Source organism: Equus asinus, chromosome 2, assembly GCF_041296235.1.
Source record: "Equus asinus isolate D_3611 breed Donkey chromosome 2, EquAss-T2T_v2, whole genome shotgun sequence".
In the NCBI taxonomy this organism is placed as follows: domain Eukaryota; kingdom Metazoa; phylum Chordata; class Mammalia; order Perissodactyla; family Equidae; genus Equus; species Equus asinus.
This window is the reverse complement of record NC_091791.1, coordinates 136,078,808-136,149,797: the sequence shown is the minus strand read 5'-3', so window position 1 is coordinate 136,149,797 and position 70,990 is coordinate 136,078,808. Positions and strand designations below refer to the sequence as shown.

General features: G+C 45.9%; 1 protein-coding gene and 2 long non-coding RNA genes across 28 annotated transcripts; 1 reads left to right on the top strand and 2 right to left on the bottom strand.

The window, feature by feature from the left end:
- Nucleotides 1-13,215: 13,215 nt before the first annotated feature.
- On the bottom strand, nt 13,216-27,859 carry LOC123282911 (uncharacterized). Its single transcript, XR_011501638.1, has 3 exons — nt 27,667-27,859; nt 14,766-14,988; nt 13,216-13,557 (listed from the first exon to the last, which is right to left on the bottom strand). It is a non-coding gene; the product is annotated as an uncharacterized lncRNA (long non-coding RNA).
- On the top strand, nt 21,646-48,864 carry TPM1 (tropomyosin 1). Of its 25 annotated transcripts, none has more exons than XM_070504473.1 (10): nt 21,649-21,980; nt 23,080-23,205; nt 34,822-34,955; nt 37,028-37,145; nt 38,411-38,481; nt 39,251-39,326; nt 39,785-39,847; nt 40,151-40,220; nt 41,680-41,758; nt 43,195-43,394. In XM_070504473.1, the coding sequence occupies exons 1-10, from the start codon at nt 21,867-21,869 to the stop codon at nt 43,196-43,198; spliced, it is 855 nt and encodes a 284-aa protein (XP_070360574.1). In that variant the 5' UTR covers nt 21,649-21,866; the 3' UTR covers nt 43,199-43,394. The 25 variants fall into 25 exon arrangements, with proteins under 25 accessions (XP_070360580.1, XP_070360574.1, XP_070360575.1 ...); XM_070504476.1 differs by lacking the exon at nt 39,251-39,326 and adding an exon at nt 38,735-38,810 and having other exon boundaries at nt 21,695-21,980; XM_070504469.1 differs by having other exon boundaries at nt 21,721-21,980; nt 22,749-23,205.
- Nucleotides 48,865-50,819: 1,955 nt separating this feature from the next.
- On the bottom strand, nt 50,820-56,566 carry LOC139044575 (uncharacterized). 2 transcript variants are annotated; one of them, XR_011501639.1, is made up of 3 exons: nt 56,254-56,566; nt 55,823-55,926; nt 50,820-51,697 (listed from the first exon to the last, which is right to left on the bottom strand). It is a non-coding gene; the product is annotated as an uncharacterized lncRNA (long non-coding RNA). The 2 variants fall into 2 exon arrangements; XR_011501640.1 differs by lacking the exon at nt 50,820-51,697 and adding an exon at nt 52,998-53,125.
- Nucleotides 56,567-70,990: the final 14,424 nt, after the last annotated feature.

Here is a 70,990-nt window from a genome sequence, read left to right as displayed (position 1 = left end):
AGGTTTCAGGCCCGCTGGAGTGAGGTCTCAGGTTACACTCCTCTCCCGCTCCTCAGCTTTTGTTGGGAGCTACTTCAGGACAGGACCGTCACCACCGGCCCATTAGAGCAGGAAATATTTGCCAGAGGGCGTCACCCTCCAGGAGAATGACAACTGGAGATTTACGTTTATTTGTTCCAGAACTCTTTTAGCTTAGATGAGTTCCTTAATCCTTCCTCCCTCCCAGTCAGCTCAAAGACCTGCAGACCTTCCACTCACTCAGCGTCCCCTTTAAGTTTAGAAATTGACTTAACAATAATGCCTCCTTGCAATATCCTTGCAAGTGCCCCGGTGTGCGCTGCCTGTTGTCTTTGCACGTCAATGCTGTGAGGCAGGGAAAGGAGCTGGTTCGGTTTGCATTAATAATGGAATAACTACAACAGCTAATATTGTGCTAAACATTTTACAAATACTATCATGAGTAAGCCAGAACAATCAAATGAGGTGGCAGTGTCACTATCCCCATTTTCAGAGGAGTAAACTGAGGCTTAGGGGTGTTAAGAAACTTCCAAAGTCACCCAACTGGGAAGTGGTGAGCCCAGGATTCAAACTCAGGTGTATCCAGCTCCGAAGCACGAGCTCTTAACACTCACAGTCCACTTCTGCCCACGTGTCTGTGATACATCTGCTGCCATGCTGCGTGGAGGAAACACAGGGACAATTAAGATCCCACCTGACTCTCAACTTTTCACCCTAGCCAGGGAAACAAATATCAACATGTTTTTTAAATTATGTATTACAATGTGATATTTGTAATAATTAAAAATATGTATAGGAGTGGTTCAATAGATGGTGATTAATTCTGACTGTAAGAGAGGAAGAGAGACTAGAGAAAGCTGCGTAAAGGAACACTCAAAAAATGGAATTTCTTTATCTCTGGTTCAGCTTCTTCTCTATCTTGAACATGTAATCTTTAGCCATCATCCATCCAACAGGCATCTATTGACTGAGTCATCTGGGCAAGAGCCAGGCAAGAAGAGCCCCTTCTCTGAGCCCTTGCCTTACCAGGTATCACGTGTCACTAACACAAAATAAGTCAATATATTAAAGAGCACGAGAGTGTTTCTGTCACTCGGGACCCGGAGCTCAGCATTGGCACAGCACAGCCCACATCCCTAAACATCCACTCTCCTGAGTTATACCATTCAGGCCCCAGGGAAACCCTTCTCCACATCTCTTGCCCTGTGCCTACAAATCAAAAGGAAATTGTGTCCAAATGCCATGAAGTTTTATGGGTTGTGCTGCTGCCAACATTGGAGATGGACTCCTGCCTTCAGAGGGTGGGCAAGATTTGAGCAACGGATGCACTTAGATAAGAGCAAAGACAAATTGATTAACTTATTATATTCTTCCTCTCAGATATGAACGCAACAGATTCATTCAACGCAAAATATCTTTTCCTACTAGTGCCGAATGTCTGTTTCTTGCCTCTCTCTCTGTTCCAGCATATGTTTCTGGAGGTGCTCAAAAATTAATGCAGTATTCACAACAGTTACACATGATGGCTAGGGGACATTTCGGCAGTAGTAAACAAATCATAATACTTTTAATTTGTATATTTGCAGGCCTATCCATAACATACAGGAAGCAGGATACTAATTCTTTATGTTGACCACAGGCAGACACTGAAAGCTAGAATTACAAATAGTGTTACTTTTATGAAAATATTTTTAAAGATGTAATTACATTTCCAAAAGATAAAATAAGATTTTTTTTTAAAGATTGGCACCTGAGCTAACATCTGTTGCCAATCTTCCCTCTCTTTTATTTTCCTTCTTCTCCTCCTCCCCAAAGCCCCCACTACATAGTTGTATATTCTACTTGTAGGTCTTTCTGGTTGTGCTATGTGGGATGCCGCCTCAGCATGGCTTGATGAGTAGTGCCATGTCTGCGCCCAGGATCCAAACCAGCAAAACTCAGGGCCGCTGAAGCAGAGTGAACTTAACCACTCGGCCACAGGGCCGGCCCCAAAATAGCTATTTTTATCTAGGTAATACTGATTTTTAAAGTTGATAGGAATTTACTATAATTTATATTTCATCTTTTTATTTCAACAGATTGTTTTGCATATTTATTTGCATAAATATTCAGTCATATAAAAGCGTTGGATGGGTTCACTCACCACTCCTGCCACACTCACTCCTCTCTCCCAGGATCCTTCCTGGTTGGCAAACAGCGGGTTGGCCAGGTGTGGAGCCTCACCATCAGCACCTGGTTCAGCAGGAGGCATAGAAAAGGCTCCCTGGCTGGAGCAGAAGGGGTCTCGGGTGAAAGCTATTTTAGCTGCTGCTATACATACTGCTCAGTTCCCCACTCTGTCTTACTTTGACCTTGGCCTTCCGACTGTCTCCTTGTACCTAACTATTCACCTGGCTTCCTGATCTGCCTCGACTGATAACTTCAGCCACGTCCTCCTGAGCTAGGTCTTTGTCAGCTTTGCTTTGTGATCACAATCCCTGCTTCCTCTCCACCAAGTATCCCCTGCCCTTCATTGGCCTGATGTGATACAGTTCACTAATATGAAAATATGCTTTAAAAACAAGGCCTCTTTCTCCCCACAAGGATATGCAGAGAATGACCTTCTTCATCACTCATTTCATGGAACTCACCGTACAAACTACCCTGATCCTGGCCTCACCATGCCCCCTTTCAGGCCCATAAATCATTAAACCTAAAAAGGAGATCAGCCAGTTCATCACACTCTTTTTACATTTGGGGAAACTGAGACATGAGGAGAGGCAAGGACTTGCCCATGATCACCCAGCAAGAAAACAGATTCAAGCCGGCTCTCCAGGCTCCAAACCCGGCATCCACTCTCTTGCTCCACCCACCTATTTGGATAATTGTGTGGCATTCCAGCAACACCCCACCCCACCCCAATAAATCTCTTCGTGACATCCCAAAGAACAGTTATGGTACATTGTGGGGGCCAGAAATTTGATGCTGGGTGTGCAAAGGAAAAGCAAAAGAGGTTATTTCATAAATGACACAATGGCACTCTCCAAAGTTGAGTTGCAAGGATTCTGCCGCCCTGAGAGTCTGCATGCCTTTCTGGAGACTAAACATTTTCACAGTTCCTTTGGCCCAAGGGTTATTTTCTTGTTGAAAAAATGGAAAATCCTCCTTACAGAGGGTAAGAAAAATAACTTCAGCTGGACTAATCCAGAGACAAAGGTTCTTCTGAAACTGAAGATGGATAAAAGAGACAGGGGGAGCAAATATTTACTTTAAACAAATATAGAAAGTTTCTTCTGGGCTTCTTTTTATTTGCTCATGCCTAAGAACTTCTAACTGGCTCGTTAGAAAGAGGTCGGGTCATAGGGGTCATAGGAGGAGCTGGGTGGTCAGGAGCCTGCAAGAGAAGCCCAAGCTCACTTGGGTCCCCTGCCTGCCAAGGCTGTTAGGAGCTGCAGCCCACAGACCCTGGACTGTGAAGGAGACGTACCTTCTAGGACAAGCCTCTCCTCGACCCAGATGAGCCCTTCCCTAGAGATGAGATTAGCAATAGCCCAAGACCCTATTTATTACTTATCTTCAGAAGTCCCTCTTCTTAATGAATTATTGTTTTTGGCACTGAAATTTCTCTTGTTACAATTTCTTTCTTGATATCAGAATAATTTATGTCCATTTCATCAATTTCATAAACTGTTCATTTTTATCTGAATTTTCTCAGTTATTTAGCTAAAGAAAAATGAGATTCTTTAATGAAAAGTCCAAGTTAGTATCTATATTTAAAACATTCCATCTGTGAGGCGAACACGAAAAGGAAAAATGTAACTGTTGGAAAACACTGAAAATGTCAATCACTTCAGGCACCGTGAAAGAGAGATTTCTCGTGTGAGATTAAGAAAATCAATTGGACATGAAACCTATTCTGCGAACCCCTTGCTGTTTTTACAGAATGCTTGCAGCTGCATTGTCATGAGTGACTGTGAATGTTGTTAAACAGCAGGTTACCATCCTCTGGAATGTGTTTGGGTTTGTTGAATGAGTCACAGATAGATGGTTTTCACTTGCCAAGATGTTTGAAATTGCCCTGGAAGGGCCTGTGCAAGAGAAAGGCCTTAAGTGTCACCAGCTTCATAGTAAATCCACCCTATAAACCATAAAAGAGGGTTGGCCCCTCCCAAGGGTCGTTTCACCTACCATTCATGATAGCCACCTCACAGCCAATGAGATGGACAAAGCCCAGTGAACTGGGGTCACATGATCATGTGATATGAGTAAACCATGGGGAAAACAGCATCAGATTCAGGGCTGTGTGACTTTGAGCAATGCTTTACATATCTGAAACAAAACAGTATTCATCATTCTATTAATACTTCTATGAATAGTAGTAATAATACTAACACTATCTACCTCATAGAGGTGATAATGAAATTGTATAAGACCTGGGAAAGTACTTTATAATCTACAAAGTACTTCCTGAAAGTAACATATATTATTCATTCAATCATGAAGTCATTGAATGTTTGCTGAGCACTGACTGTATGCCCGGCACAGTTCCAGCGTTGGAGATAAAGCATTAAACAAATATTATCATCTTTTTAACAGATAAAGTTGATTTTCTTCCTGGCCTTTAAGCTGAATGGTTCTTTGGTGTGATGGTCAGTCTCCAAGATGGTCCCCAATGACCCTCTCCCCCTGTTACCATGCCTTTATGTTGTCCCTACCACATTGAATCTGCCCTCAGTGACCAACAGAATATGGAAGAAGTGACAGTCTGTGACTTCCAAGGTTAGGTCACAAAAGACATTGCTAGTTCATCCTTGGTCTCTTGGATGACTCGCTCTGGAGGAAGCCAGTCACCATGTCATGGGGACACTTACAAAGCCATGTAGAGGCTTGCAGGGAGGAATGTGGTATTCTCTCAGCACCGAGCACCAAATGGTGTGATTACTTTGGAATTAAATCCTTCAGCAGCAGACAAGCCTTGAGATAACTGCAGTCCAGCTGACATCCTGACTGCAACCTCATGAGAGGCCCCAAGCCCCAGTTGCCCAACTAAACCACTTCTTAATACCTGACTCATAGAAACTGTGAGAGATGATAAATGTTTATTCTTAAATTGCTACATTTTGAGGTAATTTGCTATGCAGCAATAGATAACTAATACAGTCAGTCAAGTAATTCTTTCAAAAGAGTAAATGAAGGTAATTCCATATTTGGTCTCATATCACTACGAACTGGTGTTTGTTGCCTCTTACTCACCATTTGGTTGAGGAACGTTGCTCCCATGGCACCAACCATGTAGTCGGTGCTCCATAAAGAATTACCTCTTGGATGTTGGATTAATAATTTTGGAATCACTGAGCACAACTATGGCTTAGAGGGAAGGAGCTAGGTCACACAAGGTTGGCCACAACATAGACCCACCAAGGCAGGGCAGGTAGTTAACGATGGTCTCAGCAACAGGAGATCCTAAGTCCAGAGGGGCGGGCTGGCCTAAGGGGGGTTTGGGAGTAACCAGTGGACATCCTGGTAGCTAGTCAGGCAGATCCAGGCTGGAGGGTCTGGACTGGAGGGAGGGAAGTATTGGACAAGTATAATTTGAGGGAAGGGCAAAGGACAAGTACTGAGGCTCAAGGGCAAGACTTCAGACCAAGCAATGACTGTGAGGTGGGGTATGGTAAGCAAGACAGAGGAACCCAGTCTCATGAGGCTTAGGGAATCAAGGTAGAAATGGTAAGCAAGTCAGAAGCCCACACCTGGAGCTCAGGCCCAAGTGGAGCTGAGGGGTGCAGCAAGGCCACAGAAAGACCGGCCGCCACGCTGACTCAGTGGCCGTGTATAGAGCTCCAGCTCTAGGTCCCTGCCATTCCCCCATCTAAGATCTAGCTTGATCCAGGAGCCCAGAACAGAGTACAGAGCACAGAGGAGACAGTTTAAGAGGCCCCAGTCCGGTGATAGGGAGGGAGGAGTGGGCAGAAATCAGAACTGTCTATAATTTGGGAGAGGGCTCCGGCTGGCATGTACTGTTGGGTCTCTTGCCTCAAAGTAGAGAAAGGCAAGGAGACATAAAGCAAACCATGAGTTGAAATGCTTGCTTATTTCAACCTCTGATCCTCGATCAAAACTGTTTTTAGTTATTGTTACTGGTTGATAGCCAAGTGGACTCCTGTTGTTTCTCTGTGCTTCCTTCCCCCCAGCCACTTTGGGATGGAGGGTCTGGTAGATAGGTGGACTCGGACAGTCAGGGAGTCGAGTCTAGGCAGCAAGATGGTTGAGAAAAGAAGATAAGCATGAAGGGGACTGCCATAGATTCTCAAGGGACTCTAGGGTGAGTGCTCAGCCCGGCTGGCCCCCTAGGATCAGCACTTTCCTGTGGGGAGAGAACCAGCCAGTGGGTGTCAAGGGTGCCTAGCATGTGATCTCCCTCCACAGATCTTGTCCTGCCTCTCCAGCCCAACCTCTTCCTCCAACACCCTCCTCACCTTTCTGCTCCTTCTCCTCTTCTATCTGAGCCACCTTCTGGAATTGACACTTGTTACGGTCCCCTTGGTTTTGGTTTGAACTCCTCCCCACTATGATTCTGCACCCTCAAACTGGCAAAGCATCCCTGAGCTGCTGCCCTAAGTAATACCCTTCCCCCTCACCTGGCAGTTGGACCCTTTTAGGCAGGCACCCCTCCCACTGGTAAGCTCCCACCAGACTCACCTCAAAGATTTCTGACTCCTGGATCTGAATTGGTTTGGGATGAGGGTGCTGTAACACAATCCTCCCATATTAGAATCTTAGGGGAAGCTGTCTCTCCTTAACCACACCTTCAGAGTTTTCCCTTTTGTGGTCCCTGGGCTTCTGGGGCAAACAATGTCCCCAAAACAGGTGACAATGAAAATCTAGTGATGACACCAAATTGTGAGCCTCCAATAGGAAGTCAAGGCAGGAAACTTCATCGAGAAAAGGACTTAGCACAAGAGCTCTGGGGATAAGCAAATGAAACAAAATACAGAGTAACCAAAATAAGGCCTTCACTTCCCAAAATATCCTTGCCTTCTCCTAAAGCTGGATCCTCTAACCACAGAAGAATAGCACAAGTGAAGTGACAAGCTTAAATCCAAATCCCCACTCCTAACCTCATGGAGGCTGCCTGTGGTTTTGTAGAGTCTCCTACTTTTTCAAACGTATCAAAGACACAAATTTTCCAGGCATTCATCCCAAAAGGAAACTCTCCAAAAAAGTTTATCACCCAAAGATTATGCAGATTGGCCCTGAGATCCTCCACTGTCAACTTCTGCTCTCTCCCCACCACCCTCAACACACAGTGCTCAGGTCCGAAGAGAGTTTTCCTGTAGCAATTTCTCTACATCATGTTAGCAGAACTGGCATGCATCTTTGCGCCCCACTTGAGCTGCAAAAATTGTTACTACCAGAAATGCTTCTGAATTAAACCAAATCAAGCTCTGATTCCTCACAAACCAAGCTCTGTTTGAAATCCCATGTTGGTCATTTTTTGTGGCTCTGTTGCCCTCTCTCCAGGACTTTCATGACCCGTGAGACAATAGGAGCAAGTCCTCTAGTTTGGGCTCATAGTCACTGTCGGGTGACTATGTTTGTGATTATGTATGTCCATGTGGTAGCTGCTTCACAAACATATTTATGACCACCATGCCCAGGTCAGACGTGGGACAGAAGACAAAGTTCCATGAGTATGGTGTTTGAACCCTGGCCCTTAAGCATCAGGCATCCATCCCTCCCTGGGTCCTGTCACCCTTGAGAATGAAGCTTTCCCATCCTCTCCCCTACCCAAGCCCCAAGCCCCTGACCTCTCCTTCTCTAGGACAATCAAACCTTCCTCTAGCGGGGCCTGGACCTTCCAAAAGAAGCCCAGGTGTTTTTTCCTCTGTCCTGGAATCACACGCACAATGCTGTTCTTTCCAGCCCACCACCACATCCTCCAGGGCCAGATGGATAGGGCTCTAGAAAGGAGAGTCTGGCTGCCCTATCCAGTGAGGCTCAAGGGAGAATGCACTCTCTATTCTTTTGCTGACAAGCCTGCAGCAGCAGGAAGGACATGACCTTCATTTTTCAATAATTTGATCCGTTCACTTATCATCACATATCTTCTTAATTCTAAAACAATCTACTTCCGATGTATTCAAATTCACTTATGGCCAGGCACACAACAGGGACTCAGTGCAGCTTTGGTGACAAGTATGAAAGGATTGTGTGAAACCCCTCTTGCTTCTTTCAGCTCACTGAGATCTGGCTCATTACGATGTCAAGAACTAAGGTGAGCCTCCAGAAATCTACACCCAGGGACTGGCTCATGCTGTGGGCAAATATACCTTACTAAGAATGTGTCTACCTTGTTTGTTGAAACAATTTGTTGCATGTTTGTTAGGCACTGTGAAAAATTAAAAGAAATAGATGACACGGCCCCTACATCTAACAACTTTTATTTTATAGCTGGGAATGTATGCACCCATGATAAGGCTTAAGTTTAACAATAGCATAAGGTAATAATGAAAGTAACATCACAAGGCACATTGGCATATCTTACTGGATTGCTGTGGCCATAATCCTGAGTGGTGGATATGACCAGGATTGATCCCCTATTTTGTAGATGAGGAAACTGACCCTCAGAGAAGGCATGCTGTCCTCGCATAAGCCGTGTCTCTGGAGGTGGAAACTAACATGGGGCCAGAGGAGGCCACGCCCAGCTGTTACCCACTGGTTGCCTTGCCCCCCACCCTGCCTGACTTACAAACTTCCCAAAACACGCATATACGCACACACATAGTATGACTCCACCTTGCGGAGCAACTGACTCTGTAGCAGTCTATAAAAATTTTATTGTTCCTTCTTTTGGAAAGTTGCTGGATCACCCCAGCACTTGTAAGTAATACAGCAGTCCAACCCCTGCCCTCCACCCTGTCCCTAACCATAAGCACCCAGGGAAGCTGAGGAAGTTTGGTCAGGGGATTCTGAGGTCACAGACCTCCACCTGTGGGTTGTTGACCCACCATCCCATCTGCCCCAACCTGTCAAGGAGACAATTACCCTGGGCCGGGCGAGAGGCACCCTGGTTTTCCAGTCTCCTCTCCCACTCTGCCCATCAGTCTCCCTAGTACGTCAAATGGACTTCCTGCTATTTCCTGAACATTCCTCCTCCCCAGACTTTGGCTCATGTCCATCCCTCTTGGAGTGGCCTTCCCTCAAATTATGCTTATCCAATATGCCCACCTTCAAGAGCTAGGTCTAAAGACAGCCTCTTCCTCAATCCTTCTTCAGTTTCCTCTATCAGTATGTGAACTCACCTGTCTCTGAAACACCATAGTTCACCCTCCGCTTCTTATTACAATTATTTGCAGGTTTGCTTTACTGGATCAGAGTCAGAGTTCTGAGTCTGTGTCTAACCTCTGCCACTTTTGACCTGTGCAAAATTGGAAAACTGAGCCCCAAGAAGCTCACCAGTAAAACGGAGTTTCCTAAGGATGAAATGAGATAATTAGGAGGAAAGCACTTTATAAATGACAATGGGCTTTACTTGTGTTATACATAACCACTCTCTGCCTCAGTTTGCACATCCACAAAAATGAGGAGTAGGAATAGTGCCTGCCTCTTGGATTTGCAGTGAGGATTAACTGAGCTCATCGAGGTAAAGCAAATGGAGCACAGTTCCCTGCCTCAGTCTCTGCCCTACACATGACAGAAGCAGAGCTGGGAGCACAGACCCAGCATCACGCTCTCCACTCTGACCACAAGGCTACGCAGGATTCAGGACGCCGTTGCAAACACTCCTCCACATGGGTGACTTTTGGAATCTGGGCAGGAATTCCAATGCTCTGCAATAATAATCATCATCATAAACAGTTGGTGGTCCTTGCGTCTAGGAAATTAATTTTCAGGGGCCAGGTCTGTGTTGTGATGGAACACGCCTCTTCCTCAGAGGGAGAGACTGCAGAGTGTGTGTCTATAAAATCACAGCTGATCCTCAGAGCCAGATGAAAGAGCTGCCTTCCTGAGTAGGTGGCTGCTGCATCAAAGCTGGAAGTGCCTCTCAAATTACAGTTTGGGGAGCATTGGCCCTAGTCCTCCATGAGCCGTGTTATCTAATTGCTTCAGTTCAGATTTGATGCAAAGAGTGAATAAGTCAGCTTAGATTCTGGGTCAAGGATCTGCATCTGAGAAGGAAAAGAAATCATAGACTATCAGAGCCGGAAGGGGCCAATTTGGACCACGGTCCTTGCTGAGCACCTCCAAGCATCCCCCTCCCCCTTTCTTAGCTGCCCTCCCTTGGTGCTAAAAGGCTATATACCCTTTCCCTTTAAATCATGGGTCCCTAACCCTTTAGCCACAGTTGACATGACCAAGAGTGGACCAAGCCAGGCCAGTCAAACATCCTCTCCTGGAATTCTGGAGTTGGAAATCAGATACGCTGGTGGGTTTCTGTTAGGATCTTTACCCAGGAAGACTCACTTTCATGGATAGGATACAGATTGGAAGCCTGACAAGGAGAAGTGTATGGGAAACTTGGAACTCATTCCAGAGAGAAACAGCTCAAGGAGGCCGCCCCATATAAGGAAGATTGCAAAAAAAAAAACGTCACCAAAGACACTGAACTTCTTTTGTCTCATTGCTTTAGTTAATTAACACAGTGTCTCGCACATAGCTGCTGCTGAACAAAAGTTTGTTGACGCTTGAATTAATAATCAGAAATGGGTGGAGACCTAATCACAGTTAGATTTTGGGGAGAAATAAATAGGCACTGAGCTGCTCAAAATCAGGGGCCAGATTTATGTATAGTTCAAAAACAGGAAACAATTAATCAGGATAGTGGTTACCCTTATAGAGATAGTATGTGGAAGGAGGCACAAGGGGCTTCTGGAATGTTCTAATTCCCAGTCTAGGTACTGGTTACCCAGGTCTGTTGAGTCTGTGAAAATTCCATGAGTGTATGATATATGGATATCTCTATGTATGGTTAACAAAAAGTTTAAAAATAAAACAACACGGAGCTGGCCCAGTGGTGTAGTGGTTAAGTTTGTGTGCTCTGCCTTGGTGGCCTGGGGTTCACAGGTTTGGATCTCAGGTGTGGACCTACACACCACTTGTCAAGCCATGCTGTGGTGACATCCCACATACAAAATAGAGGAAGACTAGCACAGATGTTAGCTCAGCAACAATCTTCCTCAAGCAAAAAGAGGAAGATTGGCAACAAATGTTAGCTCAGGGCCAATGTTCCTCACCAAAAAAACAAATAAGTAAAATGAAATGAAACAAACAGGGGTCAGGTCTTGACTTGCCCCCAGAGCCCACCTGATACAGTTCTGGCAGGACTGCAAGGTCCCAGCTCACTAGCATTTTCACACAAGTGATATCTGGCTAAAATAAATAACCCAAGTGTCCTGGAAGAGAATAGGATTCAGAGGGCCAAGTCACAGAAGAGTAGCCTCGTTCTGAGAAGAGTTTGTGGTAGAGAAGAGCTCATTGCCAAGAAGACAACCCCAAATCCTGTGATAATAATGTGTCTGGGCTAATGTTTTATTCACAGACCTGGAAACACACATATGTGTGTGTGCACATGTTCACATGCCTTGGACATTTTGATAAATTCATAATAATTATAAAAGTAATAGTTATTGAACCTTTCTTCATGGCAGGCACTATGATACCTGATGAAATGGGTACTATTGTTTATCCTCATTTTTCGGATGAGGAAATTGAGGCACAGAGAAGTTTAGTGACTTCACTAATGTCACAAAGCTAATAAATAGCAAAATCAAGTTGTCTAATTCCAAAGCCTATGTTTTTAAAATAGTACTTTCCATATCCCCAAAAAGGGACAAACAGAGGTTTTTACTCTTGACTCCTCCGTGTAAAATAAAAGACAGGAAATGTTTAGTTTCATTTATTAGTGATTTATACCAAAGGTTTATACATCTGGTAGCAAAACAGATGAGCTTGTTTGTTTCAAGGGGTAAATAGGAGATAATTAACCTGCTGATAATTTCCCCATAAGCAAATGTTGGAAGGGAAGCAACAGAGACAGTGGTTCTGTTATCACACAATCCTCCTAACAATTTTATGAGGTGGGTCGTCTTGTCTCTAGGTTGCAGAAGAAGAAACTGAGGCTGGGAGAGATTAAGGGTCTCCCTCTCTATTCAGACTCTTGCCTGGGTGACTCCAAAGCCCAGGAAGGTATTTTTACCCCCGAACAAGGCAATCTACATCCTTGGGTTGACCTCTGAACTGAACTGACCACTCAGCTGTCAGTTTGGACAGGAGACTCGAGTGTGGCCTGGCCTTGCCCTGGATCAGGTGTGCTCAGTGACTGGGCTGTTACTTCTCAGGGCTTCTGTCTGTCTCTGGCAATACTAGGGCCAGAGCTCACCAGCTCAGTGAGCACCAAGAAGAAATGGTCACACCAAGGAGCAAATCCACACTGGACTCCCTGTAAAGGGGGAACCCGGGAACCCAGAGAGCAACTGCCAGCACTCGTCCCTTGGAGGAATTTGGCTGATGACTGAGAAGTCACAAGCCACACCAGCTTCCCCGGAGGAGAGAAGGACATGAGTAACGGCTTCCTGTTGGACCACACACCTGGGGGAAGCACCGTCATTCCCAGCCATGAGCTCACCGTCCTTGCTCAGACTTCAAGGCAGACGGAGAATGAGGGGAGGTGAAAACAGGCTGGCGTGACCTTTGCTTTCTCTCTTATCTTAGCTGAGAAGATACTGGCTGCTGGCTTTCCTACTGCTGTTAATGATGTGTGACTGTAAGACATTGCAACTGCAACTTTTAGTGTGCGTGTGGAACATTTGTTCACTCAATAAATGTAAGTCGTGGTCCACTCCCATTGAGCATTGAGAGGGGCACTGTAGTCCAGTGGTCAAGAAGGTGACTTCTGGTGCCTGAATCGGGTTCAAGTCCTCGCCTGGTTCAGGCCTAGTCGAGAGAGTGTCCGCTGCTTTTATTACTTGTGTTATTACTCAGTGGAAGTCCTAAGCTGGGTGCTGGTGGGGAGAGGGTAGCTCTCAAGGAGTGTTCCTGCTAGGAGAGGCATTAAGACAAGTACACAAATAGCCTGTGATTGTGAAATAGGAGACATGCAGAATATGACAAGCTACCCAACAGGTAATTCAGAGTTATAAGCTCTGTCCCTTTCAAAATCGTCCCTTTGGGAGGCCTCATATTTACATATTAAGCATTGTTGCTGATGGTTAAAGGAGCTTTTGAACATTTATTGATTTATTATTATAAAAGTAAAACGTTCATTTTTGAAACTTGGGAAAGTACAGGAAGTATTTCAGAAATTTATCGTGATTCCATCATCCAAGAAACTATTGTCCATATTTTGCTGTATGTTCTCTTGTTTGTATTTTTTCCGAAAGTATTTTTGAGCTGCACATCTGGAGCCTCTGTTCCCTTAGACTCTCCAGCACATTCTTTTGACTTTGCCTCTTGGGGCACATCTTTATCCTTTGAAGGTAGGTCGGCATTTTGGGAACACCCGTAAGTCATCAGGAACCAGGTGCGGCAACTTTGATAAGTGATCGAGCTGGGGGATTGTTGCTTTTGGTCCAAACACAAGATGGTAAAGCAATGAAACAAATTTTATTGAGTGGCCTGTAAAATAGCACTAATGGCAATTCCAGTGGGTAGCGTGAAATTTGAGCTTGCCACAAGCAGCGATTTAGAAATAAAGGATCTCATGGAAGGCCAGAATGCTGGGGTTGCCCATTTTTAAATTTCTGGTGCCCGGGGTTATGCCTGACAAATAATAGGCAGCACTTAAAAACAGTTGGGTTCCCTGAAGGAGATTGACAACTTTATTTTTTCATTGATTTTCAATTGCCATGTGGCTCTGGCTAGTGTGGCTTTGGGGGGCATATGTGCCAAAGTGGATTTTCCTCCAAGAGACTCAGGCAATTATAAGCCCTCCAGAATTTTCTGTAATACACTCAATAATATATTTTTAAATAACAGTAAAAGGAAAATAAGAGATTGTTAACACATTATATAATTCATTTTAAAAATTGTACTTATAAAATTAAACCTTAAAGATATGCCTACATTCCCTTTTGACCACCATATCCAATCCTGGGCCCCCTCTCACCTCCCCAGAGGAAGTGAAGTCAGTTATCAGATTGATTTTCAACTTTTCAAATCTTTTTTATGTTTCTGTGTGTGTATACATATATATTATACATATATACTATATATTACATATGTTCATATATATCATTTTTTACTAAATTGCATCACCATATGTATGATTCACTGCTGGCATTTTTCATTCAACTAAATGAAAACTGACCATTTTAAAGGGGAAAAAAGCCACTTAAATATTTAGGTTCTGGTTTACTTTCTTTTGAAATAGGCTCTTGACTTCCTAACTAGCCCTTCCATGGTGCTTGGGAGAATTTAAGCAGTGAGAGAAAACAGAGGCACATAAAAACTTCCACACTGGGCTAGCCCTACAATTTATCAGCCTAGTATTGTACATCTGACAGTGGCACCAAGGAATGCAGTGGAGAGTATGGGCTGATGTCAAACTCCAGGATTAGAGACATCCTAAGACATTCTCACTGTCCTTCATGACCCATGATGCATCTGTGCTCCACAAATGTATCAGGCTTCTTGAGAACATATCTCTATTTTCAGCTTGTACCATTCTTAGGGGATAATGAGTTCAATGAGTTACATCTGCTTTGAGAAAGATGTTTGCATCCCTGTTACCATCATCTGATCTGGAAAATTAGCTGGACTTCATCTCTCACCTTATTTTCATGGATATCGAAAGAGGATTTGCTTCAGGGAAATAGGTGTAGACATTCTTTCTCTTGTTGCTTCCATCTGGCATAAAGAGTAGAGGGAAAGATTGAAGTTGGGAGCCAAGAGCAGAATCATCATAACTGGACTGGCTGGCATCGAAGTATACAGATGCAGTGGTTTTCTCCAACCTCTTCCTAAGACAGATGCCACCTGTAACAGCCCCACAGTCTGGGGAGGGACAAGAAAAGGAACACAGCTAGAAATGAGATGGCTCCCACCAGAAAAGCCTTCCTTGGGTGGTATTTTAGGACATTCGCTCAGGCTGCCTTGTCCTCAGTCATCTCACTGGCATTTAAGTAGCCCCTTGGGTTACAGATCATGGCAGGTGCTGGGAAGTAAAGAAGGCCATGCTAAAAATACCCAGACTCTTCTGGAACTCTGCCAGCAGCCCAGAGCTCTCTCCTCAAGCAGCAGGACCTCAGAAAAAGAAGAGAGAATTTCCTCTGCCTTAAGCAGTAGGAAAGATCTGGCTCCCTCCTTCACTGAAGTTCCTGAGGTGGAAATGGTCCTCTGGAGAAAACACACTCAACGACGCATTTCTACTGAGAAACAGCAATTTCTACTGAATCAAGAAAACAGGCTCTCTTAAGGAGAAGCCAAGCTCCCAGTAGAAAGTACTTGGGGAGAAGGCTTTTGCTAGTCAGCCAAGAAAGCAAAAGGGCTTTACAACAACAAGGAAGTCTACTGCCTATTTGCAGTGACCTAGGCCCGCCCTTGGGCCTCCAAACCAAAGAATCTCAACTGAAAATTGAGTTGTTGGTAGTGGGTATGACATAGGCACAGGAACAAAATTTCAGAAAGCCCAATTTTGAATTTACCTAACACAGCCGCCCTTCTAGCGCCTGGATGAGTGATAGCTAGATGTCAGTTAGAGCAGGAGGCACCAGGGTTGTCCACATCCCCAGGCATTTTTGCATCGCTTTTCACAGTCTGCAAAGTAAGAGTGGAGTTCTGCCTGCCACTCGGGAGGCTGCAAAGGTCACTTTCACCTATCTTCTTGTTAAGGACATCAGTGGAAACTTGAGGACCACGTATGAAAACATAAAAATGAATAGGTGGGCATCCAATACAAAAAGAATGCGGGGTTTGCTGGAAAGTAATAATTAAAACCATTCCTAGCTCAGATGTGGCCCCTGAGGCTGACCTAAGCCTCTAGACTGCGAAGCCCATGGACGCTCTCATTTCTGCACAGGCTGGGGCTTGAGGACGGACTAGATGCTGTCCTGACCGCATATTTGGTCTTCATTTTCCCCCAACTACACTGCCTGGATTGATTGGTGGCTCGTTCCTTTGCTGACCCAAGAGTTTTGAGAGAAGCAGGTGTAGATCTCTAATGAGTACCTTGAACTCTCCCTTGGAGCTACTAGAAACAAAATTAATGTACCTCCCTTTCTATCTTTGTGAAGATGTCCTTCTTGTCCCGTCTTGGACCATAAATACGAGAGTAAGGAAAGGTTTCCTTGGCCAAACCACACTTTGTCACCAGGTTCTCCCAGCAGCTGAGAGTGGAGGTGGGTTTAGGAGCCCTGGGTACAGTACTGAGCTGGCTCATGCAGGATAAGTCACCCCTTCAGTCCCAGCCTCATTCCTGTCACCTTTTAATCAGGTTCACATGTAGAGGAGATCTCTGGTGGCCCCCTCTCCTCTCCTCTTCACCTTATAAAGTGTTGCTTTTAAATATGAAATCAAACATTCATATAAAAACAGGCTGGGGAATGGTATGAAAAGGGCACCTTTGCAGGGGGCTGGGACATCCAGTTCTTGTCCCTGCACTGCCGCCTCCCAGCTGGGTGATCTTGAGCCAGTTGCTGCCCTCAGTTTTCTAATCTATAGAGTGGGAATAACAGCTCTCATCCTGTTGCTGTCATGAGAGGTTATGAGGAGGAGAAAATGAACTTGAAAGTGCTTTTAGACTTTACAGAAATAAGGAATATTGCTATTCTTAAGGCAGCTAAATTCCACTACAAGTCAGCTTGATTAAACCTGTATGTAGTTGTTCCTATTGAAAAACAGAGGATATAAGGCAGGAAAACTCATGGCCTTTTTTTGTACTGGGAGAATCACTTTGCCTGTACAAACCCTCCAGGTAGCAAGTGTACTCAGAGACCTCGCAGCAGAATCAGGACCAGATGTGCGTCATTTAACAATGAAGGAAGGCGTCCACAATGGCCCAAAGACCTTTCTCAGAGCTCCAAAAGCTCCCTGGAAGCAGAGCATATTTGCCTTGGGTCCTTGATAGTAGCATCACGAACCTTTGAAAAAGAAAACTCCCTTGTGTATGAGGAGAACATGCTGTATCTTGTTCTGTGGGACAATGAGCCATGAGCATAACACACTACATTCCAAAACCCAGTGGAAGAAGCAATTGTCTCTCAGTTTAATTATAGATTCTTCATTTTCCCTTAATTGCTTGAGTCAGCACTGTTGACTCTAGGGGAGTCACGGTACACAGGTGGAGCTATTGCTGTTAAACAAGGTGTGACTATCAGGTAATGAGGGTTTTGTTTTGTTTAAACACACAAACCCTCACGTACATATTCAAGTGAATGTGTCTATTAAAGGTGTCACACTAGTGAGCTATGTTCACGTTCACTGTCTTTTCTAACCAAATATTAGGCAATGTAAAACGGCAAGTACAGGCGCTCTTATGGTGGGAAAGGGACAGTATATTTAATGTTAAAGCTCTCCCAGAAAATCTGAGGTATGTGATCCTCACAGCAATATGAGGGGCCCAGGCAGCATTTAGGTCGATGGTAACATGCTTGGAAATTCACATTAAATGACCCCCAGGGAGAGGGTTTTACCCCACATCATACATAAATATTTTTCCTGGAGGAAAAGATTCATGTCTCTTATCCATCTTCCTTGATCCCATAAATTCTAGTTAAATACCTTGCACACAAAAGGTGTTCAGTAAATATTTGTCCTACCCTATCACAATACTTATATTCATTCTTCGGAAAATAAATCATGGAGTCCATATTTTGAATGAAAATAAGATCTTTTGAGCCTAGATTTGTTATCTTTTCTTCCCAGATACTGCTTCTCCTACTGACTTGCATGGCTAATAGCCAATGAACAGTCATTCAATTAACATTTACTGAGAAATGACTGAATACCAAGCACTGGAGAAATATCCTGGAAATTCCATGGACATTCTTGATGTTCACATAGAACCTCTGGACCAAGGATGTTGTGCAGGCTCCCACACCACCGTGATCTGATCAGCTTATTTACTTTCAAGGAACACAGACTCTCTCATGTAACCTCAGGAAAGAAAGGGGGGTTATTATAGGGACCCCTGGAAATGAAATTTGGTCATATTCTCCCAGCCCCTTTCTCTCAGTGGTGCTTCTGTTTATCTTGATATGTCTGCTCCATTCTCCTTCCTCTATAAGCAGACTTCTCTGCTTCCTCATAACTTATATTATGCATGGCCGATTATGGTAGATTAGGCAGAAGAAGCTAGCTATGCTTCAGTAACAAACAACCCCCAGATCCCAGTGGCCTAAAATAGCAAAGGTGTATATTCTCGCTCTTGCTGCATGTTGATGATATGTTGGTTGGGAGGAGAGGGGGCGCTCTGCTTATCACAGCCAGTTGGGAACCCAGAATGATAGAGCAGCAACAGCCTTGAAAAATGAACATAGTGAGGCAATGTGCTAACTCTTAGAGTCCACCATAAGTCACTTCTGCTCACATTTCCTTAGCCAAAGCATGTCAAATGACCACACCTAACTTAATTGGGTGAGGATGTGCAATGCTACCAAGACCCTGATTGGGGAGAAAGCCCAAATATTTGTGAATAACTTTCATCACCCTCATTCAAGGCATCTCTAGACGAAGATTGTAAACCCCTTTTGTTTCAGCAGCCACAGCTAATGATTCATATTTTCCATGTCCCTTAGTTCAAACCACAGTGAGAAAGAAGCTGAGTGGCCCAGTCCATCTTTACCTGGCAGACCATAACGCTAGGTCCCTGGTTAGCCTATGGGTCTGTCCTTGAGTCATGGCCAGTCAGCTGGGGAATAGGGATATACAATACAGCACATGGCTGTCCAGCCTACCCTTCTTGATCCGATCCACGGACCAGGAGATCTGTCCAGAACAGAAGAAATTGCTGTTTGAGTTAAATCATGCTGTTTTGCTTGTCCTAGCCCTTGATGACAGAAAGGTCATGGATGGTGCAGTCCATGAAGCTGGGTTGGGTCTGACTGGCTCTCAGGCTATTCATAGGGCAGAATCTCAACAGTGGTGAAGTGGAAATGATTGAGTCCAGGGACCTGCTATGTTAACCCATCAATCTAGGGATCAATGATGCGGTACCAAGGGATTTAAACAATTGGCTCTATGCAGCTCCATTTCCATGCTCGGATACCACAGTCTTCATCCTCTGAACATAGCCCTGGGGGAGAGGGGCAGGGAGGGGAAGAAAACTGCCTGGCTTCAATACAAACAATAACACCTGAACGTCTGAACCCAGAATTCAGTCCCTTCACCATACGCCCCCAATCTACCTTTCCAGTCTCATGTCCCAGTTCACCCAAGGAAACCTACTGCCCAACCACCATCAAACATTCCCTTTTCTTTCCTTGGCTCATACAGTATCTTCCTCTCTATCTGCCACCTTTCCTCTAAAACCAGTTTAAAGACCACCACTTTTCAGGAAAGTTTATTCCGTCTGCTCCGACCTGGTCATTTCGATTTCTTCCTTCTCCGAATTCTTATACCCCTGCTCGTGCTGAGCACCTGGAGGGCATAGATGTGTCTTATCATTTGGGAATCCCAGAGCCTAGTACCTGCCTGGTATAGAGCAGATACTCAGCAGTGGTGTGCTGGAGGAATTGTCTGTAGCACCAGTTCATTTAAGGAAACTTTGAGTTGCTCTCTTATGTTGGGCACAGTGGAGAAAAGTCAGTACGACATGGTCCCTCCAGGAGTTTCACTAGTTCAGTAGTCTCATTTTATAGATGAGAAAACTGAGGCCCAGAAAGGGGAAATGACTTGCTCTCTGCCACCCAAGAGTCCAGAATTTACTGAGCACGTTGCTATGTGTAAGACAAAATGCTTTTCATTCTTTATCATGTTTTCATCCTTGTAACGACCCTAAGAGGGAAAGAATTTTTATGCCTACTTTACAGAAGAGAAAACTGAGACTTAAGGAGATTGTAACACGGCTAAGGCTGCCCTGCAAGGAGATGGCCAGGTCAGAATTGGATCCCAGGGTCTAATTTCTGAGTCCCTACGCTTGCCCCCTACGCTGAGCTTCAAGCTGAGGAGTCACTCCCTGTGGTCCACGCATCTGTATATTGCCCACAGGCCTTGAACTTTGTCAGTGCTCCAGTGGCTGGGTTGAGATACGGTGATTAAGGATTCTGGTGAATTTCTGTACCACGCAGCCCCTATGCACACAGATCTAATCTTCTGACCATTAGGTCAGGGTATTTTTCCCTCCTGGGCACTTGGGTTAGTGGAAGAAACTTGATAAAATCCTGGAGAGGAACTTGATTGTTCTCTGAAGGATTTACAAACTGTTTGGCCTGCCAAATCTGCTCAGATACTGTCCAGGGAATATTCAGTATCCGTGTAGTACAGGTTGTGAATTATTCTATGGGGACTGTGAACAAGACCCTCACCAATTCTGCCGCAGCCAGTCTCAGGCAGGGCCTTGAGGCAGCCCCCTTTCATCCCTTCCCATCAAAGCTCTGAAAAGAGCAGGCTTTTCCCCACTGGCAGCTGGGAGGAGTCAGAGACTTGGGGGAAATCGTCCTGCCTTAGCAAGAGCTCACTGTACAGAGCTGGCCTGTTCCCTCCTCAGGGTTATGGCTGTGACACAGTGACTTCGCTGGCATAACATCTAGCCCACATTTTCGCAATCTGGTACCTGAGCACCTAACATGGAAAGAGGCCGATTCCATAAAATCAATGCAAGAAAAATGATTAAAATGTGAGATCCGGAGGCACCTCAGGAATCATCTACCCCCTGGATTTAAAGAGGAGGAAACTGCAGCCCCAAGGCTACTTGTCAAGGTCACACAGCTGCTGGTGATGGAGACCAAAGACCAAGTTGCCTGAGTCTAAAGTCAATATCCTTTCCTCTTAAACTCCCAACCTCGCACCCACCCACCGACACAACGCTGGCACTCTCCCCTTTGCGGAAGCACCACACACAAGCACAAGCAGAACTAAGCCAACTAGGTCCTAGGTCCCTAAAATGTTGGATTGTCCGTCCGTCCCCCCCCCCCGCCCCCCCCTCCCGCCCCGGGGGTAAGGGCACGCAGGAGACAGATTCCCAGACATTCTGACCCGCACCGGCAGAGAAAGTCTCAGGAGCGGCCCCCAGGCCTTCCTCCTAACCATCCCGTTCTCTGCTCCAGTTGAATTTCCAGAAAGTGAGCACCCAGCTGACACCTGGCCAGCTGAGAGCTGCGGGGAAGGGCTGGGCGGGTGCAGGGAGCGCGCAGGCCCGGGCGCCGGGTGAGACGGCTGCTGGGGACCTCCGGGCCTGATGCTGAGCGCGCCCGGGTCTGGCGGCTCAGCAGGGCGACGCGCACCCACTACCTGCCCTATCCCCCCCGGCCTCCTGTGACTCAGGGCGGGCTCGGCTGGGGACCCTGGTGGCGGGACGTCGGCCCTGGGAGCAGGGGGCGCCCCAGCCCGGACTCGGCCCCGGTGCCCTCTCCCAGTCTTGCAGGTTTGGAAATAGGGCGGCCTCGCCCGGCCACCGCCTCGGCGGCTCCGGTCCCCATATATAGTCATATCCACCGTCAACTGGGAGGGCGGCAGGCGGCAGCGAATGGGCGAGCGGCCCCCGCGGGAGGCGCGGGGAGGGGGCAGGGGGCGGAGGGAGGAGGGGGAAAGGGGGCAGGAGGAAAAAGCTTTTCCAAAAAAGTATTGGCTGTCTTGAGGAATGCGGTCGCCCCCTTGGGAAAGTACATATCTGGGAGCAGCAGGCGGCTCTGCGCTCGCACTCCGGCTCGGCAGCCCCACCGCGCTCCCGCCTCGCCGCTCCCGCCGCAGCCCCAGGGCCCCTCACCGCCGCCACCATGGACGCCATCAAGAAGAAGATGCAAATGCTGAAGCTCGACAAGGAGAACGCCTTGGATCGAGCGGAGCAGGCAGAGGCCGATAAGAAGGCGGCGGAGGACAGGAGCAAACAGGTCTGCGCCTCCCCGGCCCTGCGTCCGCCGTGCGCCCGCGCGCTCCGCCCGCCCGGATGCCCCCGAGCCCTGGGACCCGGGCCTGGCACCCTTTCCCGGCCCCTCACCCGGAGGACTCGGGGAGCCACCCTCACTCCTGGGCGGCGAGGGACGTGCGTCTGAGAAGGGGGAGGGGAAGAGCCAGACCCAGGCTTATTCTAACTTTTCAGTCTCGTCTGAGGACTCTTATTTCCCTTCTCTGTTCCCAGAGCTCGCGAAGTCAATTCAAGTCCTAGAGACACTTGATTGTCAGGATTGGGAATCAGTTTTGGATCGAGGGTGGGGTAGGGTGGAGGAGTGAAGGAATCAAGTCCGGGAAGTGTTAGTAGTTCTTCTGGACTTTTGCCTGGGGAGAATAAAAAGCTTCAACTGGGATAGAGACTGGAGGCGGGGGAAGTCATGGAGTTTTCCCTAAGAACAAAGATGGGACAGAATAGAGAGTAAGGCCAGGGAGACACCGGCGTTTTACTGCACGTCCAAGTTGTGCACTTGAGCCCGCTGGGACCTCGGCAGGAGTCTCCTCTGGGGGGAGGTGGAGGGGCGGGGGGGGGGGGACCACGCTGCGATTCCAGCTCGGGGCGAGAGGAGGTTACCTAGGGACCCTTGAGCCCCAACTCGGCGGCGCCCCAAGCCCGAGGAGCCCAGCCAACCCGGCGCCCTTGTGTTGTGTGTGTGTGTCTAACACCCGGTCCGTGCCGGCCGCCCGCGCCCGCCCGCCGCTGCCCCCAGCTCGAGGAGGACATCGCGGCGATGGAGAAGCTAATGCGGGCGTCGGAGGACGAGCGGGACCGGGTGCTGGAGGAGCTGCACAAGGCGGAGGACAGCCTCCTGGCCGCCGACGAGGCCGCCGCCAAGGTACCCGGGGCGCGCGGCGCGGCGCGGCGCACGAATGGCTAACTCTGTCTCTCTCTCTCTCTCTCCCTCTCCCTCCCTGTCTTTCCCTCTCTCCCTCTGTTCCTGTCCTTCTGGTTCTGTGCACCCACACCCCTCCCCTGCGGGATCACGCTGCCTGCTGCACCCCCCCCCCCCACCTTCCCCGTCCCCCACGGCCAACTCCCAGCTGGAAGATGAGCTAGTGTCGCTGCAAAAGAAACTCAAGGGCACCGAAGATGAACTGGACAAATACTCCGAGGCTCTCAAAGATGCCCAGGAGAAGCTGGAGCTGGCGGAGAAAAAGGCCACCGACGTAAGTGCACGCACACAATGCCTCCCTCACCTCCTGCCCGCGTGGCCACTGTGGGGTCACCACAGGGGTCAGAGAGCAGTGGAGGAGGGTCACCTCCCCCTGCTGGACACCTGCACACAGCTCCGCCATGGCTCAGAGCACTGGATGCTGCCTCCGACTGCTACTGCACACATTCATTTATATTTCATCCATTCCTCTCTCTCTTTTTCTCCTTCCTTCTCCCCACCCCTGGGGGTGGAGTGGGGTGGGTGAGAAGCTGGGAACATAGAGCAGCTGAAATTGGACTTTGGAGGTGAACCTTGCCTCCCTGGTGGCAGAAAACTTCTGAGGTGTCATCACCAAGGTTTGTGCAAACAGAATGCCTGGTTTTCTTCGCTCTTTCCTTTTGCCATCTCTGGTGGGTGGGAAGGCCTGGTTTCCAGTTGTGGGTCTAGTCAGGGTACAGAGGGCCTGGCCTCTAAGTGGAAGGAACGGCATGGTGCTACGTTTGCTTAGAAGACTGAGCTTGATGGTTGGGTGCAGAGACACTTGAGGCCTCCTTTCTCACTAGGGAAGTTTTAATCCAGCCCTTAAGACCTGCCTGGGAAGATGATACTTGCTGGGTCTGCAGTCTGAGAGCACCAGATCCAGAAGTAAGCTGGGAGTTATATATAGCTCAGTGCTTTATATGGTATAGTGAGCTTGCTGCCCACCCCCTTCCTGCCCGCCCCACCCCCACCTGTCAGCCTTCTGACAGCCACCACATAGTTTCAGGGGTGATGCACACACTGTGAGAGCTCTCCCCGCACTTTGTCCGATGCCCTTTGGAATCTTTTTAGCTGAAGAGCTGGCCTCTTCTGCTGAATAAGGCAAGCTAAGCATGAGATTTCCAAAGGACTGACTTCCTCTCACACTGTCGGATTCCATTCTAGAAGCTAATTAAGCCTAGAGGCCCAATTAGGAAAGAATTCCTTGGGAAGTCAGTAACAATTCCAAGAATGTATGAGCACCCAGGAAAGCTACGCCCGAAAGTTGAACTACCAAGTTCAAGGGCAGAATTTTTTGTATGAGAGTAAAATGCAAATTGCTAGACGGTCTTGGGTCTTGAAATCAGTAAAGGCTTTTTGTGGCCGGAAAGGTTTGAAGTGTCATTTCCAAGTGCGCTTTGTAAATGAGAAATCCAGACACAGGACATTTAGAATCTGACAAAAAGAAATTTTCAGTGACAATCAAGATTCCTGGAAAAGGGGGCTCAGGGAAGCACTGCTTTAGCTAAAACATTTAAGTTACAAACGACCTGGCTTTAGAAAAAGAGCCAAAAAACACATATAATTCTGTGCCTGCTTTGTATAATGCAGATCAGATGTCTGCTCCGTATATGGCTAAATGGAGGATGTCTGTCCCCCAAATTCTCCAGCAGGACGTTTATTTAGTTTTTTCAAAAGAGCCGCTGATAGATCAAGGAGAGATATTCCTTATAAGGAAAAGAATGCAGAGAATTTGAAAATAGCCCAGTAAGACTGAAGGCAAGCGAAGGAGAAAAAAAGCTACTACAATGCTTAAGAAAAAAAGATCATAATTATTATATTTATGGAGTGCTATCATGTCTTTATTGAAAAGTCTTGTTTAGGGAGCATTGGAATGAGGTAGGGCAGAAGTGGAAAAGAGGATATTTAAAGCCAGCTGGGGGCAGGGCCAGGAGGGGAGGGAGATTTTTGAGACTGTTTTGGTTCTTTTTTTCCCACTGGAAAACTGTCCCTAATATGGTACGCTTTTTTTTTTTTTTTTGTAGTGTATTGATCATCTTTCCCTTTAAGACATTTTAGGTTGTTTGAAACCTGTAGGGATGTTGAAGTTTGTGAAGAAATGCTATATTTGGAGTAATTCCTAACTAGTAAAAAGAGTCAAGATTTGAGGAGGAATAGACAGATGTCACTAGGGAAAGGGGAGGTGGGAGGGAGGTCAGCTTCCTGAGGTAGAATCATATTACATTTGAGATTAAGACATTTCACTGGCGTTACTCACCAGTGTAAAACAATTTCACATTTTTCTATTAATCTATCAGCATACTTTACAAGTTTTATTCCAGAAGTGGGCTCTTCCTAGCTTTAAAGTTATAATTCAGGTAGCACCTGGGTTTTTTAAAAAAATTTTTGTTGTCGTTCCACCTAAGTGAGGCTGAAGGGGATCAAGGTTCCATTTTCTCTCTGGCCCCCAACATCATTCCCAATAACTGTGATGTACCTGATATTTACAGTATGTAAGTCTTTATTCCCTGTAGGTCTTGGCTTCCTAAATCAGTGATTCTCAACCTTATCTAAACAGAATCACCGAGGGAAGTTTTAAAACCCCCAATCCAGGCTGCAGCCCAGGCCAGTTAAGTCAGAATCTCTGGGAGTGGAACCCAGGCGTTAGCATTTGTTAAATACCCAGGTGATTCCAATGTGCAGCCAAGGCAGAGAACAGCTGTCCTAAACTCTTGTATAATGACATCAGCATGAAAATGAACTCACCTGAAACTGACTTTCCCAGGTGTTTGAAAAGCAGGACATTAAGTCACTAGTTGGCTGTTTAGAACACTTCTAAGTGTCCAGCAGTTTCCCTGGCTCCTCTCGGAGGCTCCCAGATGCCCCCAGACGCCCCCTTCCCCCACCCTCGAAGTTGGAGGCCCCTGGTGTGTAGTCCTCCTCTGGGGAGGAGTTGTAACCTCCGCCCTGACCCACCAACTGTGTGGCCAGAAAGCGAGGGGCTCCACCTACAGGACGGCCGGTGCGCGGGTTTGTGAGCGTCCGCAGAGGCTGTGAGAAAGTCCATAGAAAACGGATCAGGAAAGCAAAGGAGGGGCGCTGTTAGGCTTTGGGGTAGGGGGTTGTCAAGCTCGATCTTTTTCTGCATTGTTCCCACCCTTAAACACATCAGGAGCTGACCGGGAGGGCCTCCTGTGAGAAAGGCGAGGAAAGAAAGCCGGGAGACAGAAGGCATTGAAAAACGCAGACCAGGGGCAGAATTGGCAGGGGATGCCTCCCAGAGATTGTGTCCACTGTGGTTTTCACCCAGCTGCAGCCAGAGGCTTTTATAGGGCTCTGTAGCCTTCCTTGGTGTGCCTTTTAAGGCATCCCAATCCAGCCCAGAATTGGTCAGATTCCAGAAGATCTCAGAGGTTGATCTAAAACCAGAGAAGGTTGTAACTAGAAGGAACCCTTGAGATGACTGTTTTTATGGAAAGTAAAGTGAGCCCCAAAGAGACTGGCAGGCCCGAGATCACACAGCTGGTTATGGGCCCCAGCCTGACTCTTAAGACCGTGCCTGCGTATTTATTAACTAAAGCTGTCATTTGAGTTCTTAACTATGTACAAGGTATTGTGCTAAGCGTTTTATATTATTTCAAAATCCTCACAGCAGCTCTATGAGGAAAGTAATACTATTAACCCCACTTTTACAGATGAAGACCAGAGGAGTCAAGTCATTTGCCCAGTCACACAGCCAGGAGAGAACTAGGAGCCAGTTTCTAACCTAGGAAGACAGCATTTAGGAGACTTAACCGCCGTGCAATATGTTAGTGGTTTTCACTTCGTGAATTTTGAGGGGCAGGAGGGTCCTTATGTTTAGGATCTTGTGTTCGCGGGTTCTTTATAACGAGGAACAGTCCCTTCGGGGACACATTCAGGCCCCAAACCCCTCGCTCAGCTTCCCTCCCTCCTGGGCATGGGACTCCGGGACTCCGGAGCGGCGCGCTCCGCCACCAGGAGGCGACACCATCGCCCTTCGCAGCCAGGTCCCTTACCCCGGGTCACCTCGGAGCCGGGGAGGGGCGCAAGGAGTCGAAGTAAAATTCCTGGCGCGCTGGCCGCCCTCCCGGAAGGGCCCAGCCGGCCAGGTGCCCCGCCGCGCGCCCCCCGCGCCCAGCAGCCCTGCTGCCGCGAGCATGCGCAGTGCCTCCCGCGATTTGCGAATTCCGAGGGTCCGCGGCGCGCGCCCCGCCCCGCCGCCTGTGCCCGCCCCCGGCGCTCGCGCACCCGCCTGCGGTTCGTCTGCGCCGCCCGGGAAGCCGCCACTTCCGGGCTCGTTTTGGGCCGCAGGGGGCGCCCCGATCGCGCGGCGCGTCCGGGGCGGGGCGCGGGCGGTCGGGAGTGCGGCAGTAGCGGCGGCGGCCGGAGCGCTGCAGCCAGCCTCGCCCACCGCAGCCTGCCCGTCTGCCCGCCGGCGCCCCGCGCGATGGCGGGGAGCAGCTCGCTGGAGGCGGTGCGGAGGAAGATCCGGAGCCTGCAGGAGCAGGCGGACGCCGCGGAGGAGCGCGCGGGCAGCCTGCAGCGCGAGCTGGACTACGAGAGGAAGCTAAGGGAGACCGTAAGGGACCCACCCATCACCCACCCCCACCACCACAGCCACCGAGGCGCCTTCTGCCCAGTGCGCCCCGCAGCGCCCTCGGGAGCGGGCCTTCCCCTGCCCCCAGCCACCCCCTCCGGGGCGCACCTGGCGCACCTGGGCCAGCTGGCGTCGGGTTCTGGGGAGGGGCCCTGCCGGTTCTCCTTAGCCCTTTCTTTCCATCTCGCTGGTCTGGAGTAAAAGCTCTGAAGGGAGGCAGGAGTGGTGTTGAGAAGGTTCTGGAAGCAGCGCTTTCCCAGAAGGGGCTGTATTTCTGGGGTGTTTGCGTTCGGTCTTGGTCCCCTGGGATGTGCACTTTGCGCTGCTGGAATTATTTACTCTGAGGGTGGGGAGGGAAGTCCCTCCTTTTGGAAATCCGTTTCTTTAGGGAGGGGCGCTGACAGGTCAAGTCTGAGGCATTGCCAGATTTGGGAGCCCGGTGGTGCTAAACTCCCCCATCCACGTTCACCCTTGGTGTCCTGGAAGCCTGAGACATTGACAATGCCAGGTTCTGAATTATATAGTAATAACTTGCCTTCCCTTTCTTAACATCCTTTCTCCCAGGTTCTCTTATACAGATAGTATTCCTTTGTTACCGAGTCTTGAAAAAAGTTGGCTAAATATCAGGGATTATTGGGTGTATTCTCTTGCCGGCTTCCCCCTCCCCCATGTTGAGTGTAATACCTGGCTTCCTTCCTTTCTCCTAAGGCAAATGTATCCAGCAAACAGAAGCAGGATTTCAGAGATAGTTTAAGCATTTGCTATTTGTTGATTTTGTGTGTGTGTGTGTGTGTGTTTTAAATCACAATACTCAAAACACCTTGGGGATTTTATGACAAGCGATAATATGATGTCTAGCTGTGCTTAATATTGGCCTATTCTAAGTTGAGTAAATCCTATTGGTTAAGTTTGTAATGGCAGTATGGCTGGCTGCAGAAACAAGACCTGTTTTACATAAAATACATAGAAGCAAACAGGTCCTCTTAAAAGGAAGGCCTAACTGGAGGAAGTTTCAGATGAAATACAGAAAGGAATTAGGAAACCTATAGGCAAAAGATAATTTTCTTTAGAGGACAAGTCAGCAAAGATGCCATGGATGACTCTCAGTTTGGCTGGGCGGTAAGTTGATTCCAACTGCCTCTCTGACTGGCTAGCGGCTGTCCTTGAACCATTAAAGTTAATGGAACATGATGGATAAGAACGAGAACTCTGGACCCAGACTGCCAAGATTTGAATCTTGACTTCCGATACTTATTATCTCTGAGACGTGGGGCAAATTACTTAACTTCTCAGTCCCTCTTTTCCCTAACTAAAATGTGGCTGATCACAGTACCTGCCTGTTGTGAGGGTGAAAGAAGTTAGAAGGTGTAAGGAAGTTCCAGGGGTGCTTGGCACAGCAGAGTAAGTGCTCTGTGAGTGTCAGCTGGTGTTAAAACTGCACGGCGCCTGGCGTGAGCTCCTTCACCTTCGATTCACCACCTATTGGAGGGTCTGGAAAATGGCCTGCACATCACTACATCTTGAAACACTCCATTTAAATAGTTTTAATCGTTCATTTTTCTTTCTGGAACTTGGATGGAGAGAGGATGTGGGCAGACTGGAAGGACTGTTGGGGTTGGAGTGCTATTAGTGGGGGAAGTCAGCAGAACTGCCCTCACCCGCTGAGAAGGGGACTCTGTGTTCCTGTACGGGAGAGCCTTGGATCCACTCCTGTCCTGGGGGTCGATCTGTCTAGGTGATCGGACACCAAAGCTTGGCAGACAGCAACTTAAAGACTGGGTCGGACCATTGAAGAGAGAATTTCACATTGAGAGTTCCTAACTTTTGAAACTGAAGCTTGCTGGTACCTAAGTTAAGGTGGTTTCGTGACGGGTAGTTGTCAGACTTAGCTGTGAGTTAAGCCAGCAGGCAGTTTCTCTTAGCAGCAAAGATAAAGGCTTAGTGACAAAATCGTGAGCCACTGCAAAAAATATTTGACTGGAGAGTTGGCCGTAAATTCGGATTCTCAGAAGTTTGGACAGGCTGTAGTTAATTGGCTGTATTACACCAGCACTTAACCTTGGAAAAAGCGGCCATTCCTTCCTTCCTACTGGTTTGTTTTTCCAAGGTGTGTGGGCCCTTCAAAATGTTGGAATGAGGCTACTTTGCTTGATGTAATGGTTGACTCTAGGTCTTGTGACCACTAGGGTTTTGTTTGTTTTTTGTAATTATCGAAGGAAAAAGTAGCAAGAAGGAGCCAGTCAATCCTCCTTCCTCCTTTCTGGGTAGTTCCCAGCAAACAAGGAGTCTTAAAGCTGCTGCCTGTCATTTCTTAATTGGTAACTTTATTAAATCATGGATGATAACCAGTTTACCAAAATTCCCAGCCCTCTCCCTCTTTAGAGTCGGTAAATAGTTCTGAGACGAGGGAACTGAGAGTGCATTTTGTCCTCTGGCTGGCACTCTGAGGGTGGCAGTAACTAGAATATATACTCTCCATTTCCGCTTTCGGATGTAGGCAAGGCAGGGGCATGACAATGCCTTGTTCATATCCGTTCTCCTTCATTATAGAAATATGCCTCATAAATTATAGGCCTTGGCGCAGATAGAGGAGGTCGTGTTTATCTGTTATGCATGGGAGTGCCCCTTAATGTCATCAGTGGGTTTTTTTCCCTTTCCTTACCATATAAGGGCAGAAGTTTAACTTGGCTCTAGTTACTTGGTCTTACACAGCAAGTTGGGTGAAACCTTCTCTGTAAACTACAAGTTTGCATGAAATGAAAAGGGCTGACCTTTGATCATCCCGTGCTCCACTCCGGTTTGGGCAGGACTTTAAAAACATATTCCAGAGGATTAATTTTTAGGGTATATTCTTATTCTCCTAAGAAGATTATTTCTTAACAATCTTAACTGGAATACTTTTTTAAGTGAAAGTCATTGCTATTTTTTATATTTTTTTCGTTATCTTAGCTAAAACATCTGGATTTCATGAAAATGTGGGCCTTGTAAAAGTTTTCTTTCAGATCTGATTTGGAGTACTGTTTTGCTGTATTGGGCAGACATGTCCTCGACTTCCGTGTATTACCTGTTGGGGATGGGGGGAGGGGTTTGCCTGCCCTTGTTTTCTGTACAGGTGCCCTGGGGGCGGAGGGAAGGGGCAGGCACCTGCTCCTTGAAGGCCCCTCACAAGTGCGGAGCATCACAGATCTCCAGGAAGACAGTTGTTAGCCTTTACTAATGTAGCAGTCTCTTTTCTGAGCAGCTCGTTACATGTTGGGACACAATAGCACTTTTGAAATAAAAGAAACTAGCATCCCAAATTAAAAGACTTCGCCCGTAGTGTCAACACACCGGCCATTGTTAGAAGCAGCTAACCCAGTGCACTGAGGGTGATTTCCATGCCTGGAAGTAATTTGTGTCTGAGGTCTTGGCCCTTCCCGAACGCCTGGTTATGTATATCTGCTTTTTAAATAACAGATGGTCTTGCGGCTGTGGGCTTGCCCTGGCGGAGGCGACAACAGGTTAAATCTTAAGTAGACTGCCCAGGGCCTGAGATGAGAGGAACCTTAGAAAATGTGTAAATAAGCCTCAGAACTTAGAGACTGTGCACCGGAAATAAAGGCTAGTGAAGGTGAGAGATGTGGGCCTTTTGAACAGGCAGGATAATCAGGACAAAAAAGGTGGACATGAGAGAAAAACGTGCCCTTAATTAATTTACGGAATTAAATATATCTTGAATTCTAGGGAACCAAACACAATTGTGATTAGACCAGTCTGATAGGGCCGGAGGAGCCAGGGAGAGTCCAGGGTTTTCCCAGGAACCTTACGTAGAGCCAGACGCTGTTCTCCCTTCCGGACAACCTGAGAGCACCCTTGCCTCCTCTTCTCTGACACCTTGGGGGCAGCAGGCATTGGCTCCTGGGCTTGAGAGCAAATTCTCTGTGTCCTTGTGTGAGCTGTTACCTGTTAGTGTTACTTGATGAGGTTTTCGATTTTATTCCATCCCTTATTCCAAAAAGGATGCGAAGCCTTGTTTAATGGATGATGCTCCATACGGTGACTTGTAGTCCTGGCGAGGCTCTGTCCCCGAGGCCTTTCTTTCTCTTGGAGATTGGGGTGGGGGCAGCAGTAGAGTGTCTGCCACTCTGACATGGGAAGAAAGACTCCGGGGTGAGAACCACCCATCCCAGGGCTTCCATGAGCTTCCAGGAGGCCATGAGAGCATGTGACAGAGCCAGCACAGGAGGAGCTGGGGGGCTTGGATTTTAGTCCTGTCTCCCGCTGGCGGCTGTATGAGCTGAGCATGCTTCAGCATTCTGGATCAAAGATCTCTCCCTCTTCCTATTTTCTCTTTAACAAAGAGCTGGAAGAGTGGTTCCCACAGGATTTGCCAGCTTCTTTGGGTGGTGGGGTGGGGAGGGGGGAGGGGTAGAACACTTGTTGTTTATTTATAGTGCGGGTTCCTGCCCCTCCCTTCTGACCTCCTGCATCAGAATCTCTAGGGATGGGGCCTGGAAGTTTGTATTTCTAATATGCGTCTCCTAGTGGATTCTGACACCCAGCCAGTGGTAGGAAGTACTGAGACGGTGCCTAGGGACCCTTCCAGCTGAACAACGGAGACCCCATTTTGCAGACCACTCCCAGGTGTGCTCTCTGCACGTGTACCATTTGTGGCTCCTAGAACAGACCTCCCTTCCCAGTCAGTGTTTGGGTGCCCTCCGTGAGGTCCTGTTGGCTGGTGTTCCTTTGGGGCACAACCCCTAATGCCGAGAGGTCTAAGGTTCTACAAAATGCACCTAGGGAGAGAGTTAGTGACATTTATAAAACAGTGTGCGAAGCTAAAAGAAAGGACGGTTAGAGTGGGGGGCAATAAGAGGGAAGACACAGATTGATCGGGGGACCTCTCAGGGAGGGAGATCTGTGTGCAGAGGCAGGAACGACATGGGGTGCTGTCTCCTTACTCTCGGAAGCACTGACTGTGTGGGAAGCTGGAGACCTAGCATGGCCTTGCCACCCGGAAGTTTCTTTCCTTAGAGCGTAAACGGTCTCCTTTCTGTGAGTACACAGTTCTCAAGGCTGGGGTGCAGATCGAAAGCAGAGCAGGGAACTTAGAATGTGGTGGCTACAAAAAACGCTTTGAAAGTCCTGTTGACTTTCTCTGGCCACGGCACCTGTGACAAGGATATTTGCTTGCCTTCATATTAAAAACAACAAGAAGGAAAGGGGAGAAAAAGAGATATACTTTGGATTACATGACCTAGACACTCTGCTGAGGATTTTTTTTGGTTTTGCTCTTCATTTTTGTTTTTAACTTTCAGAATTACTTGCTTGCTTCCTCCTGTTCATAAAAGGAATAGAATTTTATTGGAAGTGGAAAATACATAAAAGCGAAGAAGATGACCTGACCCAAAAGTATACCCTTAAAGTATATATCTCCTTCCAATTTTTTTAAAAATAGGGCTAAAGACTTTAAAAAGACAGTCCTCTGTAATTAAGAAATTTGTTGGGGCCAGCCCCATGGCCGAGTGGTTGGGTTCACGCGCTCCACTTCAGCGGCCCAGGGTTTCACCACTTCAGATCCTGGGCACGGACATGGCACCGCTCATCAGGCCATGCTGAGGTGGCGTCCCACATAGCACAACTAGAAGGACCCACAACTAAAAAATACACAACTATGTACCGGGGGACTTTGGGGAGAAAAAGAAATTTGTTGTCCCTGTTACCCTCACCCCTCCTCCAGAACTACAGGTCACCTGCCAGTCAGACTTGGTGGGGCTCATTACTAGCTGTGCATCGGTAATGATTTACTTTGTGGGCCAGTAAAGGTATAAACTGTCCTCAATTCAATTCTCATTTCCCCCTGCCTCTATCAACCGATTATTACTACATAGTTAATCTTTGACGAGATAAAAGCCTACTTGAATGGTTTTTTATAAGGAGTCCTTCTCTATGGTTGGAGATGCCCTAATCTCCTCTCTTTCCCAGACAAAACTTGGCATTTGAAATCCTACAAATGTGGTTGAGCAAAGAGCTGAATGTTCTTGTATTCCTTTGATTCAAGGCCATAATCGCAGCCTCTCTTTTAACTGTGTGTGCATTTCAAACTGTGTATATCATGGGTCCATGGGCTAAGAAAGTTGCTTTTGTTTAAATTAGGTTGGTTTTACTCGTTTTATTCAGCAGACGTTTACTGAGCCCATACTCTGCAGAGAACTGTGATTCTGTGCACCTGAGAAGCGACAGTTGAGCAAAGAAGGAATGTAGATAGAGAACTAGCATAGTCCCCGACATGTTTAGAAAACTCTCCAGTGTCCTGAAAACCCTGTCACCCCGTGGTAGGCATATGTTCAAAGTGGATGAGGATGAGGAAACGATATCTGACTCGTAAGTTCCATCTTTCATTTCCATGCATAATATTTAAACAGCTGCCAATGCAAGTGTATATAACAGACCATCACAGTCTGGCCAGCGCGCTGAGGCTCATCGTAATAGATGCTTACAGTAGGTAATCACTGAATCCCCAAGAAGTGTCTTATTTCAGAGATAGATACCAAATAAAAACAGCATCTGCACTGCTTCTCTTCTAAGGAGTTTGCAACTTTCCTTATAGCGACCTTGACTTGTAAGAAATTCCAGTAGGCTTGTGTTAAAAACTCTTGGGAAATTTGTCTTGGCCCTCTTCCAGTGTGAGCACTTATTCTGAAGGGAGTCCTGAAACGGGCAGTGGGGAAGGTGGTTCCTGGATTTTGTTGTGTGTCTTTATGGTGTATATTTTAGAACTGCTGAATTTTAAAATATTTTAGTTCCTTTATAAGGCCTCTTTGAGAAATTGGCCAGGAGAAAGAGGAACTGAGACTCCTGAGTCTGATTTCTGGCTGTGCTGCTCTTGCCTTATGTGGCTGAGCCTGGGTAAGTCTTGTCGTCTCTGTCGTACATCAGCCCCCCACTGAGGGAGTTGTCTAATGAAGGTCTCTTGTAACAGTCAGGTAAAGCTGGTGTGTTGAAATCTATGAAAGAAAGGAACCAAGTGAGAGAGCGTTTGCTAAGGGTCCGTCTGTTCCATGAGGTTTGTGGGTGTGGATTTGCATTTACACTAGTGTGAACATTCACAGTAGAAATCAGTGTGTGAACTGAGAACTCCACAGTTGACTGGGGCTGGTTACACATTTAAAGGTAGCTCACCACAAGGTCTGGGTTCCTGACTGAAATCAGAGTTCCAGTCTCAGCCACTTCCCGAAGGCGAGACCCTCTCCTCTCTACACCTCTGACATGCCTTTCGCTCTCTCTGCCTAGGCTGAAGCCGATGTGGCCTCTCTGAACAGACGCATCCAGCTGGTTGAGGAAGAGCTGGATCGTGCCCAGGAGCGTCTGGCCACAGCCCTGCAGAAGCTGGAGGAAGCCGAGAAGGCAGCAGATGAGAGCGAGAGGTGAGGACACCCCATCCAGCCCAGCTCTTAGCACAGGCCTTTCCTCCTGGGGGAGCGGGAGGGCTTCTCCAATATTTGGAGCTTAAGAGTTTTCCCGTCCCTTGGTGGGATCATTTCCTCACTTGGTCCCGGGTGTAACTTTATTGGTTTTGTTCATTTGACATTAGTCGGACACCTATGTGCAAAGCACTGTTTTCAGCCCCCAGATTACAAATAAGAAAGAGATCCTATTTCTGCCCTCGGAGAGCTCACCATCCAGCAACGGGGATGGACGTATAAACGAGAAATTCTAGGGGTAACATTGGTTCTTTTGTTCCTGCTGACCACAGGACTGCATTTTTTCTGAAAGATAACTTGATTTTAAAATGCACCAAAGAAAGGCTCAGGCCTCTGTGGGCTGTTGCTTGTCGAATAGCCCAAATAGGTAGAAGAGAAAGCACAGATAAAACAGAAACATGATCTGCAAAAGTAAATTGTTACGGACTTAGTAATGCTGATAAGACACGTGCGCCCACATGAAACAGTCAGGTACTCGTGTCTTCTGAGCCCGCTCCCAGTGTAACCTGGCTGTGCCTGGCTTACTGCTCCAAGATTCAGCTTTGTGGTAGTAAAGGAGAACCGTGGCCACATAGACCAGCACAACTTCATATATTCTGGAAGGCATTTTCTCTTATGCTCAGCTGTTCAAGTTAATGTATTCATATTGCATAGAAGCACCCGGTGAGACCCGAAAAGAGTTCTGATGCTTGAGGGATGACAAAGTGGTGTGGTGACTCAGAACACTGGAAGTGTATTGTCTGTACTGTGACCAGGGCAGAAGAATGCAATCAATTATTTTGTCCATTTCTCCACCTTCTAAGTGAGTTTCTGCTCCCTGCCACCGTGGATGAAGAGTGATTTCAGACTTCAGGATTCAAGAAACTTTTTAGCTGAAGCTTTCAGCTCATTATTCACTGCTGCTTATTGTTTCCTTCTCCGGCAGGAGTTTTGGAATTCTTTAAGATGACTCATCATCTCCTACAGTGTACACATACCAGTGGTTTTGTGGCTGACTTCTTCCTGAAATACACTTGTTAGTGAACCGAAAAGGCAATCTGATAATCTTAGACTTTGGAGTAGTAAGGAATTTAGAGATCATTTACTCCAATCCCTTGGTTTTACAGCTGAAAAAACTAGGGCTCAGAGACTGATGTGTCCTGTCCGGAGTCTCACAGCCAGTTTATGCCGAGGCAAGATTAGAACTCAGGTCTCCTAAAGCAGATCGTAGTGCTTCATCCAAAAAGAGTGGTTTATTCACCGTACTGCCTACTTACATTTTGGCAAGTGCATGCCATTTTAAATGACTTGTTTTTCCATAAATCTGTAGTGTATCAGAGGTCATTTTACATTTTCCCATAACACACCATGCTATTGGACCCTAATATGCACATCAGCATAGAAGATGGTGTCAGTCCTGTCTTCAACGCCTCTATTATGAAGGAGTTCCACTAAAGGCAAAACTCATAGTTTCACATCTAAAATATTAGGTTGACCCATATGAAATTGCCATTTTGGAGGTCTGAAGTGGTCAAATGTCAGCAGTTTCATGTGGTTCAATCTAATATTTTCACTTATGGCTCCTGGGGTAAGAACAGCTACTTTCCTTGTAGGACGGGGTGCATGAAGATAAATTTGCTTCTGTTCTAACCTTGGTCCATTTTCAAGCCGAAGCTTCCCATTAGGAGAGGGAAGAAATCCCATTATTTACATAGCGAGTAAAGCATGTTGGCTTTTCCTGATTCCATGCCTCCCAGATTCAAACAGCATCCTGACATGGTACCTTCCATTTGACTTTCAATGCCTGGACAGTTTCACCAGTACATTCATGATAAACAGAAGTGTGTGTCTTTTTCTGCCTTCAGCTCTGCAAAGTCTGAACTTTGCAGAAGTCTTTGTGGTTTGGAAAATAAAAGCAGCTCTGTGCTCTATTTTGGGCTGCCAGTTACACTGTGACCCCACAGATCACGCAGCCTGCCCTGGGTTTGTGGGGGTCAGCTCTAAACCTGGGGTTTCCTGCTTGTCTTCCTTTTCAGAGGCATGAAAGTCATTGAGAGCCGAGCCCAAAAGGATGAAGAGAAAATGGAAATTCAGGAGATCCAACTGAAAGAGGCCAAGCACATTGCTGAAGATGCCGACCGCAAGTATGAAGAGGTCAGATCCTGGGGCCCGAAGCCTCGTGGACTCCCCAGCAGTAGCCCTGGAGGGGGGGCCAGGGAGAGTGTGCAGCCCTGAATTCTCCAGTGAAATGATCTGCTTCCTTGGCAGAAACGCCTGGTTTTGAGAAGCAGAGTTCCTTTGTCTCCAGAAAATGGTTCTTATTTTGATCCTGCTAGCGGATCCCAGGCTTTATCATGAAGCCAGTAGTAGCACTAGGAGAGACCGAAGCTTCCCTGCCCTCCCCCGCAAAGACCGGAGCAAAAGCTCTTTGGCCAGGAGAAGGGAGAGTTGGGCCTCTTGAGTCTTGTGGAAGGAGCCTCTTGCTGTCAGCGTGCAGGCGGTTCTTCCGGGCGTGTCACCGAGCACCGTCCGCTTCAGGCAGCGCAGAGACACGGACCATGCCCTCACTCGGGAGATCCACAGAGGCTGTTTTCAATCTGTCCTCCTCTCTCCTCGAGGTGGTGGAATCCCATTATCAAGGCGGGTTCAGGGTGAATCAGCTCCTGGTTGTGTCCCCATGAAGATGACCTCTATAACAGATCCAAAATGACCATTAAGGTTTTAGTATTTCCCTTACTTATCACATCCTGGCTATCCTGAAAATGGCATTGACCCTCTTTTATTTTTTATTATTATTGTCGTCATCTCCAGATTACACTGTGCCCATTAATTTTGAAATGCTTCAGAGGATCTTTTCTTCTCACTGGTTCTTTCTCCCACTAAATACAGACTTGGCTTCATTAGTCATCTCGCCAGCTTATCTCACGTTAGCTTCTCTTGCTATTTCTGTTGGCACTTCACCTTCCTCCACAAAAAGGAGGTTAAGGTACAAAGCTCTAAATTGATGGAGTTCTTAGGATTATTTTCAGTATTTGCTTGGCAGCCCCCACCTTTTCAGCATAAAACGCGTCATGTCTCCTCATACTGCTATTTTTGAGATTGTGAATTTTGTCTCTGTCCCTCCTTCCAAACTTTGGTCTGGCTGCTGTGTAATTATACAGACTTCACCTGGGTCAGACCTAAAATGAGACTGCCCACTCATCGCTAACCATTCTGGGTCGTTGTAAGCAGAGGCCTCTGGTCTTCTCTCCAGTGGCACTCCTCATGGACAGAGGTTTCTCTCCAGTCCATGGGAAAGAAGATCGTCTTGTTTGTGGACAAGAACTCCTAGGGGCAGATGGATCCAATTCCCACCCGAAACCCCCTTACTCAAAGCTTGCAAGCCCCATGGTGTGTGTGTATTGTTTGTCCTGCTACAGGTGGCCCGTAAGCTGGTCATCATTGAGAGTGACTTGGAACGTGCAGAGGAACGGGCTGAGCTCTCAGAAGGGTAAGCAGGCCCGGTGCCAGGAGGCCGTGTGTGGGGTGCTGCAGAGCAGTGACTAAACAGCATGACCTTCTGGCAGCTGCACATGTACCTGTTTCAGCTCCGGGCTCCTTATGTGTTGACGTGGATGAGTTACGAGTACGGAACTCGGAGCACTTGTGCGGGGTGTCTGTGTGTGAATGTGTGTATCACCGCATGCCTTACCTGCACACTGATTTTGAGAATGGCCTTGTGCATTTCCTGTGTCCACTAACAGCCAAGTTCGACAGCTGGAAGAACAATTAAGAATAATGGATCAGACCTTGAAAGCATTAATGGCTGCAGAGGATAAGGTACTGATGGCTCATGTGTGGTTTTTAGGTTTAACTGCAACCCAGACGTCTTTCAGCTTCCAATGCCTCCTGGTCCGTTTGGTGTAACGCCTGCACCTTCACTACACCCTCTGCTGTCTTATTTCTTGCTTTAAGTGCTTTCTTTGGGTCCTTTATACTCCTTTGTTTTTCCTTCATAAATGCTCTTTGGTGCAGCCAAAGAAGCAGCCAAATTATCACACTTCAAATTTGTTGGCGTTTGTCACCCTGCCTTCTGCTCTTGCAAGGGGGGCAGTGTCCATGGCAAAATTGAGCATTTTAATACATGATGATTTGGCTACTTTAAGGCAGCCCTTTGTTCTCTAGGACTCGGTTTTCATTTTTTCCCATCCCTCTCCTTTTTCTCTCCTCTTTCCTTTGGCTTGTCTCCCACCCTCTCTGCCTCTGATCGAAAACATTAGCAAATGTGCCGAGCTTGAAGAAGAATTGAAAACTGTGACGAACAACTTGAAGTCACTGGAGGCTCAGGCTGAGAAGGTAGGCCAGGAGCATGGTATGGGGGAAAAGTGTCTTCTAAGAACTACTCAAAAGACACACGCTTTTTCTTTTCTGAGGCCCGGCCGATGAAAGCAGTAGTGCATCAGGCATTTTAGTAAATGGAATCGTTTTGAGGTGATTTCCTAATGGTTATTGGCGAGCAGATTCTTTTTTTTTTTTAATCAAGAATGTATTTTATGTTGAGTATGTGAGTCATCTGTAACAATTTAATTTAAACCAAGTGCCAAATGGATAAGTTATCTTGTTCTTATCTCATGTAAAACAAGAGGCAAGAAAACAGAGAATGTATTGTGCTATGCCATTTGATATCAGGGGCTCCATTACCTCCTAAGAGATCCTCAACATCTGTTGGCTGGGCTGGCGCTTTCTTTGTATTAGAAGACAAGAGTATTGAGTGAGCTGTGGCCTGACATCTGGAATGTTCTTTCTAATTACAGTACTCACAGAAGGAAGACAAATATGAGGAAGAGATCAAGGTCCTTTCTGACAAGCTGAAGGAGGTAATATTATGAGTGTTTTGGACAAAGCCAACTGGATTTTAAATGAGTTTGTTTTTATGGAGCAGGTCAGGGCCTTTTCATTTTAAAGTTATGATGATCCAAGTCAGGAATATGCATAGGTGGTCTTGGAGTTCATGTACTGCACTAGCTGCCGCCTCTCACGGTGGTGACTGACTGGCAGGTAGTATCAGACCCATTTTATGGGTGCTGAGCTTGGTTTTCATTGTCTGGTTTTCTCTGTATTTGTAGCTACTGGAAATATAAACTTCCCAATTTTAATCGAAATAAACTGAATCATTACAGGCTGAGACTCGGGCTGAATTTGCAGAGAGGTCAGTAACTAAATTGGAGAAAAGCATTGATGACTTAGAAGGTAAGACCTTAAGTTTTGTTTTTAATTTAATCCTTATGGTTGAATACTGACCTGGCAAGACAATTTTCCAATCCACGTGCATCCTCCTTAATATACTTCTTTGCTCTTGCACCTTCTTCCTGTCTGTCCTTCGGGGTTTTCATTCTCTGGCTCTAAAACTCTTGGGCCTGAGTCCTCTGCTCACCAGATGATTGTTAGCCAGCAGACAGGGTACATCTCTTTGTAATGCCAGATCCATCCAACTTTACTAGACACCCTTCAGGAGTGTGGCAGGTTTATTTTTCATTGTAGGTGAGGTGGTTGTAAATGGGAAAGACTCTAGTGTATTGTCTGTCTTTAGTCACCCCTCCTAATTGACAGAATGATATGGATTTGTCTTTAGACAGAACTCATCTTCTTCCAAGTAGGAATTCAGTGTAAGGGTGTAGGTGGGGATTTTTTCAGCCATTAATGATCTTGGCAAATGCTCTATACCCTGAAAGGGGGTGGGGATAATAGGGCATTGTATTTTGAGATTATACTTAAGCATTTCTCCCCTAAGATATTTAAGGTTTTGTATTAGTAACACCCACTGTATCTCACAGAAATCCTAAATGTTGAGCTCTGAGGCTTGTGAAGGGTCAGCTGTGGAAAGGAAAGAAAGAAAAAGTACATAGAATATGTACATCAGAGGCAGAAGGGGCTAGAGAGGGACTGGGGGTTGGTGCAGATGATAGCCAAGCTGATGGAGAAGAGAGAATGATGAATGGTTACCAAACAGTCTGCCAGAGGGCAGCAAAGTGGGAAACTTCCATCATGACAAACTGTAAAGTGCAGGCTGGGCACACTACCACCATCAAAAGTGTGGCTGTCGGCGCCTTTCAAGCCCCCTAGGCCGGTGACAGGACAGCGTGAGCAGGAAGACCACAAGAGGAGTTTACACAGCACTGAGAGATCGACGGCTTAGTGGTCTAGTTTGTCAGGAAGTCAGTGGCCCGAAAGTGGAGCCAGAGAAGGATTACAGACTATTGTCATGAATTGTTCTTCCCAAACATTGCCCTTGGATATTTTTTCCACTGTTTATAGTTGCAGGCGGCTGACTACTCCACCGTAATTAAAATATGGCCCTATAAAAGAAAAGTGTTCTCTTACCCACCCAGGAGACAGCCTTCTGTGGTTTTGTTTAGGGCTTAACATGGTTTACTGATAAACCTACCTACCCTATTTGTTATGATTTTCATATTGAGTCTTTCTTGTTTTATTTTCTAATGGGTTTTGTTCTTTTTGTTTTTGTTTCAATTCATTTAAAAACAAAACGCACGCCTCCTGCACTGGCCACCTGCTGCGGCACCAATTCCTTCATGCATTGCCCTTTTCTTGCTGCTGTGTCGGGATGGTGTCCGTGCCACCCTCACTCACCCTCCATCTCTTGATCACTCTCCATGTCCTTGCACCTCTGCCTTCCACTTCCTGGTCATAGACGAGCTGTACGCTCAGAAACTGAAGTACAAAGCCATCAGCGAGGAGCTGGACCACGCTCTCAACGATATGACTTCCATGTAAATGTTCATCCACCCTGCCTGCTCACATTCGCGCCCTCACGCTAATACGATAAACTCACCGCTGCTTCCTTCTGTACCTCCAGAATCTCCATCTTTGCACCTTTCTGTTTACTTTCTGCGTAATCTAGGATCGTCATTGTTTTTTCACATTCTACTAATATAAAGGCCAAGTAGTTTAAGGATCTGTACAAGTCATTTTCCTTTCAGAATCCGTTTATTTCATAATCTGAGCTGGATTGTTCCCACCAAGCAGTGACCTGCAGTGAGTGACTTGAGCGCTATCTTTTTAGGAAGTTAAACGAGGCTCAAGTGAAATTAGAAAGCTGTGCAGTTGTGCAGGAACTTCCCTGGAAATAACAATTGGTTTCCGGAAATTCAATGAAATACAATGTGATCATTTTCACAAAAGAAATACACATTTAAAGAGCCCTAAAGTGTCAGGTTACTGAGGTTCTGAGGGAAAGGAAATTGATCAAATGCAGCCTGAAGAATGGTGCTGTAAAAGATCATCTCTTCCTCACTTTTAAGAATTCTAGACAGAAATGAACCCTCTGCTGAGTAACCAAGCCTTTAATATTCTGTATTTATATAAAAGGAATTAAAATGCAAAAAACACCACAAACTGTGTCAAACACATGGGAAATAGAACACAGATTGTGCAATATGAGTTTGGGAGTTAATGGCCCAGCTTTTTCTATGGTGAGGCAGTCAGTGTTGGAGTAGATGGTCTTGTTCTCATGAGAACCATGAGCAGACAGAAGTAATTTACATATTACTAACCAAACCTAAACATTAAACTTACTCTGCCTCTTTAAATTCTAACCTGGAATGTTTCACCGAGTATGCTCTTCGTTCTAATAATATAGCAGCGAATTCCTTAGGAGCTGGAAATTTCGTTTCCAGGCCCACCTGTCATTCCTTTACCCATGCAGAAAAATGGTAGCTTGAAGAGTGTGGCATGTGCCTGCTGCCTTACAGGTTATAGAATCTCCACATTGCCCTTAGAGACACGACTGTCACCATGGAAACTAGAGAGCATTCCATGACTCTTCTCGCATTTGTAAATGAGGGGGTGGACCAGATCACCGTCTCTAAGGTCTTTTCCAGTACTAAAATTTGGTGATTCTATGGGGAAAACGTTTAGCATCAAGTACAATTAAATATTCTGAGAGGTGGGTTTCGCTTAAAATTTGCTTTTAAATTCTGTTCATGAGTCTTTAAATGGACCCTTACCCAGAGGGGGCCTGTGACCCCTCGGGTCCAGACACTGGGGGTAAAGATGGCCATCCTCCTGCAGGTGCAGCTGGCCGCGGGTTTTGCATGTCTGCTTCTCACCTGTGTTTCAAGTGCTGTTCTCATCTCTGAGTTCGGTTTTCCTTTTTTCCATTTGTGCCACTTTTTTTCTTTTTCTCCCATCTTTTCTCTTCATGCAGATAAGTTTCTTTGCTTCACTTCTCCCAAGACCCTTTCATCAAGCTGGACGTTCCACCTCTCTGAGCTCTGCGGTTTGTCTCTTCTCCAGCTGAGCCTGGCTCTTTCTGTCAGCTTCCTGCCGTAGGGCCAGGCACACACTGTGCTTTCTATTGTACAGAAGCTCTTCATTTCAGTGTAAAATAAACACTGTGGAACTGTTTCTGTTGGCTTTTCTTTTTACTTCTTATTTATTGACATTTTAGTTCCAAAACCGAATAAACTACAAATCTGCTTCATGCATATGAGGGTTAATTTTTGGCTGCTGCTTTTTTTTTTTTTTTTTTTTGCTTTTTCCCTTTTCATTCTGAATGTTATACGTTAATATCAAGAGTTCCTAAAGCAGTGGTTCCTTGTGGAACTTTTAAAAAAAATACCCATGCCTGAGTCCTTTTCAGAGTTTTGGTTTCCAAGGGGTAGAGTGAGGCCTGGGCATCTGTATTTTTTAGGGATTGTGACGGTTCTGGTGTACAGTCTGGGTTGAGAACGTCTGCACAGAGGATGCTGCTTGTTGGAATTGAAAGATCCACCTTAAGCAGTGTCTTCCTCTGCCAGAGGTTTATTTAGTTTGGGGTGTGGTGAGCCTTCTTTGTTGATATTTAGATGGCCCTGCGTGGGAGGACGTGATTAACTAATGAATGGCTCCCCAGCCATCCCCCATTGCTAGGAATTTACTTATCGGGAAAGGTGAAAAAGAACTTGGATTCAAACGATGTAAGTTGAGATCCTTGATCATCCGTTTTTTTAAGCACAAAGAACACTTAAAACTTTTTCAAAGGATATTCATTACTCAGCCACGTTCATTTCAATCATGAAATGACATCTTAGGTTTACTAAATGTGATTACTATGTTCAAGTCAAAATTGATTGTACATACAGAATCTTTGTGTTAATAGCTGGTTTTTTTTCATTTGTGAACATTTTTAAAGTATAGCAAATGAAGGTGATTCTCTCCCCGTCGGCACCCCCCGCCAAATTAGTTGGTGGAAATTAATTCAGAATACAGTTCTGTTTTATTTGGGCTTCACTATTTCACTTCAAAAACAGCAAGTAAGTGATTAAAAACACACACAAACATTGCAAAATTAGAACTTTAAAATGATGTGGACTTTTGTTTCTTAATTCCCAACATTTCTCCTTTCTCAAAAGTCTGGCTGTATTTCTCCTGTGTTTTAAATGTGGGTGATCTTCATCTGTTTGTGTGTAGGTTTTGTTAGCCTAAGAGGGTTGATGTACCACTGTAGTCAAATAAATTTGTCATGTCAATCACTCAACAGAGACGTCAGAGCAGAGAAAAGAATACCCTTGAGAGGTCTGTGACATGAGTATTTTAGCAGTGCTGTAGTAGACTTCCATCAGGACGGTGTCTCTCCCTTGAGAATATAAAGACGTCTGGAATTGCACGTTTTTCTTTTCCTAAGGCTCCTTGGGCCTACTTTTGACCATGATTCGTGCTTGGTTCTTCTTTAAATTCAGGGTGATAGACGTGGGCCCTTCTCTGAGTAACCCTGCTTCCTGCCATAGACAAAATGGCCAGAGTGCACGTTCTGCTGAGCAGATGTTTTGTTAAGTCTGAGGGCACATCTGTTTTTTGGAAGCTCTTCCAGAGACTTTCACACTTTCTCTAAGTACAGTCTACAAGGGGAAATAGGAAACTGATGGATTGGGAAGGCAAATCTGGAATAGCCCAAGAAGGTGTGGGCATGCAAGAGGATAAGTAGCAAGTTGAGTTTATCGAGAAATTGTCAGAGCCCAGCCTTCTAGTTCAAAGGGCTAGGCCACTGCTACAGCTGCTGCAAGAGCCTTGGTTGGACCAAATCGAAAGCATTGCCAAGTCTGGGCACTAGAGGCCCCAACACCTGGGAGGTGGGACAGGAGGGGAAAATACTTCCAAATATGTAACGATTTCTGATCCCTGCCCTCAGGCTACCCAGGTGTCTCAGCTCCATGGCACCTGAGGTGGAGCAGGTCCAAAGGAGGATGTGGTAGGGACAGCTGTCATTTGAGCTCAGTTCACATTGATTCCCTAAGGTTTCTCCGAAGTTCTTCCATTCCAGCTTGGCCAAACATTGGCTCAGCAGACTGAGACATCCTGCCTGCCCATTTGGATACTTCCCCATGTGAGACTGTGAATATAGTGGCAGGATTTCGGTTTGCAAGACACTGTGGAAAGTAGTGGAAGATGGTCAAGAGATGAATCAGAAATGTTCTTGGCCTCCACGAGCTGGCCATCTTGTGAGAAAACAGATGAGTGAAGCAAGTCTGAACTAATAGGTGATGTGCGTTTAGAGTCAGCGAGGAAGAGAGAATAATTGAAAGCCATCTGCAGGAGGTGACATTTGACCAGGGTTTTGAGTATTCAGAAAATTTGGATGAGCAAAGAGGACAAGGCGGCAGATACTCCAAGCTAGAAAACAGAATGTGAACATAACATCTTTCCCATCTCCTACTATTTATCAGAGAAAGTTAAAATAAGAATTGATCAATTTCCCAACAGACATAGGGCTGGAGACTGGACATTTTCATTTTCCCCAGGGCTGGGGTTCTCAACTTTTCAAGATCATTAGAGTTTCTGGGTCCAGGCTGTTACTGTCATTCACAACAGTTTTGTATTCTCCGGCTTTTTGTGGTAGGTGCCAGGTTCTTGTCATTGTCTGGGTGTCCCTTGGACCGTCAGATATAGACTCACTCTTATCAGTACAGACAGACTTCCTTGCAGATTACATACCAATGTGTAAAATTTATATCACACTGGTCTCCATGTAGATGTTTGAGATTTTGTTCATTTTACACACATCCGTCTAGCGCCAAACTCGAATGCCATCCTCTTCAAGAAGTAAGCAGATAAATTTGAAGTCAGTTTTGAATGGAGATAAGTGTTCTTTTGCTGTTTGGTACACACACCCAGTAGCAAAGCTGGACAAGAGTTCAGAATTCGTACCCTGTGTCATGGTGACTGGGGGAGGGGCAGCGAGCTTAGTTCTGCATTTCAAAAAATGTTAATGCAGTATCTGTTGCCCCCTCTTGGTATTACCTGAAAGGAAAGCCAGCCCCTGGAGTGGACATGAAAGGGGGTCCAGGAAGAGGTGAGCAGCAATGGGCAGGTTGAGGTGTCACCGTAAGATCACCACTGAGCCCTAGCAAGGAGCGGGTGACATGGTGGGCTTGCCTCCAGCCCTGCCTCAGTTCCTCAGCTTTTGCCAGAAACTGCTTCCAGCTCACACACAGTGGTTTTTGTAGGTGCAGGAGAAACATCCACTCTTTCTCCCCCTCATATCTTGTTGCTCCCCTCCCCTCCCACCAAGAGAGAGGTCCTGGCTTCCCCTAAGTCTGCCAGGCCTTTACCATCCACCCTCCCTGGGGACGGGACAGATGACCATGGGGTGAGGGTAAACCGCTCAGCCAGTGACCTGTGTCTGAGGTATCTCTGTGTTCTGTCTGTTAACTTCCTCTCACCAAGTCTAGCTAACCTCTCTTCCTTCTGCCTCTTCTCTTCTGTTAACCTGCTTGCTGACCTGTACAGATCAACTCTACCAGCAACTTGAGCAAAACCGCCGCCTAACTAACCAACTAAAGCTGGCCCTGAATGAGGATTAAACTTAAATGGGAAAGAACTGGGGCTGAATTCTAGGAGTGGAGCCCTGGGCAGGAAACCTCAGACTGTCGTACCTCCAACTAATAGGGTTGAAAACAGTGGCTTTCTGCAGAAGTGTACGAAAGCAGAGGGAAGCAGCTGAAAGGCTGGCCTCGCCTGCATTATCTTCTTCTATCTCGAGTATTAAGTTCTCTTTAATCTCAAAACAGCTTTTATGGTAAAAATACATATGTATATGGATAAATATTTATAACTATCAATTCAGCACTCCTCTTTGCGACAGCAGGTCCTCTTGTTTGAACCGAAATATAATGAGAACCAAAAAAAAAATGTTTTCTATTTCCTACAGAGAACTGAGTCCTGCTTTAAGTTAGAAAGCCAAAGCAGGGGGGGTGTGTATAACTATATATATATATTATATATGGGGTATGGTATATAATATATATATTTCTATTACATATTCATATTCCTAAGATCTTAATACCTGGTATAGTGTTTGAAATATGGTTAAATGTACCTATGCTTGGGCAGAATAGCTTTTGAAAACAGGAGCTCATGTCAGAAGGCCCTGGTTGTCTGAAAGGTATGCTTTGATTCCGTCTGATGGTGATGTTGGAGTCTGGTGAGACTGTCATGCTAATGATAAATAGAACACTTTAAGAGTAGTAAGGGGATGTCGTACTAAGTGTGCATGAAATGTTGATCCTTTTTTTTAATGAGCAACAGAAATAAGTGATTTCAAACGTTGTCGGAAAACCATTTACATCATCTTTGTTTTCTGCGAGATTGTGCCACAGCACTTCTCTCAGACCTTTCACTGCCTGTGACTCAGAAATGTCTGCTGTTATTAACTCCATGCTGCAAGCACCTCCCCGTCCCCACGGCACACGGCCGGCGAACCGTCACCTGACCCCACCTGAGCTTTGTTCTGAGTGGATTGCTGGTGAAGGCCCGCCTGGCCGCTCCGTGAGGACCCGCTGTGCCTGTGGTTCCTCCTGGTCAGAGGCGGCTTCCCCCTCGTAGGTCCTTGTGTGGAAATGAGGAGTGTCCTCCCAGCATGCCTGGTTCTAATCGTCTCCCCCGTGTCTGTGATTGATGTTCGCCTGCCTAAAGGCACAAACCACCCTTGTGTCCGAAGCGCAGCTATTCATGACTTAATTTTCTAATCCCACCACAGAGAAAGTGGCTCACGCCAAAGAAGAAAACCTTAGTATGCATCAGATGCTGGATCAGACTTTACTGGAGTTAAACAACATGTGAAAACCTCCTTAGCTGCGAACCACATTCTTTCATGTTGTGTTTGTTGTTTTTTTTGTTTTGTTTTTAAACACCATGCTTACCCTGAAACCCCGTAAATGCATTTTTATTTACTTTTACCACTGTCACAGAAACATCCACAACATACCAGCTAGATCAGGGGGTGGGGAAAACACACACACACAGAGGCAAGACCCTGTCAGGGCCATAAAGATTCCAATGTGCCATTTCCCGGGTTGACGTTGCCACACTTCGTAGAGAGTTTAGCAGCACTGTATGCTTAGTCAGTCTAGGAATCCTCACTAGATAGAGCAGGAAGATTTCCACTCGAAGTGCCAACGACGTGTTCATCAGGAAGATTCATGTTGGAAACACAATCAGGTGTGGATTGGTGCTACTTTAAACAAAAGGTCCCACTGTGGTCTTTCGTTCCATATTGTACAATTTAGAACTCCGTCCAACACTAATTTATTTTGTCTTGAGTTTTACTATGAGATGAGACTATGGATCCTGTATGCCTGAATTCACTAAAGCCAAGGGTTTGTAAGTCACGCTGCTCTCTTAAGACCATTTCCTTCTAATTGGCACACTTGCAGCTCATTACAGCTCGTAGGACAGCATTCGATGTGGGTTTCCACTCTTCATTTCTTGATGTTAAAGTGAAAGATTTAGGCACTACATATAATTGGTGAAGAAAAACCATGTTCTTAAGAGCTATAACTATATGTAAACATTGTATAATGATGTGGAATAAAATGCACATTGTAGGACATTTTCTAAATCTGGTGGTCCTGTCGTTTATTTTTACTTCGTGAACTTTAGATCGCATGATTGACCCACCTTCCCTGATGGGTGGTTTCTGAAAGCAAAACGATATCCCAGAGTCCAGGGGGAAACGGGGTTCCATGTGTTACCCTCCCAGAACAACTCAAGGCAGCATCCCTTCGGTCAGTTCAAGTTACAACCCAGCAGGAAAGACCCTTTCCAGAAGACTACCTCCAGTTATCGTCTATTGTCTGTATCTGCACTTCCCTGTAGGCCCTTCAGCAGTGGTTTTACTACTTTGACGACTGTGCCTCATGTGTTAGTCTTCAGCAGTGCCAAACATACAGATCAACAAATTATGGGGTAATGCACCAAATCTGCTTTGTCCCCAGCAGTGTGATTCTACTTAAAAGTACTGCTTTAAAGGGTCTTTGTGATTTTCTGCTTTTACATTGAGTTCTAAATTCCAATACATTGGTCATTTTCTCAGAGTAGGAAACAAAGTATCACGGATCACTCTTGAAGACTTGAAGCCAACCAGATAGATGAGTAACAACATTAGTTGGCCAAACTTGTGCTGCAGGGAGAAAAGGCATTCTCAGGAAAAGTGAACACAGCAGAATGGAGATAAACGAGAACGCCTGTGGATGCTCGGGTAGTATTTCCATTGAAAAGTATTGAACATCTCTGTAGCTGTTTTTCCAAGCCCTTTGACCAGGTTTTTCTCCACAGAAAAAAAGGGTATAAGGCAAATCAACGCTCTGGGTCTCGACCTTGCCGCATCTTCACCTCCCTGGGCTCACCCTGCCCTCCTCAGCTAGACAGACAAGGCCTCTCTGCCTCACCTCTAGTCCTAGAGGCCTTTCCTGGACCCAACACTCCCACGTTGGGAGCCAGATCTGGCTTCCCTTTTACTAGCTGCCTAGCCTGTCAAGTTCCTAAAATCTGAGATTCTTCATCTATGAAACGGGGCCAAGATTAGCACCTAGCACATAGGTTATCATGGGACTCGAATGCATAACCCGTGTAATGAAGTACATAGCACAGCCCCTCAGGTATGCTTGATAACCACCAACTGCTGCTGTCCTCAGCGTGCCACACGTGCTCCAGAGACCACCACAGAGGATGTTTAATAGCCAGCTTGGGACAAGCTGGGACAACACTCCCTTTGCCCCAGATGATGATGATGATTGTTAATACTATTCTCGGATGCCATACGCCAAAACCTGTAATAAGCACCTTACCCATGTTATTTCAGCTTCACATCAGTCCCCGTTTTACTAACACGGAAACAGGCTCAAGGAGGCTGGGTCAACCTACTTGCAGCCCTGTAGCTCACAGGGAGTGGGGTCGGACTTCAAACCTAGGCCTGTGTGACTCCATAAGCCCCGTTTGGATTCTTCCACTTGTTTCAGATGTTTTACAGCAGAGGAAAAGCAACTACTAGACATAGGGAGAAAGAGACGAAGCAGCAATTTCGGCTGGGAGGGTGTAGGCTGAGTCAGCTTGCAGCTGTCATGACCACGAGTGGTTTATCGCCTGACTTCCTCCCTGGGTTCCAGGGGTCAGAGGAAATCCATGAATTAAGGAAGCATCATGCAAGTCGAAGAATGATTATTACCTGATCTTTCTGATAAATAGAAAAGGGAGAACACCCAATCTCCATGTGGCACACACCTTGGGTCTGTCCCCAGGGTGATAACCTGAACAGGCCGCTCAGAGATTAGGGCTCCTCATTGGAGACACTGAGGCTGGAAGCTGATGTGGTCACCATTTAGAAAACCATGAAGTCAGACAAAGAATTCAAGATTCGTGTTCTAAATTCCATTGCTGAAATTTAGCAGGCCCGGATTTCAGAAGGAACAGCTGGCAAAGTTGCCTTATTCAGGGTACAACACTGGAACTCCACAGTGAGAGAAGGGGTACAGGGTAGGAACATAAGTGCCTTCCAAAAACGATGACATCTGTGATGAGAGTGCTACAGTCGTTTATTAACAAAAAAGGAAAAGTGCTTTGTGGATACATTCTGAACTTTTTGAGACTGGCATTGAAGGCAACGATTTCTCTCCTTATTGCTTCTAGAGGTTGTTAGCAGAAACAAACTCGAATTTTGGGGTATGCTGGTACATATCTTCCAGAGTTTAATACTTTGGGCCTGATTTTTCTTTTAATCTAGGGGAAAAAAATGTCTTTTATTTGAACAAATGTCTGAGTGTATGTTAACAATTTTTCCAACTTGTCAACACTATTTGTAGAAGTGATTTTTTTTTTCTTAATCTGCAGTCAGATGTACATACAGAAAAAAAAATCTGAATTCTCCAATCAAAACAAAAAGCACTGGGTGCTCAGGGAGCCATCATTCCCAGAATTGGAGACAGGGATTTGGAAAGAAATTAGAAATGTCAGGCGGCGCAAGAAATGTTCCTTCCATTATATATACTTTTTGACATTGAGAGTTTTCAGAGCTACATTCCTTCGACAGATGTCATAAATTTTGTGTGCCAAACAATGAATGAAGCTATGTTGAGGGTTCGCTAATAGGAATGCAACTTTTGCCAAATTTTTGACAAATGGGCATCGACCTAGAGGATAAGATTGGTTCCTGCTGCCTGTGAGAGTTTCATTTCCATCTGTTACCAAGGCCATGGAGAACAAAGAGTTGAGTCAGGGCCTTATCAGGGCCTGCCAAGGCTGAGGCCCTGACTGGAAATGCTGATTCAGAGCAGGAAGGAGGCTTGAAATCCTCAAGGCCTAGAGAGGTTCAGTGGCTTGTTCGAGGTCATTCAGCTGGTTGAGTTCAACCCCATCCAGTTCAGCTCTCCTGCGGGGCAGGCAGTGCAGTGCTGGGTCTGGAAACCAGAGGGGCCAGCGTTGCATCCTGCTCCACCACTCACTGAGACCCCGGGTTAATTTTACCACTTGAGCTGCAATTTCTTCATCCTTAATGGAGATGGTTCGCCTAATTCCCATCCCTACACACTTCCTCACAAGTAAACGAGGTGGAGTGTGTATAGTGCCCCCCTTCTCCTCTGGTCCTCTTTCTGCTCCTCAGCCCTAAGCCCTTCTCCCCCTGCATTGAGTCCTTAGGGAAACCGAAAGTAACTTTTTTCCTTTTGAAATGAAAATTCCCAGTTCCATCCCCCTGGAGGCCATTCATTGCATTGCAACAGTACCCCATACATAGAAGACATTCAAAATACATTTGTTAATTGGACAAATGGTCCAGACACAGACCCTCAAGTAACAATTCCGGAGTCATTAATCACCTGTGCACAAGAGGCAAAGAATGTTTCAAAGCGATAGATTCACATTTCATTTCTAAGCAAAACACTGGCCCTTGGAAATGAGTTTCTGTTGCTGCATTCTCAAACTGTGTTTGGATGCGTTGCTGAGTTGAGGGGAAGCGGACAGAATAAGGAATACTGCTCACAGGCCTTGCAGCCGGTGTAAGTGAAGGCAGGTCAGCCCCATTCATTCTTGAGGAGCCTCTGGGCAGGACCACTGTGGAACCCATTGTCTCCAGAGGAAAGCTAATGATGGGAAAGGTAAAATGCCCTTTGTGTGTGTGCCCAAGGAAGGACTCTCCTTTCTGTCTCCCAAGGGGCCAACTGGGCACGCCTGGGCGGGAGGCATGGAGGAGCTTCTGGGTGGATGCTTCATAGGAACAGGGGTGAGAGGGGAGCACACTGTGTGATGGTGAGTCTGTTTTCAACTCAGGAGATACTCAGGATTTGAAACGTTGTCTTTCCAGTGGAACTCTTGTTGTTTGGACTCATAAATTGGGTATTAAACTCCCAGGTACATGCAGTGAAATAATATAGCTCTGTGGCCTTCCAATGAGCCAGGTTTCGATGGGCTGACCACATCCTGCATCAGCACCCTCACCCCCACCCCATCCCATCCCAAGCCTCTGGGAAAACCATATTTCACAATAAAACACTTGCCGAGTAACTACTTGAATCATGCTGTGATCAAGGACACCATTATCTGAAGTGAACCCTGTCACCACCCCAATAGGGTTAAATATTGTTGCTGAAAGCACGGTGATGAGCATATTAGAAATATGAACCAGCACCCAGGCAATAGGATTTTTCATCTTTGTTTTTAAAGTGGATGACGGCTTCGTAGGGATGGCCAGCATATCTGTGTCTCGGAACCCAGCCAGCAAGTGATTAATTGCTGGCTTATTTAGCTTGAAGACTGCCATCATGTTTTGTCTTCCTGCTGTTTCCTCACAAAGTACTTCTTTCCAGAACATTCCAAGACTGCCTTAGCACCTTCCCAAGACATTAAAAAGGAACAAGGCAGAATAGTTTGCCGAGGAATAAGAATGTAATAAATGTAAAGAAAATGTGCCGCAACGAAGTGTTGCTAGTCTCAAAGTCTGGCAAAACTGCTCACATCTCTTCAGTGGCTAATCCTCTACTTGAAAGCCCCTACTGGACTGTCTCCTGTTTCTCGCTTGGGTTCTCTCTTCCCCCTCCGACTACAATTTTTTATTACTCTAGATCTCTTGTTCTGCTTGCTCTCTCTTAAACACAGAAAGGGCTTCCATGTTGTCTTCTAGTAACTAGAGAATAGATGTAAATTAAGATTATACTTGATTTGGCCTATGGGACTAAGAATTAAATTCCATTTCCACTTAAGAAGCACACACATTATTTTAGGGTCTATAGCTTGGGGGTTGTAGGACAATATAGAAAAAGCATAAAATAGTCTTCTTGACCTCACGGAGTCTATAATCTAGAGGAAGCAATGCACACACTTTAAAAAGTGATAATAGGATATGATTACATGGCAAATTGAGAGTAAATGATACAGGAGTGCATTGAAAACAGGTATCATGCCCCCTTCCTAGAAGATTTTTAACCACCTAAAATGAGTGGGAAAGGCTCTCAGGCGTGCTGTGTAACTTTCTCAGGTCCTCGAGCCACACGCAGTTCACGACTCGCTCTCACCTCTCAAATCTTAGAAATGAGCTCTGCTAGTTTATACAGGCTTTGGCTTTACTATTTACTCTGGCCACCAAGTTTTTTGTTCTTTATTGTAGGTTTCTTCTGCGGGACTTTAAAAATTCGCCACTCTCACCCACTTCCCATTCCTTGTTTTGTGCCATTTAACTTTTTGTAAAGTTTGGTTTTGCGATGCCTTGGCTTTTGTCCCAGAGCATCTCTCAATCTTTAGAACAAAGAATAGAGTATAAATAAATAATGACATCGACTCTTAGGGACTATAAAATCAGCTTTTCTACTCCACTAGGGAGGTCCACAGGGAGCATCTGCTTTCTGGGAAAGCAAATGGAGGAGAGTTGCCATGAATGCTCACTTCTTCCATGGGAAGACTCCCGAGCCCTTGCGACCCTGAGAGAAGGCAGTGACCTGATCTGCAGGGGTTCAGCCTTCGTAACGGGTAAGGAGGCCTGGGGATCTCCGGATAATCCATTTTCCAGCCTTCCAGGAAAGATGAAAAGTGAGGTGGTATGCCAGAGAGAATTGGGTCTTGCTACTGTATTGAAGGAACTGCAGGGGGCTGGGAACTCTCCTTATGCTTTTCTAACGTTGGTTCCTACCCAAGAAAGATAAAGTATTACTGATAAACGGGGCATAATTAAATTTGGATGAAAGAGACTCTAACCTGAAGAATTCATTCCAATTTGTCTAACAGCAATAGATATGTGTTATATATTTGAAGGAATATGTAAATTCCATGCAGCAGTTTGTGAGTTCAAATGAAAAGCTCTTTGCCACATTTGGATACAGAGTTGCAAGGCAAATAAGCCAAAATGTACATGCCACCATATAACTGTATACATTTCAAGTTTTTTGTGTGTCACAAAACGTTACAAAAGCAATAGAGAAAATCTGTGAAGGAAAAGGTCACTCATAATCTCACTACCACTATAAAAAATATATTTTCTATATGTTTTGCCTATGTGTGTATATAGGGCTTTTCATTCAAAACTTTATTCAAAAAATTTTGCATAAGCACCTTCCTATGTGACTCACCTAGTCTTTATGATATCATTATATGATACTCCATCTGCTTAATATGCCATAATTTGTTATTCTCCTATTTTTGATCATTTGGATTGTTTCTGATTTTTTGCTCTCGTAACTAGAACTGAGATGAGATTCTTGGTAATTTGGATATTTTCTGACTCATAGGAAATGAAAACACACCCTTTAAAAAAAACAAACAAACAAAGCTATTTCTTTTAAGTGCAGGCATATCCTAAATATAGTGTTAAGCTGTTTAACTCTGTCGTGATTCCCGCTACAAGGCCATCTGATTTCCAGGCTTTGCGTTCTTAAAAAAAAACAAAACACTTTCCCCACACTGGTTGAAATAGAGGCCTTGAAGAAATCTAGCTCCATGTGTTGTCTCTGTTTCTCCCCCTCTCCTCCTCCCACCAACAATAACACACAAACTTGAAATTTAAGAGATACATTCCCAGCAACCACTCCGCTCTTTGTCTAGATCCAGAGTTGATAAAAGTGAATAATGGGTGTGTGGGCTCCAAGGCACTGCCCAGGGCGATTCTCGTCTCCATTTTGGGAAGACCCTTAATTACTGGTAATGAGCAGTGATGCAGGAAAGAAGTCATGATGAAAGAAACCTAAGCTGTGCTGCGGAGGACGCAGCCTAGGACAGTGGTTAAAGTCCCAGGCTTTGAAGTAAGACCAGAATTGGAAAGCCACCTCTGCCACTTACTGGTTATGTGACTTTGGGTAAGCTACTTCTCCAACTGCATAATGGATGATAAGAATAGTACCTGCATTCACAGCATCATTAAGATATTGCAAGTAAAAGTTTTTGGTACAGTGCCCGATGCGGCAAACTGTCAATGATGGACAACTTCTTTTGTTATGCTATTATTTCAACACATCTGAGTCTTGTGTCCTTGCGAACAGCCCGTATAGCCAACTTCCCCAGGCTTCAAAGATAAGGCTGCCCTTTGTCTCTTCCGTACTCACCTGTGAGGCTGCTGTGTGGTGCTGTCTTGGCTCCTTCGAGGCTGCCTGTGATGTTCATTTCATCAGGATGGTTCAGGGCCAAATAGTCCAATTGGATCTCCCCCCTGAAATCACAAGGAGGCAAGGCTTCTTTGCCCTTCAGAACTAAAATCCAGTGTTGGTGAACAGTAAGAAGAGCCCCTCTCCAGTGGGGAGGGGAGGGGCCTGAATAGACCCTGAATGACAGAATGACCAACCATCACCAGCTCTCTGGGAGCCGCCTCCCCCGAGCCGCCCAGAAGGGAGCGTCCAGGTCAGTCCAGGTCGGTGTCTCCACCAGGGCATGATGGAGTTTCGCCTCCAGGGTTTGGTTTCCCAGGGACTTATCAAGGACACTATGAAAACCCAGCTCACCTAGTTGTTGATCCTATTCCCAGAGAGGAGAAGCTTACCTGGGACACTTGAAAGTTTTCTTCAGACAAAAACAATATCCTTGTCCTCCTCTGGTAAAAAAAAACCTTAGCATGTGAGGCCCTGCTTCATGGTTCCCTTTGTCAGGATGTGGCTCCTGCCTCTGTAGCTTTAGCCTTGAAACAAGGGGTCGGCGGGAGGAAGCGGGCTGTTCCTGTTCTCAGTCGGAGCAGTCCTGGATGTGCTGGAGGAGGAGCCTGAGCTGCTTGGCTGTGGCTTTTGTTGAGAGAGGCTTTGGGGTGTGGGGCAGGGCACAGGGATCTGGCCAGCAGCAGGAACAAAAGCCAAGCACCTGCCCTGGCTGGCCAGGGTATCTGACACCAGGGAACATCTTTCCTTTCACTCTCTATTGTCCTATGTCTTCAATGACATTCTTGACTCAGAGCCCAGGAATGGGGCTAGCGGGCACTCCAGAAATCCTTAGAGCAGTGACTCACTTGCGTTTTCAGCCTCCTCACCTCCCTAACCATGATTGGCACTGCTGGTCTTCCAGGTGGGGCATATCACTGCCCCCTCCACATAGCTGAGCGAGCTTCCCTAGGCCTCAGAGCTGGCGTGAAGGTGGGTCCTACAGGGACGTGCACTGAGTGCATCAGCAAAAGCAGGGCACCCAAGAGAATGAGAAAAAAATGATAGAATTTAATATTTTACACTTGCTCCAAAAAACATTGATGGAGTCACCATTGGAAAAATCTGAACATCCTTGGTCTGTCTGCCACTTATTTTGTAATGATATTTTATTTTGAATTACGAATGTGTGAAGGGTGCCTTAAGCCAACTGCATCTCATCCATGCCGTGGCCCACCACCATGAAGGGCTAGGCCCCTCTGCAAGCTTCTCACTTGTGCCCTCGACTCTCCCGAGGACCCCACCCACCATCCCCCAACACATTCACACACGTCCACACCCAGAGCCGTCATCACCAGCACCACTCAGGTGGGGCACACGCCGACCGCAGTTATTTCTTGTGTGTTAGGTTTCATGTGTTTCTATGAGTCTGCAACACTGATGAAACCTGGATTCAATACCTGGTTCTTCCCAGGTAACAGCTGGAGAAGTTGAGGCAAGCTACTTGGCCTCTCTGAATTTGTTTCCTCCTCTGTAAAAGCCTGTCCTTTATGGTCGCATTCAAGAATAAAAGAGAGAACATGTCCAGGAGCTGGTGCATGGCAGGCTATCAGTGAAGATTAGGATTGTTGGTGCCCTTTCTTCACTCCTGGCCCATTCTAAAAGGAAGATAGAGCAGGTCCCTTCTCCAAAAAAGAACCACCACTATCCCATATTAGCCTGGGGGACTTTGTAGGGAAACTTACCCTTTGAAGCAGCCTCCTGAGCCTCCTGCCTCCACTGCCTGAAACTTGTAAAGGGGAGGGGCTTTTCTGGAAAGAGGCTTGTTCAAAGGGTGGTGCTGTCATCATTTTTTGAAACCAATGCCTGATTTTTTCTTTTATTGTAGAGTCAGCCATCAACAAAGCACCAGGTGAGTGTGTCTGAGAAGCCCTTTGCCCACCTGGGAAGGGCAGGGTCAGCCCTGAGCCTCCTTGAATTTCAGCAAGTCCTGTTTCCAAGAAAGGCTCCTTTCCCAGGTCCCTGTGGTTGGGAAATGCAAGGGCAGCAGCAATGGTGGTGGTGGGAGGGCGGGCGGGGGAAAGGTGTGGGTTAGCACTTCCCACACTTTAGTGAGCCCAGGAATCACCCTGGAATCTTGTCGAAATGCAGATTCTGACTGTGGTCTGGGGCAGGCTCGAGGTTCTGCTCCTCATCGGCTCCAGGTGCTGCCGGTCTGCCGGTCTGGGGACCACACTCAGAGTGGCAGGGCTCCGAGATGTGACTTGGTATGTAATGTTGGCATTACTCAGACTGTTGATGTCACATAGGTGGTGGGAAGAGACAGAAACCAACTCCTCCAGCTCAGGAGTCACAGTCCGGGAAGGGAGCACGTGATGCCCACACCAGCCTCAGGGCCTCTCACCAGCTGAGGCTCTGGGGGAGGAGGGGGGAGGCCCCCGAGGGAGTTCCACAAGACTGTAGACGGTGAGAAAGAAGTGATTCCTCAGCAGGAAATCGGGGCATCTTAGGAAGGGAGCCTGAACACCAGGTAGTCCAAACCCACAAATGCTCACTCCAGCCCTCCCAGGACCACAGCAGGCCTTATGGGGAGCTAGGGCACCGGCCAGGTCTAAGGTGAGGCAAGTGAAGTGCCAGGGTGCAAAATTTAAGGAGGTGCTCACTCTCAAGGTCATGCCCTTGCATGTGATTACCTCCTTAACTTTAGCACCCTAGAGGCCTCACTCCCCTCACCCTAGTCCCAGCCCTGCTAAGGCACATACAAGTCACGCTTTGGTCTCCCTCTTTGATATTCCCTTTGGGACAGCCAGCCTGACCCTCTGTGCCTCCTTTCGTCCCTCAAGAAAATAAGAACCAAGCAAAAGTGAGGAAGAAAGTCTCTTACCATAAACATCTTCAGAATTTATCTTGGAACATCTGGCACCTAACCTAGGACCTGGCCTGTAGCAGGTGCTCAATAAATGCTTTGTTGGCATCCTATCACTCAATGGAAAGCATTTTTCCTTATTTAATAGCAGTTGCCCTATCAGAGGGCAGGGGCTGTTTTTTCACCATCTTTGCACTTAGTGTGTTCCTGCAATATAACAGAGGGCAGTACAAGTCTGTTGATTTGTACTGTTGAAACCACCACTCCTGAAGTTGTCAGTAGTTGTTTACAAGCTGGCAAATGAGGGACCTTCTTCAAAATATTTTCTCTTACTCTTCTAGAAATTCCTGTGTTAACAATTTATTCCTTTGACTTTCATTTTCCTTACCCACTTGTCTTATTTTAAAATACAGAGCATAGGAAAGGGATTACATTAACCAAAAACAAAGCTTTGCCTTCATTGCCTCTTTGCCCTGGGCATTTTATAAACCAGGCAGAACCTCACCCATGGGCTAAATTCAACCCACCTGTTTGTGTACAACCTGAGAGCTAAGAATGGTTTTAAAATTGTTTAATGGTTGAAAAACATCTCAAAAAAATACTATTCCATGGTATGTGAAAATTATATGAAATTCACGTTTCACTGTTTATAAATAAAGTTTTATTGGAACACAGCCACATCCAATCATTTATGTGATGTCTATGGATGTTTTTGTGGCACAACTACAGAGTTGAGTATTTGTGACAGAGATTTATGGTCCACAAAGTCTAAGATATTTACTATCTAGCTCTTTACGGAAGACATTTATTGCCTCCCTACTCTAAAAGGAGGCTCTTTGTACTCTTGTTACTTATCCCATCAGCTTGTTCCAGTGTTTTTTATAAAATCACTAGATGTAATTTAATTTTAGTGAGGAAGTGACACCTATTTTAGGAGATACATAGATTCCCAGAAAGGTATGTGTAAATAGAAATCTTATGAATAAAATCATTTTAAATATTTTTTATATTTCTACCTAAAATAATTATTTAGATTTAGAGAAATGCAAATGTTCTCCTCTGAGTTTTGGGGGTCCGGTTCGTCTGAAGCAGGCGCTGCCTCACCCCAGAGCTTCCTCCTCTTTATCTTGTCTTTTCACTGCTCATAATTCTTGGAGCTCAGGCCATCCGTACCGGGGCACTCCATACTTCATCTCCGTCTCAGCTCACCGGAGGCAGACTGAATTATGATCCAAGCAAGAGAGACTTTTCCCAGGGGTGGAGAAGGAAGTGATTTACTCCGGGTGCTCCTGACAATAGGCCTGGGAAATCATCTGTCTGCAGCTAAATGGTTTCCATACTGCAAGGAGCTGCGGGCGGGAACAGACCAGGATAGGAATTCCACAACTGGTATTTTTCTCATTCTCCCCCACTCCACTCCCAAGTTTATTGGTAAATGTGGGATTGTCATTTTGGTCCCCATATCCCCACACGGACTCTCTCCCCAAACTTCTGGGTTTTCAGCTGGTCAACTTCAAGGGAAGTAAACTTGGGCTGAGTTGGCAGCACAGGGATTTTCATGGGAGACGTCACCTCCCAGTTGGGAAAGTTGATGAAGTCTGATCTGAGTCTGAGAGTTGTGATTTCCCCTGGTGCTTTGGAAGTCTAGATTTTCCTGGATTTGCCAGAGGGATTTTGTTGGTCTCTCCAGTGTGAGCCTTGAAGCTCATCTTCCCTTCTCACCTTAGTCAAAGGGTCGCAGCAGGGTACTATATAAGAATTCACACAGCCAATAGCAGCATGGGAGCCTTCTAGCTGCCTCTAGTTTACTGGTGAGCAATTTAAAAGGCAGCTCCAGCTTCCGGATGTGAACTGAAGGAGTTAATGGAAGGCAGCAGGTTTTCTGCCTGGTGAATGTTTCCGTCTCCCCATTTTCACAGTGTAGTGTGGTGTATGTCGTGAAATACCTTCAAACAAAGAATCCCCAATCTTTTCCTGATGTGAAGAAACTTTGAATTTGCCCAGAGTCATAAAATCAAAATACTACCATACTCACAACACTTCTGACACCAGATGTGTGGATTTTCCACACATCAGGCAATTTTCCAACACCTGCTGGGTGTTCTACAATTCAATTCAGTTCTGGCACTATCTACCTGGAGTTGACGTCAGATCCCACAGGTTAAGGGCTCTGTGCCACAAGGCCGTCCCCACTTCAGGCACCAATCACAAGTCCCAGGTTGTCATCTGTACTGGCTGTAAATTGAGGTTCCCATGAACCCCCTCCTTGGGTTTGATAATTTGCTAGAATGGCTCACAGAACTCAGGGAAACACGTTTACTGGTTTAGTATAAAGCGTATAATAAAGGTTATAAATGAACAGCCAGGTGAAGAGACACATAGGGCAAGGTCCAGAAGAGTTCTGAGTGCAGGAGCTTCTGTGCCCGTGAAGTTGGGGTACACCGTTATCACAGTGTGTAGATGTGTTCATCAATCCAGAAGTTCCCCAAACCTGGTATGATTGGGGTTTTTATGGAGGCTTCATCATGTAGGCATGGTCAATTATCTCCAGCCTCCTGCCCTTTCCAGAGGATGGGGGTTGGGGCTGAATTTCCAAGCTTCTGATCATAGCATAGTCTTTCTAGTGACGAGTCCCCATCCAGGATTCCACCATGAGTCACCTCATTGGAACAAAAGACACGCCTATCACTGATGAAATTTAAAAAGTCTTAGGAGCTCTGTGTTAGGAACTGGAGTCAAAGACTAAATTATTAGAACCAAAGTTCTCCTAGCACCACTATTTTCAAGGGTTTTAGGAGCTCTGTGTCAGGAACCAGAGACCAATATATGTATATTATTATTTCACAAAAGGAGACTTAATTTTACAGATATGAACTGACGACCAGATTGTTGAGGCAATTTGCCCAACAATCCTGCAGCTAAGGGGCAGCAGGGTTCACTTTAAAATCGAGGGCCCCTGGCATCATATCCAGAGCATTTCCCATTATACCACACTGTCTTCCTGTGGCTGGTGGAGGTGGGGTGCCATGAAGGCAGATTATTGGTGGATGGGATCAAATCATTAAAAAGAAGAGAGAGGAGCTACTGTAAGCCAGACAGAGGAAGCACCAAGGGCTGCACACCTCCATCTTTGATATAAGCTATTAATATTTCTTTATATTACGTGAAGTGTGAAAACACAGCTTCAAGACACGTGCCCCAGACCCTGCTTTCAGACTGCCAACTCCAAGCTGAGAAAGCTTATCCCCTTCCCCCAGAGTATGGTCTATGGCTTTACTTGTCTGATGCTTAGGACAAAGAAGTATACCCATGCCCACTGACCTGCTGTGAGATAAAGAACTGATTCGATCCTAAACCATGGCTAAGTTTTATGCCATCTTCCTTTGTCAGGAAGAAAATCAGCAACCACATACTCTGTATGGTATCTCCACTTATGGAAAATTCCCTAAGATTGGGCAGCTGGACCCCATCCATGCTGACCTTGATGACAGAAGCAGCCTTTTAATTAGTTCATCTGGTTTACCTCGCGGGTGCAATAGTTGATCATAGTTCAGGAGGTGCCAATTCTCTGTCCCCCTCCAGCAGCACAACTGTCCCATGAAATGGACCTTCACAGGTAAAGTTCAATGAGGAGACCCCTGGCCACCAGAGCCACGTTATGAATGTTGTGGACTCTGAGGACTCTGCCTTGCTGGGCCCCTTCCTCCATAAAAAATATTAAAGGTATGTTTGCATTGGTATGAAGACAAACATATGAATATTATATATTAAAACAATTTCTTTGACCTAAGAGTTCTGTTTTTTCTTCTGATTTTAAAAGAAATTAACCCATCCATGGGGCTCTGAAAGCATCACGGCCCTGGGCACTGTGCCTCCTGCCTGATGGAGAACTTAGCCCTGCTGCCCACCCCCACAGCCTCTGCTGCACCCCACCCTCCATGGCCCAGTTTGCCTAAACAAGCAGAGTCTGTATTTGCTGAAGGAAATTCACAGTGCAGGGCATTTCTTCCCTGAAGAAGGCCAAGTAATAAAAGGCAGTGAGGGGGAAAAGACCCTGGGAAAGCCCAGGGCTGGCCATCGAGAGGCCTGGGTCCCACTTGCGACTTAACGGCTTAACTCTGCCATTGTTTCCTGGAGATGCAGCTGTGTCTCTCTGGGGGGTGTTGAAGGTCAAAGGAGCCCTGAGGTGGGACCAGGAGCGGGAGTGATGGTTCAAGAAAGCCAGAATTCAGACTGATCTTATTACTTTGTAACGGTAAAAACAAACCAAAGGCAAGCCAAAGCCTTGACCGGAGAGATGGTGAGGGCCCCATCCCAGGAAGTGGCCAGCAGGGGCTCCCGCTCAGGGTGCTCTGGGGGGACGGATGCATCAGAGTGAGGAGATGGAGAAAAAGGGGAGTAGAGAGTGCAGGCATTCCTGGCATGTCTGCTTTTTGCAAGAGAAGCAGCCAGAACAGGGAAGGAGACAATGTGACATAGGCTCCCTGGAGAGCTGCCCTGGGCAAGGTGGCCACGCTGCTGGCACAGGCAGTGTGGAGGATATGGAGCGGGGAAGGTGGCCACTGGGTGGAGAGGTGGAGCCATCAAGATGGCAAAGATTGCGAGGTGCATGAGCCACCTCTCTCCGTGGCCCTCAGAATTTGTCAAGTTACCAACTTGATGAAATGTTTGGTGTGGTGGGACATTTTGTAGGAAACATTGATGGAGCTGAGCTTTGTGACCCTTATTGATACCAGCTAGAACCAAAACATGAGCAGATATACAGGAGCAAGGAATCCGAAAGATGCTAGAAGTGAGGTGAGGGACAGGTCGAAATCTGCGAAGGGCTTTTACCAACCACGAATGGGGCCATGTGGTGAGCAGGCCCCATGGGCATAGGGCCTCCGGCAGATGAGCTTTCTTCATAGGCCTGTGAAAACACGTGAGATGAGAGAAAAATTCAATGGATCTAAAACATAAAAAGAAAAGTATAAAATTGAAAGTAACAGATTTTAATTCAATGTCTACCAAACCCATAATTATGTCAAGTTCATTTTTAAATTTAGTATTTATAAATATTTTCCAGTTGAAAATAGTGCTACGATTCGATTTTCTCACTCTATAAAATTTCCCGTACATTTATGATGACAGCCCAGAAATCACAGCCAATCGTATCATAAATGAATGACTGGTAGCTAAATAGTTTCAAAAGCAAAATTAATAAAACCTTTTTGATTTTTTTCCACAGCAAAAATGTTATATTTTATGTGAAACATGGGTATATTCTAATGTGTTTGATACAATGTGGAATGCAAACTCTGTAATTAAAAGGCCCTGCAGCCTGTTATGGTCTGAAACCAACCCTGGTCACAGGCCCTGGAAATGGGGGTTTAAGCCAAGTTGAACAGGTCTCTGAGGATGAGATGGGGCCCCAGCTGATAGCAGATAATAACTGCATTACCTGTGATAATGAACTCAGAATCTTCCAGTACAGAGTCCCTCTGTACACATGTACTTTCGACCCTGAAGGGCTGTTCAGATGTATGAGCTTGTAGTTGACAGATGTGAAGCTCTCTGGAAGGAATAAGCACCTTCCAAGTGTAATGAACTGTTATGTTAAGTCTCTGCTGGAGCCAACGTAACTCATGAAGGAGAAAGAGAACCAGAATGAGTGGCTGATAAATAACTGCTTGGCTGGTGGCAGTGGCCTGCACAGGTCCTGTGGCCTGGGTATGAGGCCAGCAGGCCCTGGGGGGATGGGGGGGGGGGGCCTCTGGCCTGCAGCATCCCTTAGTGATATTAGCTCTCCTGATGGCAGCTGGAAGGTACTGCCACCCAAGCAAGCACAAAAAGCTAACACTGATTGCTATTTTTCCTTTGAAGCATGTCTTTTTTTTTTCTTAATGATTTCACTCTCACGCATGAGAAAAGAGAGCAGAAAAAAATAATAGTGCTCTCCAGTTCTCTCTCTCCCCTGTCATTTTTCTGTCTTTGGTCCTGTTCCCAGGCTTATACTGTTCCATGCCCTTTCCTGTCACACCCAGCTGTGTTTTCTCCCTCCCCCACCCCTCCCCAGCCAGATTTCTTTGAGTGTGGGTCACTTTCTGTGAGGCAGCAAAGGTGGCCAGGAGACACCCCCTCAGGACCCCCTTGGGCTGGATTCAGAGCTGTGAGTGGTAGAGGTGGGGGGAGGCCAGACTAAGGAGGATGTCACCAGCCTGGCCTTGCAGGCCCAGGAGTGACTGTGGGAGACTCCAGGCTCCTCTCCTCACCCCACCACCAGGTGCTCCGGGCAGATGACCTCAGCCCTGACGCGGCCAGGGAGGAGGCATGTAAGGCCGCTGGTGTTTGCCTGCTCTTCACTGCCAGGTGACCTGGGGGAGGCAGTTTAATGGGTCTGTGTGTGTCTCTTTCATGGGTGTCAATCACTAGAAAGGCAGAGGCCAAAGAGCAAAGGCCTGGACCTCCCTCCCCAAGGAAATCCTGCTCCCTCCCAGTCCTCCCTCTGCCACCTGGAGCCTATGGTCACTCGGGACCCTGAGATCTAGTAGTTTTCACAATAATAAACTAACATCATCTAGCACTTCCCTGTTCCCAGAGAATATTTACATATTTTATTTGATCTTGACAGTGATGCTGAGAATAAGGCCAGGCAGGCGCCAGAATGACGCCCATTTTATAGATTAGGAAACTGTTCAAGGGTGAACTGACTGGTCAGTGTTCTAAGCCTAGTCCACGCAAGCACTGAGGGAGACTGGAACCTGCGTCTTCTGTTTCCAAGCCCACAGTGCGTGGGCTTCCACTCTGAACCCACAGAGAGGCACCCACTCTCGCCAAGCAGCCATCCAGGCTGTGAGCATGGGTTTGGAGTCGGTGTACACACAGGGAGTATGCGTGATCCTAGAACGGGAGTCTCTGTCTCAGGAAACTTCCAAGGCTCTTTAAATGCTGACATCATGTATAGTCATTGACATTTAGAGGGAAAGGTCATCTCATTGATCCATGTCTTCATTCACTCAAGTATATATACCGAGCACTCCTCCATGTCCAATAGATGCAAACCAATTTGCCAAAAATTAGAGCACCCCCAAACCCAATCTGCCGAAGAATCAATTCACTCAATGTGTCAATTTAAGCAATTTGTCAAATGACTAGTTTACTCGATTTACCAAATTTACCCATTGTAATTGTAACAGCTTGAAGAGTAATGTTTTAACAATTAAAATGTTGGCTCAACAGAAATATGTAGAAATTAACATTTTTTCCACATGAAACACTACTTTTCCAGGCAAAATTCCAGCCATTAACTGTATGATAGGATTGTTTTGGCTACTTCTGGTTTCTTTATGTGCTTTTGAATGTAAGCATATATTTTCAAACTTGAAACATTTAAATATTTTTTTCATCAGTTTCTCAAAAGGGATTTAAGCCTTAACTCTGTAGAGGCAACTTAGAGAGTGGTCACACAGCAAAGCCCAGACTGGAGCCCGGCGTGGAGGCCCGCTCAGCCACTCTCTTCCGGCTGCTCCTCACTCAGGTTTCCTGTGCACGTGTGATGTGATCTCAGCCACATTACAGGCAAACACCAGGGTAAAAACACAACACAATAAGAAAAGGGTTAATTCCAGCTGGTGGGATTGTATCTTACTTGCCTTCCTTCAACCTTTTTCTGTGTCTTGTTTTAAGACATCCTTTTAGTGACTTTAAGTGTTCACTGTGTACGAGGAACTACACAAGATGCTTCATATGTGTTGTTTTACTTAATCCTCATAATAAATGCACAAGACAGGTAATAGTATCACCATTTTATAGACAAAGAAACTGAGGCTCTAAGGAACCTGCATGTGGTCCCACACCTGGGGGGAGTCTAACTTTCAGTCTGTCTGACTTCAAAGCTCATGTGAATTTTTACTTCCTCTGGCTCAATCTAAGAGTCCTTCTCTGTTAAATGGTATAATATTTGCATCTCAAAATACAGAGGGAGGATGGGATGAGATGATAGGCATGGAGGACCACTGCAGAGGATAAAGCCCTCTGCAAAGAACACTCCTGAGCTGCAGGTGTTACACGCATAGTGCGCCCCAGGCACTGTGCTGTTCTAAGGTTTTGCAAGTATCGGTTCCTTCAATCATCTCAATGACCCTGTGAGGCAGGTGGCCATCATTATCCTCGTTTTACAGAAAAGGATATCAAGGAACAGGGAGGGTAAAAGGCCCCATCACACACTGCATGACATCAATTATCTAGACGGGACCCTTTCCATTGTAAATAATTTCTGGGTCATCTTTCCCAATCTTCTCCCCGACTCCTTCCTCAGGGATACTCTGCAGAGAAAAGGAAACAGCTTATTAGATGTGAGATAATCTACCTGGCTCAGCAGGAAGTGGATGAGGGGTGGGATCCAGGTCAGAGGTCAGAGGTCAGGCATTGGATCACGCCTTCCCTGGTGCGCATTGACCTTGCTTTCTAAGGTAGGGGACAACCACGAACTCCAAGGACACTACTGCCACCTGGTGTTCACACATTCTCCATCCAAGGGCTTCTCCCCATGCCTTCGTGCACGATTCTCTCCAGATCTTCATTCCCATCTTTCCCAGACACTCTACAGCCTAGGAAAAAGAATTTCAACCTTGGCTCAATTTCAAGTGCAGGTAAGGGTAACCCTTAACAGAAGTAGCAGGGCTCAGATAGAGGGCCATGATACGCTTCTGTGACCTTGGGGCAAGGACCGTCACCTCTTTGAATCTTTCTTCAGCTGTAAAATGATGACAATGATATCTGCTTCATACAATTGTTTTTATGATGAAATAAGATTTTTTTTACCTCTACAATCTACTTTCCTACCAGAAAAAAAGTCAGACATGTCAAAGGCAAGCTAGGATGGGGAACAAACGTCCCTAAATGCCTAGAATCACCTCTGCTGACACTCACATTTTTAACGACTTTTAAAATTTTTCTCACAGTCAAGCATTTCCTTTTATATTTTGCTACTGATTTTGAGTTTATCAAAATTGTCTCATTTTCTTTACATTTTATTGAGTATCTGAACCAGAACATGAAATAAAGGGGTATCTAATTTTTTTTTTAACAGAAAAAGCTTTCATAATTAAAATTCCATCTGAGACTGTCAGAGTATTTCCATGATTCCGGTTCACAAGTTTCACATCACTTCTTTCAGGCAAGCCGTCTAGCAAATGGGCAACGGAAAACTGCGAAAACTGGAGTAGGCTTTTCCACTCAAGTTCCCTTGGGAACTGATGTAAATAGCAAAGCTAAGAGGCCTGGCTCCCTCTAAGCAGCTATAAACATCACACCAGATTCTGTTTGCCTGAAAATTCCTTCTGACTGAGTCCAGATGCCAGTAGTTGGATGATAATCAATTTTCGTGTTGCCGATCTAATATTCCTTTCTAGAATATTTACAGCTTGTGTTGCTGGTTTAGAAGTTCAGCAAAACTGAAACTCTCTATTGGTGAGCTCCAGCAAGTGTACTGAAACTATTTCAGGACCATCCACTCTGCTACATACTATAGGCCTGATTGTGACGTGCATTTGAGGGGCGGGTCTGGCTGTTCTCATCCTCTGAAAGGGAGGTCGGTGCCAACTCGCTCTCGCACCTTCTTGGTGTGGACAGAGTGCTAAATGAAGATACTGTCTGCTACCTACGTTCCTCTTTTTGGTGCCAAAAAGTACCTCTTCTAAAAAGTACCTCTTGAAAATTGTCTTTTCTTTATGGAATTAAAAATAAAACAACTCTAAGATAGCATTTTACACCTATTAAATTAGTAAAATTATGTAATAAATTGTTCAATGCTGGAATGTTTGCAATGACATCAAATATGCTTAATGGCACTGTAATTTGTGAAATCCTTTTGGAAAGCGATAGAAATATATTTGCAAGAATCCTAAAGATTTTTCATAACCTTTGAGCTAATAATTCTACCCTTGAGAATTTATCTTTCAACAAAGGCAAAAAACTATTTAAGAAGCTTTCCACTGCAGCAGTATCCGTAGCATCAAAAGAAAGACCTGGAGACAACTTACATCCTGACCCAAAGAGGATTATGGTTAATTAAGTTTATGAAATATTATTTTGCCATTAAAATGATCAACATGGAGGCCGTGGAGAAATGATTGCTATAATGCCAAGTGAAAAAAGGCAGAATATCAAATTGTTTGTACACTCTAATTATAACCATCTTAAGCTATCTGCGTGACAACAAGTTTATGCATGACAACTGGGCTGTAATGGCAAGGACACAGAATTGTGTTCAGATAAGATTTGGGATGATTTTTATTTCTTTATTTCCTAATTATCTTTAACGTAATTACATTATAAAATGAAAACTGACCTTTCAGGGTACAGATGTTCCAAGTAGAACTTAGTTACTCCGTCGGGCCCTCTTTTGGGAACAAGGAGGCAGCCATGACCTATTTGGAGAGGCTGTGGATTTCTCATTTCCATCAGTAATAGTTTGTGAAAAAATTCCATCAAGTACCACAATGTTCAAATATGATATATTGCAATTAGAAAAAGAAAATATCGTGCAGAAAGGAAAATCCTCTGTTTAAGAATCTTGTGTTCCTAAATCTTCGATATGTTGTTCGGTGCCGAGATGTCGCTCTTGTCTAGCCTCCATGGAAGAAGCATAAAATGACTATTAAATATGTCAATGTCTTACTCCTCAGTTGCATTTGACTAGCACTTTACAATATTCAAAATATTTTCACATCCTTTATCAAATTCAAGCTTCACAACAACATACGGCAGACAGTGCATATAGTATTATGATCATTTTATGGATGGGGCCATTGAGGCTCAGAAACCTAAGTGATGTGCCTGTGTTCACACAGCCAGTAAGTGGCAGAGCTGGAACTAAATATTTGAGAATTGTTTGACATAAGAGGACATGACTAGACTCTCAGAGAGTACGCACATCTCAACTCTGAGGTAGGAATTAAGAAAAAAATTGATTTTTTCTTAATACCGATTGACTTTTTAAAGGAAGAAAGAAGTAGTTTCTAAAACGTGAATGTTTCGCATACCTGGGGAGAACCACACAATGACCTTTTGGAGACCTAAAGCGGTGGTAAAGCCAGAGTGTGGGACAATCGAGGGAAGACGACTCACGACCTCTGAACCCAAAACCCATCTACGAGAGGGAGACAAGGCTTAGGAGGTGCATGATGGAGACTTTGGGAGGAAAAACTAAGGGTGGACCTGGACTTAGATCTTTGGTCCATTGGTGATCAAGGAAGCTGAGAGGAAAGCATCTCAAACTGAGACTTGGGGCATAAAAATAAGAGGAAAGTGTTAAGATGGTTTTCAGGTATAGCTCTTAAGAAACTGTGGAGAAACCACACAACTGGTGATATGAACAGCGGCGTGTCCAGCATCTCAGGTTCATTCAGCACGTGGCAGTGGACCACTGTGCTTGAGCCGGCTAGCTTGGGCTTCTCCAACTGGGATCTGCAGACTCACCCTCAGGCATCTGTGAGTGCTCTATGAGGACTCTCACATTTTATCTTTTCATTTGATGCCTGTTTAAAATAAGAATAATGTCTGCAGATTCTGGGTCATCTGGACAGCCATCAAACACCACAACATGATTTCAGCGTCTACACTGGCACTGTGTTTAGATAGTATTGGGGCCAAATAATGCTATTTGAATTGTCACAACTAGAGGAAAAAAGAATAGAGGCAAATTTAATATGTAAACAAATAGAGGCCAAAGGACACCACGAAGTATTGTGTGAAGAAAACTTACCCAGTGGTTCAACCAGAAAACTGGTGAGAGTATGCTGTTATCATACAGCCCATGGACTATAGACATTGGAATGTTGTGAAGAAAAGATATCCAAAAGAGGTGGGCAGCATGTCCCTTCCATGTCACACAGGGATGAAGGCTTCCCAAGGATGATCTTTTTTGTTTCAGGATCCATTTATACTCTTAAAAATTATTGAGGGGCCAGGCCGGTGGCATAGTGGTTAAGTTCAGGTGCTCCACTTCAGCAGCCTGGGTTTTGCAGGTTCAGATCCCAGTCGAGGACCTACACACTGCTCATCAAACCATGCTGTGGCAGCATCCCACATGTGAAATAGAGGGAGATTGGCACAGACATTAGCTCAGGGACAATCTTCCTCACCAAAAAAAAAAAAATTATTGAGAATCCTGAAAAGCTTTTGTTTATGTGGGTCGAATCTATCAATATTTATGTATTAGAGATTAAAACTGTGAGACTTATTTACTAATTCATTTTAAGTGACTATAATAAACCCACTATATTTTAACAAAGGTAACATTT

What these genes read in the sequence shown, in the direction of transcription:
- TPM1 (XM_044764771.2), top strand. Translation starts at nt 21,867, where the DNA reads ATGGACGCCATCAAGAAGAAGATGCAAATGCTGAAGCTCGACAAGGAG. An exon ending in CGGAGAAAAAGGCCACCGAC is followed by an intron (nt 23,206 to 34,821) that starts GTAAGTGCACGC and finishes CTCTCTGCCTAG; the next exon opens with GCTGAAGCCGATGTGGCCTC. An exon ending in CGGGCTGAGCTCTCAGAAGG is followed by an intron (nt 38,482 to 39,250) that starts GTAAGCAGGCCC and finishes CGAAAACATTAG; the next exon opens with CAAATGTGCCGAGCTTGAAG.